The 72089-nt window shown below is 41.4% G+C and overlaps 2 protein-coding genes and 1 pseudogene across 2 annotated transcripts; 1 reads left to right on the top strand and 2 right to left on the bottom strand.

Moving 5' to 3' along the window:
• Window positions 1-8027: 8027 nt before the first annotated feature.
• Window positions 8028-10259, top strand: LOC147461542 (uncharacterized). Its single transcript, XM_086505808.1, has 3 exons — window positions 8028-8209; window positions 8570-9054; window positions 9391-10259. The coding sequence occupies exons 1-3, from the start codon at window positions 8028-8030 to the stop codon at window positions 10257-10259; spliced, it is 1536 nt and encodes a 511-aa protein (XP_086361934.1).
• A 17837-nt stretch (window positions 10260-28096) lies between these two features.
• Window positions 28097-29408, bottom strand: LOC147461543 (uncharacterized; annotated as a pseudogene).
• A 23807-nt stretch (window positions 29409-53215) lies between these two features.
• LOC147461544 (uncharacterized) lies at window positions 53216-56475 on the bottom strand. The gene is made up of 2 exons (XM_086501301.1): window positions 54825-56475; window positions 53216-54784 (listed from the first exon to the last, which is right to left on the bottom strand). The coding sequence occupies exons 1-2, from the start codon at window positions 55726-55728 to the stop codon at window positions 53982-53984; spliced, it is 1707 nt and encodes a 568-aa protein (XP_086357427.1). The 5' UTR covers window positions 55729-56475; the 3' UTR covers window positions 53216-53981.
• Window positions 56476-72089: the final 15614 nt, after the last annotated feature.

The following is a 72089-nucleotide window of genomic DNA, read 5'->3' on the forward strand; positions in this document are numbered from 1 at the left end:
TATCTCAAAAAGACCTTATAAAATGTCACTTCCAGAGGCCATCAAACTCAAGGAACAACTTAGGCAACTCATTGAGCAAGGATTCATTCGACCCAATACTTCTCCTTGGGGTGCACCAGTTCTTTTTCAGAAGAAGAAGGATGGAACCTTAAGGCTATGCATAGATTACCGTGGACTGAACCAGGTAACTGTCAAGAACAAGTATCCAATTCCAAGGATTGACGAACTCTTGGACAGACTCCACAGCGCCAAAATGTTTACAAAGATTGATCTAAGGTCCAGATATTACCAAATCAGGATCAAAGAATCAGATATTCCAAAGACGGCTTTTAACACGAGGTATGGACACTACGAATTCACAGTAATGTCTTTTGGTCTAACAAATGCTCCTGCAAGCTTCAATCGACTTATGCAGGATATTTTCAGACCTTACCTGGATGATTTTGTCTTGGTTTTCTTTGATGACATTCTGATCCATTCTAAGAACGAGGCAGATCACGAAGAACATGTTCGCAAAGTACTTGATCTTCTTCGGGAACACCAACTTTACGTTAAAGAGAGCAAGTGCACCTTTTGCTCACCAAAGGTCAATTATCTTGGATTTGTTATATCGGCTAAAGGGATTTCAGTGGACCCAGACAAAGTCAAGGATATCATTGATTGGCCTCAACCATCCACCGTCAGTGAAGTAAGAGGATTTCTTGGAATAATGGGATTGTACAGGATTTTTGTCAAGGATTATGCACGTATTGCTGCACCTTTGACAGAACTCCTGAAGAAAGGAATGAGGATCAAATGGAAGACCGAGTATGAGTCTAGCTTTGCTAAGCTAAAAGAATTCTTGGTCTTAGCTCCTATTTTAAAGCTCCCAAATTTTAGTAAGGAATTTGAAGTAGCAATTGATGCTAGCAAATTTGCTCTAGGCAGAGTTCTTACTCAAGAAGGAAGACCAGTGGCGTATACTTCGCGAAAGCTGAGGGATCATGAGAAGAATTATCCTACTCATGATTTGGAACTTTTGGCGGTTATACATGCGCTGAAGTTATGGAGACATTATCTTCTTGGGCGCAAGTTTCAGCTAGTGACAGACCACGAGAGCTTAAAATGGATTTTTACTCAACCTATTCTCAACATGCGACAACGGCGATGGATAGAGCTATTACAGAAATATGACCTTGACATAAAGTATAGACCAGGGAAGGCAAATGCAGTTGCAGATGGTCTTAGCCGAAAATCCTTTCTCGGAGCTATCTCTATTCCAAATAACCCTATCTGGGATAGAATCAAAGAAGCATCCTTGGTAGACCCAGAGTACCAACATATAGTATCATTAGTCCAGCAGAATAAGATGCCTGAAGCTAAAGATTACTCTCTTATGGGAGGATGTCTTTACTACAGACATAGACTCTGTGTACCCAGAGACCCAGCTCTAAAGAAGGCTATTCTGTATGAAGCACACGATAGCCCTACATCTGGACATCCAGGCTATGTTAAAACTCTTCATGTTGTCAAGAGGAGTTATTTTTGGTCTGGAAATGAAAGGAGACATACTTTACTATGTGAGGCAATATCTTTCTTGTCAGCGGATAAAGGCCAAAAGAATCAAGTACCCAGGGAAACTTCAACCTCTTCACATACCCCAAATGAAATGGGATTGCATCAGTATGAATTTTGTTACAGGATTACCTTCTACAGGAGGTTATGATTCTGTTTTTGTGGCTGTTGATATGCTCACAGAAGTGGCTCATCTAATACCCGTAAAGACAACCTTTACTGCTTCAAATATTAGCCGGGTATTCATAAAGGAGATTTTTAGGTTACATGGTCTACCCAAGCGTATCGTCAGTGATAGAGATGCCAAGTTTACATCAAAATTTTGGACTTCTCTTTTCCAAACTATTGGGTCACAATTAGCCTTCAGTACAGCGTATCATCCGCAGACAGATCGGCAAACTGAAACGGTTAATCAAGTCATTGAGGACATTCTCAGAGCCGATTGTTCGCAAGAACCAAAGAAGTGGTTACAATATCTACCTTTGGTGGAGTATGCTTATAATTCTTCCAAACACAGAAGCATTGGAATGTCACCCTTCAAAGCTCTTTATGGACAGGACTGTTTAGCACCACCGAACTTCTCAGATCCAACCATTAGGGTAGAAGCCTCTAGGAAGATGTTAGAAGATATGGAAGCTCAGACTAGAGCTATTCGCCAAGACATTCATGCCGCTCAGGATAGACAGAAGCACTATGCAGATAAGAACCGTTCGGAAAGAACTTTCAAAGAAGGGGATAAGGTTTTTCTGCGAGTCCGACCAAAGAAAATCAACTTATCCCTAGGCAGATATAAGAAGCTAATCCCAAGGTATTGTGGACCATTCGAGATCGTTAAAGTTGTGAGTGACCAGGTACACAAGCTAAAGTTACCTGCAAACTTGAAGGTTCATGATGTATTCCACGTCAGCTTACTCAAACCCTATATCCCTAATCCTGATCAATTCTTGGAGTCAGATCAGATAGTCATGCCAGCACAAGGAGTTCTCGAGCTTCAACCTGACTACGTACTTGACACAAGGGAAAGGAAGTTACGCAACAGAACTATCACGGAGCATCTAGTAAAGAGGAAGGATTACACTGAAGAAGAGGCAACTTGGGAGAACGAATCAATGCTCATAAAAGATTACCCAAACACATTCTTGAGATGAGCACATCTCAAATTTTTCACGTTGGGGAGGTTGTAAGGTCTCTGACCCCAACCAAAAAGAGCACCCTTGTACCATGAAATAAACATAATGGAAAAAGTTACTATTTTTAGCAGTTTTTTAAATTCTGTCAGTGCCATGATGTTTAGAATGTTTTAAAGCTTCGAAATGTGAATTAAAATAATTTTTTAAAAAAATCCAAAAATAGTAAGTTTTTGGTCACCCGGACCGTCTAGTTTTGACCGTCTCGAAAAACTACACCCGTACCCTGAATTTGAAAAAAATGCATTTTCGAACCCCGGGGAGGCTGCTAAATATGGCAGGTACTTGGACCAGTACGCCTTAGTTAGAGCTTAGTATAGCAATTTATGGCATTAAATTCCGACTCGTATGGGCCGTTTTAGCTTAAAACCAATTTTTTCTAAAGTTGTGTGGGGAGGCACCGGGGCTCGAGGTTGTGTGGGAGCAGGTTCCAGGCCACTCTGAGCTAGCTTTAGCAGCTAGGGGGCGCCCTCTTGCCTTGTGGGTGTTGTAGGAGAGTTTCCATGCTTGAGAGTGGGTGTGAGAGCCAGTTAAACTAGCTAACTGGACACTTGGTGGGAAGGCAACTAGACTTGCCAATGCATTAACTGAGTGCTCACTCAGATGCTTATAGCAACCCAGGTCGAGTTTTAGCCTTGAGGAGCCTATTTAAAGGTGTGCTCACTCACACACACACACACACACACCTACACACACACCTTGGGGAGGTGCTGCCGGCACACACAGTTTTTTGAAGGAGAAGCAAAGGAGGGAAGTGCTGCGGAATGATCGTCTTGAGAACTCATTTGGATCAGAAAATCGAGAGGATTTTCAGCCCCTAATCACGGTAATCATGGTTTAATTTATGCTCTTCTGTAATTCTCTTCATTATTCTCCTAATTCCTCGTCTACTATGCTTAATCCTAGCTATAATTCCCAATAGCTGCTCTCTAATTTTACATAGCTATACTCATTACATAACCATCATCCAATTAGCTAATTTATGCAGCCATTCATCACTCTTAATCAATGATTAATACATGATTAGGAGAGATTTCTCTCTCTAGGCAGCATAGTAATTAATTGTCAGCCGCGGTAATAATGTAGATTTGATGAAATTCATCCTTTTACCACTCAATAGTGTTGTTATTAAGTTAGATTCAATTTTCTCACACATTAAGATGTGATTAAGGCAAAATTAATCCATCATTAGGCCACTAAGAAGAGAATTTCCTAACACCTATGCATGTGGTAACTCTGCATCTTTCTAATTGCACTAGGAAAGTGATTGAGCTTGCTTAATTCATCTCTCTTGTAAATTAATTAGTAAAATTCTGAAATTCCTAATCATCTAAGCCAAGTGATTAACTTTAGAGCCGGTTCCCATAGGACAAGTAAAGTATTACCCATAAAATTACTAGGTCTCGAAGGAAAAATCTAACCCTCTTGCATAAGGAGGATTGTTCAATGATTCTAATCTTCCATTTGGATTGTTATGATGCTCTCGGACCTTAGCTCTTTTCTTCAAGTTTATCATTTAAAGTAGTGAGTATAAAATGGCCTCGGTTAAGAGAACTCGCTTCGGTGGTGCCCACGACCATGAGGCGGGAATGAGCAACGTGAATGGGAAAGGAAAAGCTCCCATGGACGAACAAGCACCGGCCATCTCACGAACCATTGACAAAGAAATGGAAGAGGTAGGGCATAATTTTATTCAGTTGTTTAATTTAACATTGCACACGCTTAGCTAGGAAAGAACATATCCCCAAACATGTTGGAGAAATCCGACGGAAACCTCAGCATTTGAATTCATTTGTACATTAAAGTCTAAAGTAGGAAAGAAATGATTGATGGATATACTGTTTGCAATAGGAAAGAATGTCTGCTAGGGAAAATTTAGCTCGACATGTTCATTCTATTTCTAATGTTGAATCAGTCTTGATCTCCCTACTGATCATAGGGGGCGGCTTGCGACGGTTTCGCAGTAGCTAGAGTTACTAGCTTAGGGCCTTTACCCACGACTTGATTTCTATGCGGTGGGAACCCACGTCTTGCTTTCTATGCGGTGGGAATGTCCATGTCGTGCTTTCTATGCGGTGGACATACCTAGTTGTATGGGCAGCTAGGCGACAACGGGAGGAGTAAACTGTCGCTGGAGGGGGGATGTTTTACCTCCAGAACATTCGAATTTTAATGAATAAGTTTGAGTAGAATTTTTATCTAGAGTATTGTCTTGGTGCCGCTTTGCAATACTAATTGAAGAGTTGTCTTAACGAACATTGTGAATCGGAATCTAATCAAGGAACTTTTATGTTGAACAACTTTTGTGGTAGTAATTAGGACACACAAGGAAGTGTGAGTGTGGGGGTGGAAAGTGGGGGCTTGGCTCAGGTTGCCAATGCCTATGAGAAGGGTGGTCCCGATTGGTCGGGAACTCTCTATCCCCATAGTGTTTAACTCGATACTAGTAATACTCATTGCCCCTAGAGCGGCGAAATCTCAAGTGTACGTGCCTCTGATACATGGGAAAAAAGGCACTCGGGATTTCTCTCCTCTTGGAAGGTGGGTCTTAGGATCGCTAGATAGGTTAAGTACGCTTCCCCTGCGAGGTGGAGCTAGATCTCATTGCTAGTAGGCTCGAACTTGACTCACTTTGTGATGAGAGATTGTCCGCTAGCTAAACCGTGAACCACTTTGTTTGCTTCCGCTATAGATCTAGTGGCCACGAGGTTCACCATCAAATTCGCCGTTTGATACAGCGGGGTGGGGACCTCACAAAAGAAGATGATGATTCTGATGATCAGTCAGACTCCACTGATGCCCATGAAACAGATGAAGATGCTGATTCAGATGAAGATACTGAGTCAAGTGATGTTGAAGAAAAGTCAAAGAGGAAGAAGAAAAGCATAAAGAAGAAATCCAAAAAGGATAAAGCAACTCAGTAAGGGGAATTGGTGAGTAAATTAAAGAGCATTGGTTATTCAGTGTTGGCACCCAAAGCTAAGTTGTATTGTGAAACATATGACAAAGAAGGACATGCCACCTCTAGGTGTTGGTTTAACCCCACGAATAGGGAGCATCCAAATGCAGGAAGAGGTAGAGGTGAAGCTGCAGCAAATCAGGTAGCTCCATTTAGAGAAAGACAACCATTTAATAGACCACCAAGACCTCCAAGACCGCCTTGGAGAGAGCAAAACAATAATCAGAGAAGAGGAGACAGAGTGATTCCTTCTGTCCATTGTGGATCATCAGACCATTGGGTTGGTCTCAATTGTGAATTATGGGTTAGACACAGAGGAGAAAGAGGGATGCCCATTGTGAGGCCTGGTTAGGCAGACCAATAGGGAGTGAAGCGGGAACCACAACATAATCAACAAGCTTAGGCTAATGTTATTTTGGTGGAAATTCAGGAGCAGCAGGAACCAGAGCCAGTCATAGTACATCACACTAAGCAGAAGGAACATGAAGAAGGATGGTATTGTGATTGTTACCAATGTGGTCAGGTGGAAGAAGCTGAAGCATTGGCAGTTACAAGAGCAAAAGCTAAGGGACCAATTAATCGGAGAGAGCAAAAATATGTGAGGGATAAGGTTCATAAAAAAGTGCAGAAGGAGCAGGTTCAGTATGCAGAGGAGAAGAATGAAGAGTTGGAGGTATCCAAGAAGCAGCATAAGCTTGACAAGCCAAGTTTGATGCCAACAAAAGAAGACAAAGATTGGTTTGAGGTACTTGTGAACTCTCCCTTGCAATTGTCATTGGATCAATTATTATGTATAGTTCCATCCTTTCAGGAGAAATTGTTGAAGAAACTTTAGGGTCAGCAAGACCAAGTGTTGGCAAACCAGTATCTTGAAGTAATGTTGCAGCACATTGATCCAGTAGATGTGGATTTTGTAGTACCTATTGTGGCAGTAATGTTTCAAGGCGTGCTATTTAAAGAGGTTCTTTTGGATGGAGGATCAGGGGTGAATATACTTCCTGAGGAGGTTTATAGAAGACTGAAGTTAGGAGGAACATTAGCTCGAGCACCATTTCAAGTGAAGATGGAAGACTAGAGGAGAGTCCAGCCTTTAGGAATTCTCAAGCAGCAAGCAATTGAAATTGCAGGTATGGTTTTCTTAATTGTGAACTTTGTGGTACTTAGAATGAAGGATTCAGATTCTTCCTACAAGATGATGTTGGGAAGACCCTGGTTTAGACAAGCTAGAGTTAAGCAGGATTGGGGAGAAAATGTCATCATGATGAGAAAGGGGAAGCAGTCAGTAACCATATCAATGAAGGGAAGAAAACAAATCCCCCCAAGACTAAACCATTATGTACTTAGACCATAAACTTGGCAGATGCAATGGAAGATGATGAAGAGGAGGCATTTTTGAGAGCTAATCCCACTATTGTGCCTCTCTTTGAGGTTGATGTAGAAGGGATAGATGATGGATCGGAATTTAGAGGTGCCTCAGAAAGAGTAGATTGATCAAGAGGAGAAGGAAGCAAGAGTAATGGTAGAAAAGATATATGATAAAAGGTTTGGTACCTCCACCAAGGTAAAAGAGGTTGAAGTGAAAGAGTTTAATTTGGGAACTGAAGAGGATCCCAGGCTCCAGCATGGTCAGAATCAGCATCCATGCTGAAGGAGAATTTTTGAAAGGCTTGATTCAGCTGTTGGAGGAGTATAAAGATGTATTTGCTTGGGATTATTCACAGGTAAAGGGCATTGATCCTGAATTACATCAACATCACATTAATCTCAGAGAGGATGCTAAACCAATCATACAACAGAGATACAGAATGAACCCCAATTTTGCAAAGCAGGTAAAGCAGGAAATAGATAAGTTATTGGCACTACGATTCATCAAGCCAGTTAATGAGGTGTCATGGTTGTCACCAATTATTGTTGTGCCAAAGAAGAATGGGGAGTTGAGGGTGTGTGTGGATTACAGGAAGTTAAATGCTGCAACTATTACTGATCCATTCCCTATGCCATTTTGTGATGCTGTGTTAGATGCAGTAGCTGGACATGAGATGTATAGCTTTCTTGATGGTTTTTCAGGTTTGAATTAGATCGAGATAGCTCTAGAAGACCAACACAAGACAGCCTTCATCACTGAGTGGGGAGCATTTGTGTATACAGTGATGAGTTTTGGTTTGAAGAATGGTCCACCTTCCTTCAACTTTGTGGCTCATAAGACATTTGAACCTTATCTTCAAGATTTTATGAGGGTTTTTGTAGATGAATTTTCAGTATTTGGAAAGAAGGATCAGCATTTGGTTCACTTGAAGTTATGTTTGGAAAGATGCAGACTGTTTCACATGGCCTTGAATCCATATAAAAGTGTACTTGCAGTCAGGAGTGGTATTTTATTGGGACATGTAGTATCTGCTGATGGGATGGCCATTGATGCCAAAAAGATTGAAGTAATTCAGGCAGCCAAATCACCTCAGAATGTGAAGGAGATTAGCAGGTTTGTGGGTCAGGTGAACTGGCACTCAAGGTATATTAGATATTTGGCTAATATATGTGCACCTTTGACTCATCTTACAAAGAAAGATGTTGCCTTTAAATGGGATGAACCATAGGAGAAAGCCTTTCAGATGTTAAAGAAAATGCTATGAGTAGCACCAATATTGCAACCTCCTGATTGGACATTGCCTTTTCATGTTTTTGTTTATGCATCAGATATTGCAATTGGAGGTGTGTTGATGCAGGAAAAGGTTAGAGGATGGTATAGATCATTGTATTATGCAAGTAGGATGTTGACCCCAGCAAAAAAGAATTATATTGTGACAGAGAGAGAGGCTTTCGGCATGGTATATTCATTGAATAAGTTCAGGCATTACTTACTCAATAACAGGGTTATGTTTCATGTTGATCACCAAGCTTTGTTGTACTTGGTTAAGAAGCCCATGCTTATAGGGAGATTAGCAAGGTGGATGTTTCTTTTGCAAGAATTTGAGTTTGTGATTATTCATACTCCTGGGAAAGAGCATGATATGGCAGATTATTTGAGCAGACTGGAAATAGGGGAATCTTCAACAGGTGTGGATGATCAGTTACCTAATGCAGATTTATTTTCATTTCAGCAAGAAGTTCCAAATTCTTGGGATGATCAGATGTTGGTGTACCTAACTGATGGGGTTATGCCAGGAGGGTTTTCACCTGATCAAAGGAAGAAATTTGCATTGAAAAGCAGAACATTTTTGGTGATTGCAGGAGCATTATACAAGAAGGGTATTGATCAAGTGATAAGAAGGTGTGTTCTAGAATTTGAACAGTCAGCAGTTCTACAGGAAGCTCATTATGGACAAAATGGTGGAAATTTTTCAGGAGACATTACAGGTAAGAAAATTTTGCAAGCAGGTTTGTGGTGACGTACTTTGTTAAAAGATGCACATGAGTATGCCAAAAGATGTGTGGTGTGTCAGAAGCTTGGTCAGCCAAACAATAGGGATAGGATGTCAAATCATCCTATTCTACCCCTAGAACCTTTTCAAAAATGGGGTATGGACTTTGTAGGACCACTGAAGCCCACTAGCTCTAGGGGGAATAGGTACATTTTGGTTGCTACAGATTATTGTACTAAGTGGTAGGAAGCTGTGGCACTGAAGAATAACAAAGCAACGAGTGTTGCAAAGTTTTTGTATCATAACATTATGACAAGATTTGGGTGTCTAGTTGAGTTGGTGAGTGATAGGGGGACACATTTTTTGAATGAGGTCATACAGAAGCTGACTAAAACTCACATGATATTACACAAGAAGTCTACCCCATATCATCCCCAGGCCAATGGACAGGCAGAAAGTAGCAACAAAATTCTGGTTAAAATTCTGAAAAAGATTGTGCAGGATGATCATAAGGATTGGGACCTGAAGTTGGATTCAGCTCTGTGGTCATTCATGGTTGCTTTCAAAGTCACCACAGGGATGACACCTTTCAGGTTGGTCTATGGGTTGGAGGTTGTAGTACCTATGGAATTTGTGGTACCTAGCTTGAGAGTATCTGCTCAAAAAATGTCTCCTGCATTGTCAGTAAAGCACAGATGTAAGTATTTGATGCAGCTGGAAGAGGATAGACTGGTGAGTTCTTACATCACTGAGATCATCCAGAGGAGAAGACAAGCCTGGGTAGCTATGAATGTCAAGTTCAAACTATTCAAAGTGGGAGATTGGGTGATGTTGTATAATTCTAGGCTTGGTCCATTCCCAGGGAAATTGACTTTGAGGTACAAGGGTCCTTACCAGATTGTTGAAGATTTAGGCCAAGGCACATTTATAGTTGCTGATGTATTTGGAACCATAGTGGACAAACCAGTTAATGGATTCAGGTTGAAGAAATTTCAAGGTAAATCACCTCACCTTGACTGGTTAACACCAAAAGTGGTAGTTGCTACTTCGTGTGAGGCAATTGAATTACCAGTTTTTCAGAGTCAGCAAGCAGTGCTATCAAGTGAGCATGGTATTAGAAGCAATGTTGATAAGGGTTTCAGCAGAGAACAGGTGATGAAGGAAGGCAGGAGGAGTACTTGGCAAGGTTCTGATGGGTAGAAATTCACTTTAGATAAACATGATCCAGTATGCAGTCATCTAGTTTGGTGCATCGGATGTTGGTTGATCGGAATTTGGTGCATCGGAATTAACTGGATCAAAAATTTTAAACCTGAAAGTAAAGGGTTTAATGTTCAACAATTTTTGGGTTTGTGGGAAAATTATTTGCCACTAGCTGAAATCATTGGGGCATGGGAGCTTTCAAGGAGGTCACTCAACGGATACATGCAGCGCGATTCTTATGAAATGTTCGTCTCTTCGCCGTGCAAGTATGAATCTACTAATTACTTCTTGCAATCGCCTTCTTCATCTACTCCTTCATCGAGCACGATGGCCCCTAAAGCAAAGCCTGTAGTAGCCATGAGATCGGAGGCTGAAACTGAGTCGGCAGAGCCTGTCGCAACTAGGCTGAGGAGAAAGGGACTCAACCTGTGGGTGGATGTAAGTGATGAGGAAGAAGAGGAGTTCTCAGAGGAGGAACCGCCACCTTTGTCGGCAAACAAGATGCTTCAGAGTTTGATGGACCCGTACATAGATCTCAAGATTGAGATGGAAGCTAATACAGAGAAGAATGAGAAATGGCTCAGATAGTTGGGGCTTTATGAGTATGCAATGTTTCCATATAAAGAATGGAAAGGAAATTTTTTTGCCAAGTCACAAGTAGAGTTTCTGAGGAAGACCAGAGGAGCAATATCTGACAAGGTCATGTTGTGCCCACAGGTGATTGCTGCAGTTTTCAAGCTACCATTCACAACAGTAACTGTTCCACCAAAGTGTTCAGATGATTGTTTGAAGAAGGAGTTTGGGTCCAGAGAAGGGACAAGGTTGTATTACATGCTTAAAAATGTGGAGTATGGCCGCAGGGAACAGTTAAAGTGGTATCTTGAGAGAGTTTTTTTTCTGGCTAAATTTGACTATATGTCAAAAGAAAATTATGCTCCATTAGCGTTTGCAAAGCAGGGAGGCTGTTTTAGCTGGGCCCATTGGGTCCATGACAAAATTCATGCAGAGGTGTTTACTCCAGATAAGAGGAAGCGTCAGTGTAGCAGTAGATTGGCTCCATTCCTAGCTGCATTATTCAAGTATGCTGGGATGGTGAAAGTAGGAGAAACTGTGGTGCCAAATATCTCTGCTTACTGCTGCTGAGTCGAAAGTTCAGAAGAACAAAAGTAAAGAACAGGTTGATGAACTAGAGAAGCTGTTTGATGGAGAACTAGAAAAGAGAAAGCAATTTCAAGATCTGATGGAGGCTGGTTACACACAGGAGGAGGCTAGAGAAGCTATGGCTAGCCCAAATTTCTTTCAAGACTTTGGTGAGTTATGTGTCTTCTCACAAAAAGCCTCTGCAGATGTTCAAACACCAGTAAGATTGGGCAAAACATTTACTTTGTCCAAGAAGAGAAAGGTAAGTGCTGGTGAGCAGGGTGTTGCTAAAGCTTTAGATTTTGCATTTGCTACTCCAAGTACATCTTTTAAAGCTGAAGGGAGATGTGAAGATGCTGACAGTGCTGGAAGGATGCTTAAGTTGGTGCAAGAATTTGTGTTGGGTTAGCAAGTACAAATGGAGGAGCAACTTAAACAGGTTGCAGATTCAGCAGTAGGTAAAGTGCAAGTAAAGCAAAAGGACATGGAGTTGGAAGCTATGACTTTGTAGCTGAGTCAGATTCAGGAAGTACATCAGAAAGAGTTGGAGGATATGATGAAAAATCATCATGCAGAAGTTTCAATAATAAAAATGTCTTTGGGACTGTTCAGAGCCTGGACAATGAAGCTAGATTCCAGATTGAATGAGGAAATGGAGCATTTGTCAAAGACTAATGCTGATTTGTAGGTTCAGGTTCAAATGATACATCAGAGGTTGATTCCTTTGCAAGATTTGGAGAAGCAAGTAAAAGGTGAGTATGTGGATGTCAATGCAGTGCTTATGTCAGAGGGAGAAATTTCTGTGTTGAAAGATCAGCTCTTGCAAGCAGTTCAGGAAGTTTGGAAGTCTATGAAGAAACGACTTGTTGTAGCAATAAAACATCCATATGAGGTGATGAAGCAGGGGTTTGTAAGTGAGCATGAGGGTGAATTACTGCAGGAGTTAGAGGATGTGAAAAAGGACAGAGACATGTGGTTCAAGATAGCTCAGGATTTAAAGTTAAAAGAATTGCAGGGGGATATGGCTAATGTTCAATTGGAGGAACCTATTGAGGAAGGTCAAGATTTGAAGGATGATGCAGAGATGAATCAGCAGGTTGATCAATAGGTTGAAGTGCTTAAAGCAGTGGAAATTGTACCTATTGGGATAGTGGCACTTGAGTCAGTAGTTGAAGAGCAGGGTATGGCTGAGCCAGGTGTGGAGGCTCATAATGAAGTTGAACCAGTGTAGAGAGTGATGTTGATGGTGCAGAATATGCAGATCAAGGGATTGTGGATCCAAGTCGGATTTCATGGAAATCCACCACCGGGCTGTGCCAGGTGTTGACCATGCACCAGATCAGTACTTGTACTTATGTTTAATCAATCAACTCTTAGTCAGTCGGATCTTAGTAAGTCAGAGTCTTGATAAGTCGGATTTTGGTCAATCGGATGTAACAGTTATAACTGTCAGAAGTTCCTATTTAAAGGTCATGCTGGTTCACGCGAGTATGTAAATTTTGGCTGAAATGGAAGTTATCTTTGGACCAAGATGAATCAAACTGTGTAGTCTCTTGCTCTATGATTCATGTTTGTTCTTCAGTCTGTTGTGTCGGAATTTGGTGAATGGTGAAATGCTGATGAGTTGGATATGTTTGCCTTTGTCTAACTCTGTATGTAGTGTGTGTGACATGTTGTCAACACCTAAGTTCTGTGTGTGTTGAAGAACCCCAACACTTGTGGATACTACCATTGTACGCCTTTGTGGAGCCATACTTGGTTTTATTTGGCAGTCCCAACCATTTCTAAGACTTGGTCTGGAAGATAGTCATTTCTGAGACTTGACTATACGAGATTTGCATAAGCTTTCGTGAGAGGGTCAATAGCGTGAGGTTTTATTGAGTTGGGGGATTCTCAAATGTGAGATCCTTTCACTGATATAGGTGGCTAGAGCACCCTTTTTGTGACCTCGCCATAGGCTATGTACTAGTGATTCCTACTTGATGCTCGGGTTCTATTGTTGGAAGCTTATGCATACATATACAATCTATATTTTGGGTTCTTACTGCTCTACTTATGGGGAAACTCTGCCAAAAAGTTTCCAAGTTGTGATGGTTGGTTTTTTGGTCTTTTGAGCCATTTATGTTGTTATGCTGCTAAAATTCTGGCAAAATCTGAAGATAAGTCAGGTGTGCCTTCTTGGGAGTTGCATGGTTGGCAAAACGGACCTCAATTCACTCCTTTTCATTTAACACAAAGAATCCAGATAAATGTTCATGTGTCTAGGAAGATTTTTTTCCAGTAGCGCATAGTCTTTATGTTCATGCCAAGAAGATTAAGAGAGATACTGAAATCCCCTTTGACTATTGTAATTCCGATGATTAACTATGAAAACTCATTTGATGGCATGTGTTTGTCCTTATCCAAAGATGAGATCCATTGAAGTTTCTGGAGATTGAGTCAGTAAAAAGTTTTGGGTTCTTGAATGTATGCTAGAAGGGGTTCTCAAAGCATTGAAACTTGGGTAGCCATGCCTTTCTCTTATCCGAAATTTTATGGAAGAAGTGATGAAGATGTGAAAGAATTTTTGGAAAAGATGGAGGTTGCTTGCATTAGCAATCAGATTCACGATCCTGCATAGATGTTACATCTTCTCCAAACTTGTTTGAAGAGTGATGCACGAGTTTGGTCCAAAGCATTTGAAGAGGAGTTGCATTCAACGGATCCACCTGTGAGATTAAGTTGGGACAATCTAAGCAAGGATTGGAAGTGGAGTTTGCGAAGACAGAAGATCCTGACAAAGTGTGGTAATAAGTACAGGGTTTGGTGCAAAGGGAAGGTGAGCCAGTAGATGCGTACATATGTAAGTTTTCAATGGCATGGGAGAGGATGTGCAAGGCCTTAGCACCACATGTACCACCCCCACCTGACATGATAAGGAAAGATGGGTTCTTGGTTGGTCTTTGGGAGAATATGCATTGGAGAGTGGAGCTAAAGAAGCCTAGGACATATGAAGATGCACTGGAGGTAGCGAGGAACAAAGAGTAGAAGCTGAGAAGAATGAGTCAGCTAGGAGTAGTGTCTTTGCCCAGGAGTTCTGAGTTTCAGCCTATGGATTCTTTGCAAGGTCACATGCTAGGGGTTCATCATGAACAGTGGTTTCTGTTACTCCTCAGGTTATGCCAACAGTGGTCACTACAGTAGTGCAAGATGATGGGCTAAGGCAAGACATGAGGCAAGTGGTAGATTTAATGAATAATCTCAACCTAAACATGCTAGGTAATGTGGGAAATAATCGAGGTCAGAGGAGGTTTGCGAATCATCCAGGAGGTGAAGAAAGACCCAAGAATGGTGTTGGACAAAGCAATGGTAGAGTCTGGAGGCAGACACCCACGTGTTATAATTGTGGAGAGTTGGGCCACATCAGCCCGCAATGTGATAAGCCACCAAGGATGGGGGGAGACATGTATCCATTGCCAAGGCAGGTGCTAACTAGGTCATATGATTATGGCATTGAAATTAAGGAAGAAGAAGAAACCAGTGGATTAACCCAAGAGGAAAAGAGAAAGACAAAAGTGATAAGTGTGGTCACCTTGGAGAAGGTAGAAAATCTGGAGGATACATTAGTGATGCCTATTGGGAAGAGGACCACACAAGATAAAGAAGGGAGAAATGCCCCAGTTCCTAGCAAGAAGAAGGGAAAGAGCCATGAAGATGAGGATGTCAAGGTCAAGAGGAAAAGAAGGGCTCATCTCGTAAGTTTCATGTTTCAGATTTTCCACTAGGGGATGGGCAATTAAGCTATGACTTGAAGGAGGATCTCACAAGCAGGAAAGCAGATGTTACTTTTGGGCAGTTTATAGAGATGGTGCCTAAGCGAAAACCATAGTGGAAGTGGATGGTTAACCCAATGGAGAAAGAACCAGAGAGAGGTTCAGTGAAAGTGTTGGCGATGGATGAGCTACCAAACATTTTTCCAATAGTAGATGTGTGGCATAAAAGAAAAAATATGGGACAAGGTTATGTTGACGGTGGAGCCCAAATATGTTTCATAACACACTCATGTGTTGAGATGATGGGTCTTACAGTGACTGGGGTGTCAGGCTCTTGGATTAGATTGGCAAACCATCAGAAAGTAAAATATTTGGGTATTGTAAAGAGCTTAGAAAAGTGGAGGTGTATGATGCAAAGGCGGTGTTTGATTTTCATGTGATGCCATCGGGGTTGAGAGCATATCCTATTATACTGGGTAGACCATGGCTACGTGCAGTGGGAGCTGTTCAAGATTGGAGACGTGGTACAATTAGCCTCTATGAAAAGACAGGTGCCAAGAAGCTATATAATATGGACACAAGAAAAGTATTGGAGGAGCTTTATGAAGATGAGGATGAGTCTATTAATGATTACTATTCTATAGCAACTGACGAGGACAGTGATAGTACTACCAGCAGTGATGAGGATCTTGATGTTGCTTTTCTTCTAATGGACAAAGAAATCCATGAGTCTTGTTTAGTTGCATTTGCAAATGAGATTGAAGATGAAAGTGAAGGGCCTTATGAAGTGATTGAAGGGAGTGTGCAAACCAAGATTGAATTTTCAAAGAAGTAGGAATTGATAACACAAATGATCAGTGGAGACCTCTCAACTATGGAGAAGGAGATATACATTACAAAAGTTTTGAACTCATTTTTGGGCCTTTTAAGAGTGCCACATCATCAAAGTTGTACAAAAGAAAGCAACCCGGTAGACCCCTCTAAATATTTCTCAGAACCCCATGATATGACCTATCATTGGAAAGCTTTTAAAAAATGGATTCTAAAGAGATAAGGTCCGAAAAGTTTGGATGACTTCTATGAAAGTTATGCCATTTTTTTTTCAATCAACCAATTTTTGTTACCATTACGGTAATCTAAAATCACCTTTTTCTAGATCTATATGAAGGCAATGTTCGATACATGCATGCTATATATCAAGAAATAGCATTTGAAGAGTAGATTCTAAATATCCAACCTCCGACAAGTTTGGATCTTATTTACAAAAATTTTACCGATCCCCACTTTTTGAAAGCTATGCCACATCAACAATTCTTACAAGGCCCAAAAATGAGCTCAAAATTTTCCTAATGTTTGCACATGCTGGCATGCCGCTCCTATGGCATGGTATATCATTCTGGTGAGTACTTCTCCTCTTGCAATGTAATTTGGCTTGTCCTGTCGTAGCTTTGTGACTTCCTCAAATAGATATGATGCATGATCTATATAGAAATCATGTGTCATTCCCCAGGTCATTGTTGTTGAGATGACCCCGTGTGGTGCAGTGTATCTAGGCGGTCTCTTGTTGTATCTCAACAAACATTGACTGTATACCTGTGTCAGTTCCCTCACTTCTGGGTTTGCTATGAGTTCAAAAGACGGTAGTTTGGATCTCTGTAGGTAGACTGTGAGATTCTTCCTTCTTTCTCTCATGTTGGCTCCCTGATCAGACAATTTTAACACGTCTTTGATGATTTCCTTGGTGATCTGAATCTCCATCATCTCATTATCCATGCCTGCAACCCTGCAAGTTCCGTCTTCTTGGATAGTCTCAATTAGTTGTTGTACCCTCTTGAAATCTATCCCCACTGGTGGTAGTGAAACAGAGTTCCATAAGCCAACTTTCTCCAGCCATGATCTTTGCGGTGATCTTTCAGGTAGTTTTCTGCCTCCTTGGGGATCATTACTGTATCCACTAAATTTCCTTTGTCATCCACATAGGAACCTTGGTAGATTTGGAAAGTTGCTGCCTGTTGCACTTCTGCAGGTATCCATGTGGCTACTGGCTTTAATGAATTGTGTAGAAGTGTATAGGGTATTGCACCCTCCGTTGCCAGGTTCTTGCCTTTTCTTTTTCCCGGAGAAGCATCCATGGATCATGTATCCACAAGTAATGGTTAATGTATAAACATAGTACCTCTTTTCTAAATTGATTATCACTTAAGCATGCATCTAGTTGAGCCCTCTTAGTCCCAAGAGGAGTTAGTGAAAAATGTTAGCAGATAGACAAGTCCTTTTAGTGTTCGACTCTAACAGCTTCAAATTAATGTTTTTGATGCAGGAGAAAGTGTCCAAATGCTTTGAAACTTTGTGTGGTATATGTGCATAGGGTATCCAAACTTTCCATATGGTTAAGTTTCATAATCAGGCCAAGTTAACACTCTGCCGAGTCTATTGCGATAGACTCGCTATCTTCTCATAGGGGAATTATTCTTCACATGTGACTTCACACTCAGATGCCCCATGGCCTATATATGAATTGATCCCATTTCCATGTCAAATGGATGTCAAGTGACCCTCTATTGGATCAACTTTCATTTCTTTAGAATCCCTCCAAGGAGTTGTTGGTCTATCTCCTTCTTTTTTGTTGTTTTGGGCTCAAACTTTGTGGGTAGCCTTCTTGCACCATGTTGAAGCCAACTGTTGATTCCAGTTTTTGATCAAATGGCCCTGTGTCATTCTGCTTAGTCTATCGTGATAGACTCGGAGTTATGCTCCAATTACCCTCTTTTCTAATCTGTGGTCCATTGTTTGCCTTCTTCTAGTTGATATAAGGTCCCTTGGCCTCTCACATGTGCATCTAGACTTTATATGTCCTTGATATTGTCCTGCTCTAACTCTGAGCCGTCTGTCAAGTCTATCTCCCCATACCTTAAGAGTCCATCTTGTTTCAAATTTGGTGTAGTGCCTTCATATACTGTCATGAGCCTGCCCCTGGGAGGATTTTTGAAAAGGGCCTCCCCAAGATAGATTAATGAGTCTATCGCGATAGACTCATAAATTTGTCAAGGTGGAGCAATATTTGCAACTTTACTTGATACCTGGGGTTAATAGGCCTCGTTAGTCCCATTGGTTAAGTCAAAATCAATTTTCCCCTTTTTCCATGTGTATTGGTGAGTCTATCGCGATAGACTCACTAAGTTGGTCATTTTTTCCTCGTTTTGTAGTTTGTTAGTTCCCCTAATGTTAATAGGCTCTCCTAGACACACACATTAAGTCTTAATCAATTTTGAAAAGTGTACTCCCTGTTGGTAGCACTTAGCTATCTCTGGAGTCGGAGTAGACCACTTAGGTGATGGCCGCCGTACTTTCTGGTCATTGTATGACTCAGGCTGAACTTTCTTTCCTTTTGACCTTCCGTCGGAGTAGTCGGTTGTTCTTTTGGTGCTTACGTCACCAAGAACGATCATTTGGATGCTTTTCTGGCTTGTTGTTGGCGTTTGTTCTCGTGGAAGTGCTTCTTCTTGAGTGGAAACATTCCAACTCGTAGTTGACATCCTTAGGATGTACACTGTCAAATTTGGTGTCATTTGGTCACCTGGTTGGCCCGTTAGAGCTTCGTGACGCTTTTCGCAGTCTTTGTCAAATAGAGGCTCTAAGTCTAGCTTGGATTAACTTTTTCATGGTCTAACCCTTCGGTTGGTTTGTCGAGGTTATTGGCCTGCTACCTATGATTTTTGGCTCATTTCCGATCACTTTGGGTCAACTGCCCTTCTACAGGCATTACGGTTTTCTGGGATGCTTCTTCTGCGCTATCCGGAGTCATACGTTTGTTCCCTAAGCTATAGGCATTGTGCCTTTCAATTTTGGTTCCATTTGGTGGCCTCTAGGTCTTCCTAACAACCGGTCTACAGTATGTGTGCACAGGTTGTGATGGTGGTGCTGGCGAGGTTTTGCGACTAACTGAAGTAAACAACACTTGGAGTCAGTGGTGATGAGCATACCTCTCATATCCGATGTCGATCTAGTGACCTTGCGCGATGGATGAACTCTTGGAAGTCTCCAATGTTGTAGGGAGCTCTCTCTCTCTCTCTCTCACAATGGAAAATGACTCAAATGAGAGATTTTTTGCCTAGCCTCCCTATATGTGAACGAGGCTCTTACATGAAATTTTTCCATCTTTTACCTGTGGCTATAACTTTTCACGAGATGTGGTTTAGGCTCGCAAATTTCCTGATTTGGACCTCGTTTGCTCCAATTCTACAATTTTTGCAGATTTCTCCTTTTGGAGGTCCCGTTATGACGGTGGCCATTTTTTCCAGTCAAATTCGCACTCCATATTTTTTCTGTGTCTTCTTTACCTTGCTCTAATCAAGAGTCTCTTTTGTTGTGTTTTTATCTGGCTTATGGATTTTTTTCTATATTTTTTGCTAGAAAATGGCTAAAATAAAGCAAATAAATCCCAAAATAACTCGAAAATAGCAATACTAACCTATAAAAATATCAATGAATAGAAAAACACATTGTAGCTCACTTTTATCTCGTCTATGTACATTCTCGCTCTCAATCGTCAACCTTGGCCTATTTTTTTGCTGTTTTTCGACGGTTTTTGGCCAGTTTTGACTTGCTTTATAGTATATACACATCCCTAGGGGCCCATATATGATCATTTGGTCCCCCAATTCTAATTAATTATGAAGGCATATTCTTTTCCCAAAAATTACACAATAAAACGCAAAAATGGTTGAAAAATCAATCACAAACATTGCCCTCTAATATATGACGTGAGTCCACATTTGGAATGCGTCCCCCCTCCTGGTCAGAGTCCTCCCGAGCGACAGGGTATCGTCAAGGGTATTTGCTGTGCATGGGCGTTAACTTGTGCTAATGCAGGCCTTGTAGAGTAGCCCTATATGCATGCACAATCAATGCATTTAGAAAACATTTATGCGGTGTAAGAGGAAGGTATAAACGATACGCTTATTGGCATTCGTCGTTAAGGTTTCCTGTGGTAACCTGAGTTGGCTGGCAGATTTTCTTGGCCATAAGAAGTTGTAATTTTGCCGCTCTCTGTTTGATGGTCTTCCAAGGTGTATGAACTTTTGGTCGTGCCTCCGCTGAAGTCAATATGGTTGTATTCTTTGTTGCATGTTCTGGTTGAACTTTCTTTCATTTCCATATCTTTTTGATGACTTTGGTTGTACAGATCCTCGTGTTTGTTATTGTGGACGCTACGTGTTTTCGTGTGATGGTTGTATGGTCTAGCTTGTCGTTGACAGTTGTAGACAACTGTTCGTTGGTCTTCTTTGGCATCCATACCTGTGTTGTTGGCTCATTCTGAATTGGTAATTTTGGATGCCATACCAATATAGTCCGTTGCGGATTCTGCTTGTCAATAATTGTTCTTTGAAGCTTTGCTGGCTTTGGGTGTTTTGTATTTTATTCTATCAACTCCTTTACAGGAATTAAGCTGTCTTGCTTGAGCCAAACTTGATATTTCCGCCCTTGATGAAATTGTGGCTCGGCTAGATCTGTACGTCGCACCCAAACTTGCCTGGTTCCCTGCATGGTTGTTGGTTTTTGATAATACATTTCTTGCCATCCAAACTTTGATTGTTGTTGATTAATGCGTTGCGGATGTATTGACTCCTGTCTCCACATTGACATATATTTATCATATGATAAGAAGGATTCTGAAAAGTTTTCATTTCTGAACAGTGCTTCATTAGTATCCAAATCAATGAATACCCTGTTAGCTTTCATACACGACACTGCTAAGATACACGGCGTTGCTGATCTAATTGGTGGCAGCACATGGAACTTATGAGTGTACGTGTGCCCCTGCACTGTGATTGATAACATAATAGACCACAACGTGGTCACCTCATCACCCGATGCTACTTTCAACCTATGTGTATCTGGGAATTTCGTCATTGGTCCAAGTTTTTGAAAGAGCTCAAAGCTGATGACACTCAATTTCGCCCTAGTGTCAAGCAATGCAGAGATTTCTACTTTTTCTATGCCTGCATATGCTTTTATGTAAGGACTACACCACGTATTTTCTAAAGTGTCAATGGTGCTCTCGTCCTGAGCCATAAAGTCTGTGATTGTCTTTGCTAATTCTTCGCTTTGTATATCCGCTTCGATTGTTTGGAATGTTGGAAGAGGACATTCTTCAGTCATCATTGGTGTGACCATGTTTATTGTCCTTAGAAACTGCTTTCGCTTAGCAATGCGTTCCTTGGCTTCTTGTTGTGCTTGGTATTGAACTCGTTGTTGTTCCTGTCTATAGGCTTTGCCATAATGCACTTGAAACAACATCCCAGGAGTTAGAGGTAGATGATACTTTTTCAAACGACATCCACTAATCCAATTCGGCATTTCTTTTCCATCTAGTGTCGACAGTTTTACTGCTCCGCTAGACAAGATTTCTTGGATCAAATAAGGACCCATTCCTCTTTTCTTTAGCTTCTTGGTATGTTGTTTAAGGGTGTATACCAAGACATAGTCCCCCGTTTTAAAGTCCTTGTTTTTGACATGTTTGTCAAAAAACTCTTTCGATTGTCTTTTTTTACAAAAAATGGCTGCTACCGCATTGAGTCGTAACTCATCTAGTTTTTCTAGGTCATCTAACCTTTCTGGAAGCTCATGGCCCGTCCAATCCAACCGTTTAGCTACCCTTAGCGTTGGAATAAAAAAATTCAATAGTCAGTATTGCATTTAACCCATACACCATATTAAACGGTGTAGCATTGAGTGTTGTTTTATATGCAACTCGATAAGCCCACAATGTTGAATATAGCATTTGATCCCAGTCCGTCCTTGTTTCACTAACCAGTTTTGTAAGAACTGTGCACAATATTTTGTTGGTCGCTTCCTCTTGGCCATTGGCTTGTGGATGGTAGGGTGCAGATTTGCGATGAATTACCATAAACTCAATCAAGAGATGTTCGGTAACTTCATTTACAAAGTGTGTCCCTCTATCACTCACCAGCTCGATTGGAAGACCATATCGTGTAAACACATATTCATATAAGAATTGTGTTGTGGTTCTAGCATCTGCCTTCGTTGTGGCTTTTGCTTCCACCCATTTGGTCATATATTCAGTGGCCACTATGATGTATTGTGCTTGTGAATGATAAGCTGGTGGAGTAATAGGGCCAACAAAGTCCAATCCCCATTTAGAGAATGCTCGAGCACTCATCATTGGTCTTAAAGGCATGTCGTCTCTTTTAACTGGCACCTTAGTGCGTTGACATTCATCACACCTTTTCACGAATTTTGTTGCATCTTGAATCATGGTCATCCACCATATGCCTACAACCATAATGATTTTTACAGTTCTCTCCACTGAAAAATGACCTCCTACTATGCCTGCATGGGCTTGCTCCAATAATGGAAAGTAGTCATTTTCATGAGGAACTATCCTCAACTGGTCATCAGTTCCTCTTTTATACAATTGGTCATTAATGATGGTATACCTATTCGCTTTGATTTGTAAAGCCTTTTGTCTGGCTTTAGACCAATCTCGTGGTAACTCCTTATTAGTCAAATATTCCACAATAGCATGACTCCATGCGGGTGCTATCACCACTTGGTATAATGTGGCATAATCCACATTGGTATTGGTTGTGCAAAAGTTGCATTTCTGGATGTAATTAGCTACATCACCTACCATTCCAGGCCAATACACTCCAAGTCTTCTTAATCGTTCATAGGTTATTTGATTTCCTTGATGGAATCCCCCTGTCTGTGTATGTGCCTCCTCTAGATACGCATCGTACTCCTCTGGGCCTATACACAACCTTAGAATCCCATTGTTACCATGATGATACATTCTTCCCACAAGCATAGTGTAATTTTGTTCTTGTCTAACGTCTTCCACCATGTGTCTTTCGTCAAGATTCATTCCATATGTCAACAATGGAATAATCTGCTCTAACCATTTCGGTACCATCTCTATACTAAACAGGTATGCTTTTGGGAGATCATCATCTACACCAGTAGCCTTTTCGCCATTTAGTAATCAAGAAAGGTGGTCTGCTCTTTGATGAGTTTTTCCTTTCTTTACTACTGCCATAAAATCAAACTCCAGCAACACAATGAACCATCTTACAATTCGTCCTATGTTACAAGGTTTGTTTACTAAGTACAAAAGTGCCTGATGATCCACAAAAAATGTGAATTTTTTCGCAAGCAAATAATGACAAAATTTCTTTACCGTGTATATCATACCCAATCCTTCTCTTTCAGTGGTGGTATAATTCTTCTCTGCACTATTGAGTTGTCTACTAGCATAACTGATGGGAAAACTTGTATTACCCTCCCCTGGTTGTGCTAATATATAGCCTATTGCAAATGCCTAAGCATCTACATGTACATGGAAAATCTTTAACCAATCTGGTGCTTCTAGAATTGGTAAAGATACTAGTGCCTCTTTGAATTTCTGGAATGACTCCTCACATTCGTCGATCCATATGAAGATCGTGATCAGACTATACAAGGGTTTTGCTATTACATCATACATGTAGATAATAGGTCGGCAGTATCAACAATGTCCCATAAATGATTGTACCTCTCATACAATGTTTGGTCTTGGCAATTCTATGATCACCTTTACCTTGTCTTCATCAGTGGTAATTCCATTAGCCGATACTATGTGGCCTAGGATCTTACCTTGCCATACCATGAATACACATTTTTCTGGGTTGAGGCAAATCCTATACGTTCTGCATTTTTCGAATACCTTTCTAAGATGATCTATATGGTCTTCTCTCAATAGAGAATAGACACACAAGTCATCCATGTAAATATCCAAGAATATTCGCAAGTATTCTTTAAAAGCATGTGTCATTAATCTCTGAAATGTGGCTGGAGCATTGGTCAAGCCAAATGGCATTACCCTAAACACATATATGCCCCATTCTGTTTCAAACGTTGTTTTGTACTGATCTTCTAGTTTGACCCCAATTGGTTATAACCAGAGAATTCGTCCATAAAGCTATAGGCCTGCTTGCCTGCTACTCGTTCCAAGACGTGTTTCGTGATAGGGAGAGGATAATTGTCCCTTATTGTTGCTGCATTTACCTTATTGAGATTCACACACACTAGTAATTTCCCGTTTTTCTTAGGTACCACCACGATCAGCGACACCCAGTCAGTGTGCTCTATCTCATAAATAAATTCAGCATCCATAAGTTTGTCTATCTCGTCCTTGATCCTTTTGGCAAATGTCTCATTGTACATGTACGGACGTTGTTTGCTTGGCTTTGCATCCGACTTCAGAGGGATCGAATGTTCACAGATGTTAGGATCCACCCCCTTCAGATCTTTGTATGACCAGGCAAATACATCACGAAATTCTTTAAGCGTTTTGATCAGTAAGTCCTCTTCTTCATGGCTTAGATCATAGCAATGTAAGCAGGTCGAGGACTTTCTCCCGGTTCTGCTAGGTCTATTTTCTTGGCGTTTTCTGGCCCATCATAGGACTCGTTGGATTTAGGCCCTCTCATCGGTTGCTGGACCACCAATTTTCTGTCCTGAATGGTGTACTTACAATAGTGAGGAGGTACATCTATCTTTTACTCCCATCACTAGCGTTCGACCCATCGCTACTTTCCATTTCAGTTGTCCATACATTTTTCAACTTTTGTTTTAAATCATTGTTTTTTTTTTTTTGCTCAACTTCTGTTATAATTGGATCTCCAAAGACATCCAATATCTCCCTTGTCACTATATTTTTTGCCTTGCTGGTTTTCCTAAGTTTCAATAGTCTTGCCTTAAAACCTTGGTCTTCAGTAACCTTAAGAAATCTTCCTGACACTTTATCCTTGCACAATCAACAGCATGAATGTTCATAAGGAAATGTGTCTTACTCCTGAACTCAGGCATAGGTCTAAGCCTAGTTGGTAGACTTTTAGGGTGTCGCCTACTCTTGTATCTTTTTTGGTGTCTCACACTTTGGTTCGGGAAGTTGTAAAATACGTCATTGTCTTGATCCTGATGGTCGTCTTTCTCCGTATTTTCCGACTTCTCGTCATCCGCATTATCTTCATTTTCACATTGATCAAAAGAATCATAAAATTCTTCTCTATCCTGCTCTATGTTTTTAGTGGGGATGTCCACATAGCCCACTACCTAATATCAAGTTTTGTTTCCGTTTGATTGACTCTCGCTTTCTCGTTGTCTACTTCGTTCTCGTCTTCCTCTACAATTTTGCTCAACATGTAGTATGGTACGATATCATAGCCATTCTCGTCACAAACTTTTGTGGGAGTGACTTCATTGACGCATACATCCAAAGTAGTTAAAATTTGAAACCATTCTAGGGGTTCGAGCTTCTCTTCAAAGAAGGGCTCTCGTATATAGGCCTCGTCTTCCAATAACCTCTCTAGTGTCCTTTCATTGTGGTCGAATTCACTACATTGAGATGCTCCGCACATCCATATCTCCTTTTTCTTACAGAACCACGTTGGGACTTCTGATCCACTAATGGTGGCTGAGTCAAATTCTTCCACAGGTGTTCTCGTGACATCATGGTAGCTGTGGTTCCTCATATTTACATGTGTAGTGGTTTTAGCATGTCTTAGATACAAATAATCATACCCCCAGTCCTGCACCATCTTGAGTTGCCTCATGAACGGCCTACCAAGGATAATTTCATAATTGTTTTTCTTGCCGAAATCTACTATGGCAAATGTATGTTCGTACTCTATGCCACACGAAGATACCACAATTGCCTCAAGCAATCCTATAGGCCTTTCTACGTGGCCATCCGCTAGTTGCAGTTTCATTCTAGTTGTTCTTATTGCCGGCTTTCCCCATTTTTCCCATAGCAATTTGGTAGCAATGGCAATGCCAGCTCCACTATCAAGTATGGCCTTAGTCTCTATGCCGTTATACTCGACTGGTAGAGTAGTGTTGTCTTCTTCACCCTCACAATACTCTCCAACCTTGTTGAGAGGTACTGGTCTAGTGTTGACTCTCTTCTGTTCCGTGTCATTAAGCTCAGTCTCGAAGAACTTAAGAGGCATCCTTATACCAAATTTCTCCAGACGTTTTCCCACTTCCGTCCACATGCTTGGCCTAATTTTTAACAATTCTGCCAATGTGATTGTACACTTGACCGGAGTAGACAACAAGTCTGTCAAAATTTTAGTGTCCAATTGATTTGTCCCTCCTATTCTTTGAGAAGGCACCCTTCGAATTTTCGACTTTGCCTCATAGTCTCCCATGTATGGTGGCAAATTTCTGAGTGATGCTGGTCTACTATATTCTAATGCAAATGAACCATCATCCCCTTGAAATTATTTAGCGACTAAATCCCATGGTGGCTTATTCAAGTTCAACTCCGAGAAATGTGCTGACTCGACTGTTTTTGTATCATATTTTTCTTGAGCTTTTCTCACCGTTTCCCATAGCTCTTCATGCCACTTTTCTTCCACAATGGGTGCATATGGTGGAAAACCCTTCAGTGATTCATCAGTACTATTAGGCACGACTCTTGCATCCTCTACATTAGGCAAGGATTTAACGTTGTCTATCTTGTCAGGTACCCTTTGTTCAGTTTTGATAGGTGTTTCATTGTTTGGTGGTTTGATTATTCTATCCCTCACTTCCATAGGTGGAGGCTCTAGTAAGGCTTGTGCAGTTTCAATCAACTGCTTGCACATCTCTAGTCTCTGTTTTTCTATCTCTCGATATGGATATGTCATCCACCTTTGCTCTAGAGTCTGTCTGTTCTTCAATCTTGCTTCATAGGCTTGCAAGATTGCATCTAAGGGTTCATTGACCTTATCTACCAATACAAACCCTCTTAAGCTTGCGCTCCTTGGTCCCTCTGTTGATTTTAGAGAGTCAGAGTCTCTTTGCTGTTTAAGTTTCTCTCGAGCCATTGTTAGCTCAGCTTCTACAGCTTTCTTTTTTCGTTCACGTCTAGCTTTCATTTTCGCTCTTCATTCTTTCCAAGGATTATCATGACTGACGCTAGACTTGTCAGTCTTGATTTTCATCGTTACTCTTGGGATGATTGTCATTTTTCCTTGTTTGGGCTCTCGTAAAGACCTTAACAGGAATCGTAGTTTCGTTTTCTAACCCTCCACTGGAAGGCAGTGCTCCCAGCATATTCAAAGTAGTCTTTGCTCCTTTTCTTAGGTTCTTAGGGCAATCAGAAATCAAGTGGGTAATTCCACACTTGGTGCAATATGCGTTGACCCTAATGATTTCATCATGAGGACAGTCTCTCAGCCAATGGTCTCCACCACACTTGTAGAATGGTCCCTTAGGTTGTTGAGGTGCTCCTTGAGCTCCTCTTTGTTGGTGTGCATGCCTCTGTCTGCTCATGCCTCCGCTGGCTATGAACAACAATGTTCGTTCGTCCAAGCTATATCTTCCTTCTCCTGCTGCCTGTGCAGTGGTCCTGTATTTCCTATCATGCTCCATGGTTCCGGTGTGGAGGGTTCTTTCGGTGGATAATAGACAGGATTTTCCGCATATCCATTGGGATCTTCATAATATGCATGCATAGGCACCAAAGCCTTTTCTTCTGATTCAGTTACGGTTGGTGTGTATCTTATGCCCACTAGTCATAATACTGGTAGGGGTGGTTGTTGCCCCAACACTGATTGTGGTCTTTCTATAGCTACAAGTCCTGGTAGGTTGCCTGCTTGATATCTAGGCATCGGTGGAATTTAAGGAGATGCTACCTGAGCTTGGAGAGTATAAGGTCTCTCTCTCACATATCCCTTGTTATAATAACATTCCTCCATCCCGTGGTTTGTCCATTTTTTCTCAATAGCACACCACTTGGGCTGTTTACCTTGGGGTTTGGCATACAAATTAATCTTTTTTAGCACTTCCTCTACAAGCTACTCATGGCTTACAGCTACTTCTCCTTTTGGTGCTGTCTTAATGGACTTGCTTCCACTTTGTTGTGAGGATGAATCTTCGTCGAGATCCTTGAATTCACCCTCTTTGTAGACCGCGCAATTGTCTACAGGTAAAGAGCCTCCTTAGTTAACTCATTTAACGTTGTGCTCCTCTTCATATGTAAGTCCTTCTGGAGATCTGCATTCCTCAGTCCTTGAATAAATATAAGCATAAGTCTGGATTGAGTTGGCAGTTCTTCCATAGGACAGAACTTAATATATCTTTTTAGTCTTAGGGCTTCCTTTCTCACAGATTCCCCTTCTTTCTGTTTGAATTTGTGGATTTGTGAGACAGTATTATGAGCTATTCCCCTTTGTGAGAATTCCTCAATAAACTCGTCAAACACCTCCTCCATAGACTCAAAGTCTCTTCGCTCCACAGGGTCAAACCAAGTAGCTGCATCATCCTCTAAGGTTAGTCCAAACCCTGCAAATTGGGTAGGGAAGTCTAACACCTCTTCAGCTCTAATTACACCCACAAAGGCTGCTACATGATCTCTCGGATCCCTGTTTCCCGTGTATTTCTTGTTTATCCATTTTTGCACTTGAGAAGGTATAATTCTACGTTGGTCTACAAATCTCATCATTGGATCTCCACGTCCTAGTTGATCTACCTCCTCTGGTCTTTTGTAGTGTCCAGGTTCCTCTCCCTGTGGTGCTCCTAAGCCATAATTTCTAACAGTTCTTTCCAGAGATGGTTCATCTCTCCGAACACGTTCTATGGGTGGTCTTCCAGGCTCTGTTGACCCTTGAGTCTTTGGCTTACTCTCTCCTTGATACCGTGAATAGAGTGGTGGTTCTTGTAAATCCCTTATCCCTCATGCGGCTTGATAACCATCTCGATTTCGGTCTTGTTCTAATGTTGCACTCTGTCAAAGCCATGCCTGCAATGATGGCTGGGTAGCTGGTTGGTCCTGGTAGTTGAACGTCGGTTGCCGGGTAGAATGTGAGGCCACGTCATACTCTTCTGAAAATGGATTTGTCGATTTGCTAGGGATGTAGGTGGCTCTTGGTATTTCTTCGGGGCCATATGTTGATGCTCCTGGAACCGTTGCCTTTTTCACCTCCTCTGGGAGAACACGTGTGTATTCCCGCCCGTACCTATCAACAAAAAAAATATCCTTCTCCATAGCAATTTCATAAGAGAATAAGTAAAGAACCTTGTCTTTGCTTAATTAGTTTGGGTAGGGTTCTTTGCATCGGAAGTAAGAAACTATTCCCTCGCTCTCATGCTTGTAAATCCCCACATTCTCATTATAGGTTGAGAACCTGGTTGTTTTCTTATCATACATAAAAAGCGCTCCAGGTCGATCAATGTTTGGAGGCGGTTCTTGGGTTTCTAAAACCATTTTCCCTTTCGCCACGTTATCTCCATATCTGTTGTAATCCTCACGGTTACTAACTATCAGATAGTGGTTCCCCTTTTCGTCTCGAAATCTATCTCCATCATCATAGACTCGAATTATCTCCGGTCTCTAAGCCGATCTTTCTTCAATACAAATACACTTGCGTCCTCGATAGTTAGAATAAACTAAGACTCCCCTCGCGTTTGTTCCTTCTAAGAATATTACAGTGAACCTGGAATCGTTCAAAGGATTTCGGGAGGTGCTTCCCCCTGGCATTGGTCCTTCATAGGAGACACCTTCTGGCTGTTGACTACCCATCATGAAGAAGGACTTGTCTGACGAAGTGTCAGTATCACTACCCTCCTCAATAATCGATACTAGTGGATCTAGCCGATACTAGTGGATCTAGCCTTGCCTGAGTTACACTCTCTTCAATGGACGTGGTACTTACTTGACTTTTGACACTTTTAGCTCCTGACTAAAAAAAGGCCCTGACCTTAAATACATAAGACTCAAAACTGTATTGCGAACTTAAAGCTTACATGGACTTCTCTTGCCTGCTCAACTATGTGATGATCTCCTTCTGGAATCTACACATGTATGGTTAGTCTGTTCACTAGGGCTTCCTTGAACCAGGAAAAAATCTTTCAATTATGTACATCAATCATTTTTTTATGACAATTGGTCAGTCTTAGCCAATTTGTGTTTTTTTCCCCAATGGGTGTTTCAGGGTCTTTTGGTGGTCCAATTTCAAATGTGAAATGAGGGTTGGGGTCTATGTGACAAGAATGTCCTAAATGTATAGTCACCATTTGCTGTCTGAATCAGCTCTTTTTGAGTCTATCGCGATAGACGGACAGATTCCTCAGTATAAGTCAATTTAAAATTGTGACTTCACCTTTGGGTTCCCCTTATTCTCTAGAGTCTATCCCTCAAGTTTTATGAAATTTGGACACTTAGTTTGGGTTTTGGGCCAATTTTAGGGAATTTGTCAGAGCGTGATTCTCTATCTGGGCCTTAGATTCACTTTCAGTGATCTAAACACCTTGAAATTTGGTGTGTATGCTATTTAGGCTCTGCTAAAGCTATCCCTAGGAGGGATTTGAAAAATAAGGTCCCTAGCCCCTACTTCCCCAGTCTATCGCGATAGACTGACAAATTTCTCCAGTGTTGGCCTTTTTCACAAGTTCTCTCCACAGCTGGTTTCCCCACTCCCTGTATAGTGCATTGACAAGTTTGTGCACTGTTTGGACATTTGGTCAAAGCCTTCTTGCCACATTGTCTCTGAATTCAGACTCTAAACACCAGTCTTGAGGTTTGGTGGTCAAGATGGTGTCCAAATTCACTCAATTTTTGTGAGCACCCTTGTATTGATGTGTTAAACCTATGGTATAAAGGGTTTTTCTAGATTGTTATTCTATCTCCAAATCACTAGTCTATCACGATAGACTCACCAGAGAGAAACTGGGATGTGATTTTTTTTAATGTTTTTGGACAGTTATGTTCCCTGTGCCCATATAAGTCTATCCCCTGAGTTTTACTGAATTTGGACTCATTTTGACCTTGGACTCAAACACTTGACAAATTTCACTTTTTTATGGCAAATTCACAACTCAAATGCACTTAAAGTGATGCAAATTTTATGACACTTCAACTTAAGCTTGTGAATATCAGTTGTACATCATGACACAATCAGTTTGTCCCAAGCTAGTGGTTATATCTCTTTTTGGCCTCTCTAGGTTCACTTAGTGTTTTCTTATGGCAATCCCTTGTTTCTTTTTGTTGGTTTTGGTCGCAATTTTAGCGTTTTCTCAAGCGCTGGATCATAAATCCAAATGTCTACTCTATTCACACCCTTAAAGAGTATATGGTGTGGGTTTTTCTTTCAAGGCAAGCAAACAGCCTCATTGTTTCTTCTTTTTGTTTATTTTGCGTTTTTACAACGTTTTTCTACACTATTTCTACACAACCATAACAAGCACTCAAAACCATAAAACCATAACTCCACATTATCCTACCTAACTAAATCTAACTAGTCACAGACCCTCGGCAAGACACAGGCTTCCTGGCTATCCACTAGACCTCAGGATACTCTCTCCTGGATCTTGTTCTAAAAGTTTAAGCTCTATCTAGTCAAAACTAAAGTAAGCTAACCATCACACGAGTGACGTAGATCTCCCTACTTAAGGTTTTGTGTCCCCGGCAACGGCGCCAATGTTTTAGGACAACCTACTCCCCTGTTCATGCTCACAAGCACGACACAGACAACATACTTGTCATCCAGTGACACGACTAACCCGTAGGTGCACAGAGGCAATCTTGTTAGCTTGTCAGGCTGAGACCAACCTACACATATGCACTTCTATGATACATCAATCACTAATCCTTGTTAACTCCAACCCAATATATCCCTAAACGCTCATAACACCGTTTACACATCAAATGAACTCGGAATCGCTTCAACTTGCTAGGCACCATCCTCTCACTAGGATACACTTACCTATAAGTCCAATCTCACCATATTTTAACCCTAGTTATCTCAAATACAGTCGCGATAGACTCACAAATCATAAACTAAAAGTGTGTGAAACCTAAGTCTATGAGTATCTATGCGTAGCTAATCTCTCCCTCGTTCCATAAAGTACTTGATTGTTGAAAACAGACACTGTTTGTGCTACTTACAAGCAAAAAAGCTCGTGGAAGGATCGCTCGCGAACAGCTCGAGATGTGAATGTGTGGCGTGGGCGCGTAGCTCTCGGAGAGGCTACAGCGATGGTGTGGTCGCTTCGTCAATCCAGTGAGGGAGATGCGCATAGCGAAGAGGATAAGATCACTCTCTCTCTCTCTCTCTCTCTCTCTCTCTCTCTCTCTCTCTCTCTCTCTCTCTCTCTCTCTCTCTCTCTCTCTCTCTCTCTCTCTCTCTCTCTCTCTCTCTCTCTCTCTCTCTGAGACTCGTACGATGCAGAATTAATTAAAAAATAATGTTATTCAAAAATGGTTCTCAGGTGACCTTTATACTTTAGTCAGCTTAGCTCAAAATGTACATGGGGTTTTAATTGAGTTCTAGTCATCATAATTACAAAGTGGAAACGCATTGCGTCTTAACCAACTAATAAATCTATACATAATTCAAACAATTGGATAAAGACGGTAGACATCATTGGCATTACAAAGGGGATTTGATAATCATTACAAAGGGAACTTATACCACTGTTGGGATCCAACAATCCTACTGCCTCAATTACCAACAATAAGCTGCAAATTTTCTTTAATTATCTTCAGGCTCTGTGTGCCCTTGATGAATTCTCTTACCGAGTTCGATGGATTCAGCTTACTTGCCTCACCTTGGGCGGTCATTGGCCCTTTGTATCTTTTGTGCGGGTGGCCCATTTGGCATACATATCGACTAAAGCATCGCCAAGCACAACAACTCCCCTCTTGGCATACATAAAGGCACCTTATTTGATACGCATACCAGCCGAATCATTGCCAACTACAAGTGAGCATCAAAAACAAATTGCCAAGCACAACATCTTCCCATAACAGTCATTGATTTACAATATCTTCGTGAACTTTGCTGCGTATACCAGCATCTCAAATAATGCCACATGCTTCTAAGATGCACGTATAGGTGATTGCACTTACCAGAAGGCATTCCCTTTTTCACTCGGTTGTTAATTGCTTGTATCAGCTTCTCAGATAATGCCAAAATTATCCGGCTCAGTAGTGCGCCGGCAACTGTCATCGGCCTCAAGCCGTATTATCTGATCAAGCCGGACTCTGTCTGACGATCCGTAAATCCCTTTAGACCTCTCAAAATGCATAAACTTCATACAAACCCTATTGAGGCTGCAAAATTTCCAGATGGCACACCGACCGAGCAGACCGGACTGGTACGGAACCGGCCCCCCAGTGAATCTTTAACGGTCAATATCTTGGCAACCGGAACTCCGATCGCTGATCTGAAAAGACCGACATGCTCCACAAAGTGAGCACTTCAGGTCATGCATTCATTTCAATTTTGTCACCTCAGCCATAGTTGCCCAATCCGGTACGGATCTGCAATCGACTTAAACTTCAAACTGCCATAACTTTTTCATCGTATCTCTAATAGACGAGCCGTAAAGACAGGCCGATATAACACTTCAAGCACTGCAGTTCTAGATCATAATCTCCCATCTGTACTCACTTCATGCATACTCATTTTTGGCATCATTAAGGCATGCATCTGTTGGCCCTTTTAAGCCACATCTGGCATACATTAATCATTAAGCTTGGCCTCTTAACATGCCCTGATCACTACTCACTAAATGTGTAGACTTCAAAGAAGCTTAGCTTACATTTCTCAGCTCTTTTTCTTTTCATGAAAGTAGAGCTGTACGACAATGCTCTCTTCCAAGCTTCCAAACGATGCATAACACATTCCTCAGTGGGTCCACTATATGATGTTAATATATCATGTGAGCTCTACAAGAGGGGTTTAAGCAATTTTACAAAGATGCATTAACAAGAGGGTTTCTATAAATCCATTTTGCCAAAAAAAAAGCAATTAATGCTTCAAAAAAGAGAAGTCAATCTATTCATGTCAACATTTTAACAGAGGGGTTTTTAGGTACCTTGCAAACACACACTATATAGGGGCGGGACCCTTGAGGCACATTCATGATGCAGTTTAGGTTTAGGTTTTTGGTTTAAGTTATGATTTGTATTTTTTTGCAAAGTTTGAAAGTAAATTTATGTGTCCACAGGTTTTATGAGTGGCAACCACGATGTGTGACTATCTGATCGAGACGTATATCTCTCGACCAATGTAATCAATTGAAAATGGAATGTTCATTGAACAAGATGACTTACGCATGAGCATGTCTTTTGTGAATATGGAGAGTTCAATCCATCAATTATAGATTGAGTTATTTCCAATCACATTTCATTGATATGTGTGAAGGACGGTAGTAAGACTAGTCTTTCTTAATTATTGGACTTGCTTTGTATTGAAAACCGTCAATGTTTAACTCATTAGAACTCCAATTACGGAAAATTAGATATCAATTCTACAAGCCATAAGGCATGTTTGCAAAAGATCTGCTCAACCAAAAAACATGGTTGCTATTCCTAAAGCGCCTTCAAGTTTGAAGGGTGAAAGTGTTGTCGTGCTGTTACACGTACATAGTTGGAACGAATGCTACAAGATATATCTTGAAACTTTTTAGATACATAAGTATATTTTCTATAAAGTACATATTCATATTTAAGTATAATAATAAGCTTTCCATCTCATCCTATTATTTATATCAAGGGTAACATATTTATACTTTACCATTAGAAAGCACTATGGGAAAAAGAATCAATAGGCCCGCCTCTTTAACTTGGGGGCAAAAAGCATTGGTTATTTCTTTTTACTATCTCATTATCATCTCACACCCTAACTAGATCATATATCTAGGGTAACTTTTAATATGTGTGTGTGTGTGTGTGTGTGTGTGTGTACATTCTCTGGAGAAAAGATCGAGCCGCTCCAAGGGTTCTATGAATAACGATGATGATAAGTTGTGGCCAAATGTTATGAAACTTTGTAGGAAAAGAAAGCTTACAAAGGAGATCCTACATGAGGCAGGGGATTTCATACGCATAGAAACAGGATGGAATGATCCAATGGACTCATTGTCAGTGCATGCCTACATTACAAAATGCCAATAAAATGAATCTATTGTAGAAGAGAAGTGCAGACACAAGAATATTGATGAAGGATCATCAAAAAGAGCTTCTAAAAGTGGGGGAAGAAGTGATTCCATGCCTTCTTAAACACCCCCGACACAAGGAGCATCTCCACCTGAAATACTTATGGAGGAGTCTACAACAAGAAAGAAGAGAGATCCAACAAAAGGTAAGCCAAAAGGCCCAACTTATAAACTACAATCTGATATTGAGGTAGCTAAAGATTTAAAGAAAGTCTTGGAGGATAGGATTTTGAATAGCAAGATTGAGTTTACTATGGAAGAAGTCGTTGGCATTGCAAAGCATGAATTCCATGAGGAGATCATTGACATCATCAAGAGAAAGAGGCAAACTCTTGTTGAGGTTGCTCGTCCACAGGCTGAAGGTGAAACCATGAAGACGCAAGGGAAGACGCAAGGGATGTAGTGGTGAGATACGTAGGATGATGAATGTGTAGTAGGATGATATTAGTCCACTGGAAGAGTGAAGCAAGTGCATTTTTCAAATGACGATGAAGACGTTGAGGCCATTTCTAGGAGCCACTATTCACGATGTAAAGGGGACTACATTGGTACAAAACAAAGAAGGCTCTCGCCTGATCCAAGAATAAGGAAAGTATCTTTTGCAAACTCACAGTTAACAATACATGGATCGGTATGTTTTACAGAGTTTCAGGACTTGAAGAGATATGAGAGAAAATATGTACGTAATGTGAAAAAAGAATTGGTAAAAAATGTACGTAATGTGCAAAAAGAATTGGCAAAAAAAGTATTGCTTGAGCACAATGAAAATGTTTTGGGTTTTTGTGAACAAGTTTCTTTTGTAGATACTATGGGTGAGCTTGATGCTATAATGGAGTCTAGTTTGCATCTTGAAAATGAATTTGTGGAAGTATGCTCTATGGAAATGTATCAAGTAATAGAAGCCTTTAAAAAAACCAATGTTTTAAGCAAACAGTTGGCCCAGAAGTCCATGTTGAGACTAAATACAAGAGTGTAGCAAAGAAGGTAAAACCAGTAGCTTCAACCTTACCACTCAACAACTGGGAAAAGAGGGTTCTTTGCAACCAAGTTTGAGGAGTACTAAAAAGATTGGGTACACCTTCACAAAGGAGTATTTTCAAGAGTTGCAGATTGGTTGCAAGGAGTTTCTAACATAGGACAAGACAAAGTGCTTTAAAGAAATGCTTTAAAAACTTAGTAAGGCTTTTGCATTTGAGCCACATGAGATAGGATGTGTTGATCCTTCTATTGTAGCTCTTATGGTAAGTTTTACAATACCTCATGTGCCTTGGAATCTGCGGCCAATTCCGGTTTCAAAGGTTCATTTGCCCAAGTTAGCCTTGAAGATGAAATCATGGAAGTTCTACAAGGGAACTGAAACTGCAGAAAATCATATGTGGCACATACCAGAGGATGTGCAGGTTTAGAGGGGGTGGATGTCATGGTGTGGCACGTACATAGTGAAAACGAATGCTACAAGATCTATCTTGTAACTTTTTAGATACATCAGTATATTTTCAATAATGAACATATGCATATCTAAGTATAATAATCAGCTTTTCGTCTCATCCTATGACTTATCTCAAGGGTAACATATTCTTACTTGACCGTTAGAAAGTCCTATATGGAAAAAAGTGTCAATAGCTCCGCCTCTTTAACTTGGGGACAAAAAACATTCGTTCTTTCTTTCCGCTATCTCATTATCATCTCACATCCTAGCTAAATCATATATCTAGGGTAACTTCCAATATATATATATATATATATATATATATATATATATATATATATATATATATTCTATGTTTTTTTTATTGCTTTTTAAATAGCTACTAGGAAGAAATCAAATGCTAGTGGGACACTAGCTTGCATGATTTTCAAAGATGCACTCATTTTAATGCATTATTAATAGGATGATTATAAACCTCTTTCAAGGAGCAATGTCATGCTTTCATATTGCATGAGGCGTCCATTGGAATCAAGTGAAAGTCTAAGCTAAGGGGATCACAAGAAGACTTTTGCTACCACAAAGATATCATATTTTGGTTCTTTTTTTACACTAGGTTCCAATCCAAATTGCAAAATTTATATAAAATAAGGGTCGTAGCTTATGAGCTGAAATTTCTTCCCCTATTTTTACTTTTTAATTTGGAGCCACGATTGAGGAGATATGATCAAAATGATATGAGGAGATATGATCAAAATGGTGGATCCTAGTATGTTCACATCATGCAGGGACTACCCATTTCAAACTTTGTCAATTTATGTTCACAGTGGCTCTTCTCTTTGTTGTGTAACCCTTAGGGGTTCCCTTCACCTGTAAAAGGGGACCTCTTCTTCCTTGAAAACCATTCATGAGAGAGTGAGAGGATTGAGACCTGATTGTACTTAGCCATAAACATAAGCCTAAGCCTACACCTGCTCCTAGAGGAAGACTAGACAATCTTGTAAGCTATCCTTAGAACATCAACTCTAATCAAAGAAGGACTTAAACTTGGTGCATCAATCAAGTCTTGAATTCTTTTTTCTTCTCTCTCCATCAAAATGGTGAATAACTCCCGAAGGGTTTGTCAAGTAAGATGTGTTTTACTTTGATATTTTGTTCGTTTCTTGTTGTTTTCTTTTTCATCTCTAATTTTATCTCCCTCTCTAACCAAAGCTCTCTCTCTCACTCTCTAACCAAAGCTCTCTCTCTCTCTCTCTCTCTCTCTCTCTCTCTCTACAAAATCTAGGTTCTCCTTGCTACATGTGAGGTCCCCACCCCGTCGTTTCAAACGACGGATCTGATGGTAAACCTGGTGGCCACTAGATCTACAGCGGAAGCAAACAAAGTGGTTTTGGGTTCAACTAGCGGACGATCTCTCATCACCAAGTGAATCGAGTTCGAGCCTACTAGCATCGAGATCTAGTTCCACCTCGTAGGGGAAGAGTGTCTAATCAATTATCGGTCCTAAAACCCACCTTCCAAGAGGAGAGAAGTCTCGAGTGCATTTTTCCCCATAGTTTTCAGAGGCACGTACACTTCAGACTTCGCCGCTCTTGGGGCAATGAGTAATACTAGCGTCAATTTATAGTACTATGGGGACGGAGAGTTCCCGACCAATCGGGACCACCCTTCTCATAGTCATTGGCAACCTGAGCCAAGCCCCCACTTTCCACCCCCACACTCACACTTCCTTGTGTGTCCTAATTACTACCATAGTGGTTGTTCAACATAAAAGTTCCTTGATTAGATTCCAATTCACAGGGTTAGTTAAGATAGCCCTTCAACCAGTATTGCAAAGCGGCACCAAGACAGAGTTCTAGTAAAAATTCTACTCAAACTTATTCATTAAAATTCCAATGTTCTGGAGGTACAACATCCCCCCTCCAGCGAGAGTTTACTCCTCCCGTTGTCGCCTAGCTGTCCATACAACTAGGTATGTCCACCGCATAGAAAGCACGACATGGACATTAGAGAGCAAGACGTGGGTTCCCACCGCTTAACCAGCAGACGTGGGTATCCACCGCTTAACCAACAGTCGTGGATTCAAGAGCCCTTAACTAGGAACTCTGCCCCCTGTGATCAAGAGGGGGTTCGGACTAGTATTAACATTGGAAATAGAAATGAACATGCCGAGCTAAATTTTCCCTAGCATACATTCTTTCCTATTTCAAACAGTATATCCATCAACCATTCTTTCCTACTTAGAATTTAATATACAATTGAATTCAAATGCCGAGGTTTCCGTCGGATTTCTCCAACATGTTTAGGGATATGTTCTTGCCTAGCTTATTGTATGCATTGTTAAACAAACTGAAATAAAATGTGACATACCTCCTCCATTTCCTCGTCATTGGCAAGTAAGATGGCCGGTACTTGGTCGTCCATGGGAGCTTTCCCCTTCCCATTAACGTTGCTTGTTCCTGCCTCGTGGTCGTGGGCACCACCGAAGCGAGTTCTCTTTATCGGGGCCATTTTATACTCACTACTTAATTGACAAACTCGGAGAAAAAGAACTACTGTCCGAGAATACCATAACAATCAAGATGACAGATTAAAATCACAGAACAATCCTTCTTATACGAGAGGGTTAGATTTTCTTCGAGACATAGCAATTTTTATGGATAATACTTTACTTGTCCTATGGGAACTGGCTCTAAAATTTAAATACTTGGCCTAGGTAATTAAGAATTTTCAGATTTTTACTAATTAAATTACAAGAGAGGTGAATTAAACATGCTTAATCACCTTCCTGAAGTAAGTAGAGAAAAGCAGAATCATCATATGCATAGGTGAGAGGATATTCCCTTCCTAGTGGATTAATGACGGATTAATTTTTCTTAATTATATCCTAATCTATGAATAAATTGAATCCAACTTAGTTACTCCAATATTGTGTGGTAATAGAATGAAATTGACCAAATCCACATCATTACTGGCTTGACAATTAATTACTATGCTGACTAGCGAGAGATTTCTTCTTAATAATCATGCATTAATCTATAATTAGGAGAGATAAAAGGCTTGCATAATTAACTATTGGATGATGATTATGTAATAGAATAATGATATGGAAAATTAGAGAGCAGCTATTAAGAAATATAGCTATGATTAAGCATAATAGATGAGGAATTAAGAGATTCTAAACATCATGGCACTGACAAAATTTGAAAAACTGCTAAAAATAGTAAATTTTTACCATTTATGATTGTTTCATGGTACAATGGTGTTCTTTTAGCTCGGGGTCGGAGACCTTACATCCTCCCCAACGTGAAAAATTTGAGATGTCCTCATCTCAAGAATACATCTGGATAAACTCTATGCTAACTACTTAGGTACATATATCCTTTGTCTAAAGTAAAGACATCCTCTGATAATAGAATAGTCTTTAGCTTTACGCATTTTATTCTGCTGAACTTTGATGAGATTCTGGTGCTTGAATTATTGCTCACTAGGATTAGCAGTTGCAGCATACAGAGCTGCTCTCTCATCAGCTTCGTCACCCACAGTTGGTTGTCTCACTACGGCATTAGCGAAAGCTCCGCTTCCTTGTCCTATGTTTCCTCTTCCTCGGCCTCCTCTTTCGTTTGGTTAACCTTGCCCGTTGACGTTCAAAGGTACATTATTAGCACCGGATATTTGGGAAATCCTTTTTGGACATCGACGTTTGTAATGTCCATACTCCTGGCATTCAAAACATTTTATATTGGGAAACTCGGTAGCTGCCGTAGTAGCTATTACAGGATGATGGTCGTATACAGGGTTGATTGGTATGTTACTCCAGTTGTCTGTCTTGGCCCTCTTTGAAAAACAGTATTGACTATCTTGGGTAGTCCTCTGAATCTCTTTAGCCAACGGTTTGGCCCTTAGCAAGGCATCTTGCAGAGTTGCTGGCCTGAGAGCTTCTAGTCGTTTGTTCAAGGGGTCGATGAGTCCTTGGCAGAACCGTGCTACTTGTTGTTCCAATGTCATCCTAGGAGCATATCTCCAAAGTGTGACAAACTTCGAGTAGTATTCTTCGACAGAAGAAGTCAGCTGTCGAAGTGAGAAAAACCCATTCATCTTCAAGGCTTTGTGAGCGGGTGGTAAGTATCGCTCTATCACAATAGCCTTGATGTCTTCCCATGACTAGGAAGATCCCTTGATATCCAAGTCCCTGCAATGTTGTTTCCACCAGATCTTGGCATTGCCAGACAAGGCGAACATCGCAAGCATGGTTTGATTCTCGGGTTTTGATCGTCTCGAAAAACTGCACCTGTACCCCGAATTTGAAAAAATACATTTTCGAAACCCGAGGGCTGCTAAATATGGCAGGTACTCGGATAGATACACCGTTAGAGCTTAGTATAGCAATTTACGGCATTAAATTCCGACTCGTATGGCCCGTTTTAGCCTAAAAGTAAAATTTCCTAAGGTTGTGCGGGGAGGCACCGAGGCTCGAGGCTGTGTGGGAACAGGTTCCAGGCCACTCAGAGCCTGCTTTAGCAGCTAGGGGGCGCCCTCTCTTCTTTTGGGAGTTGTGGGAGAGTTTCCAAGCTTGAGAGTGAGTGTGAGAGTCAGTTAGATTAGCTAACTGGACACTTGGTAGGCATGTAACTAGACTTTCCATGCATGAAGTGAGTGATGTTACCATATACATGTGGTAGTGATGTGTGTGAACACACTAGGACCGCCGGGGCATTTTTTCCCTCTTTAGGAGGTTTTTTCCCCCGTGCATTATATATACGCCCATCACTCTAGGGCTAACTATCTTTCCATTGCACACTAAGTAACACACTCTCTATTGTGTGCATTGAGCTTCCTTCGTCTTCTCCAAGCTATGTGTGTTTCTCTGCAACCCTAATTCCAACAATTGGTATCAGAGCAGGTCACGTCCTCCCGGGCTAAGTCGCCAGCTGCTCCAGCACACGCCTGCTCACTTTCTCCGTTTTCAGTGAGCTTTGGCGAGCGTTCGCAGGTCGACAAATATTTTGGGCAAGCTCGAAGAGCTTGGTCTGCTCAGAATTTTGATTTGGGCTCATTTCGGCCTCCGTTTCCACTACGGGCAGTACTGCACAGGCTATTTCATCATTTTGTGCAGATTTTCTGTCAGTGCCGTTTTCTGCATAACAGGTGCCTTATAGTCTTCTACGGTTTGTGCTATATAGCACAAGTTGTTCCCGCTCCATTTCTCCTATTTTCGGGCAGTTTTCACATCAGGTGCAGCATTTACCATGGCTGACAACAACAACACAGATGTGTTCAAGATGTTTGCTGTTGAGGACAGGTTGGATGGGGACAACTACCCTATGTGGGCTTATATGATGCAACATGTTCTTGTGTCAAAAGGTGTCTGGAACATTGTGCAGGGCATTGATGTACGTCCTGGTTCTGAAGATGTAGGCGATGTTGAGGATGTTGCAGGTCTTGCTGCAAGGATTGCAGCTGTTAGAGTTGTTTTGCCTACGGCAGAACAAGCTCGTTGGGATGTTAAGGATGCGCAGGCTCATGCATTGATTGCGTTGTCTGTGAAGCGCACCATTATTCCTCACATTCGTTCAGCAAAATCTGCAAAACAGGCTTGGGATATTCTAGCAGGTCTTTATGCAAGCCGCAATGAGGCTAAAATTGCTTTGCTACGTAAAGAGCTAGAGTCAAAGATTATGCATGAGGAAGATGATATGGACACTTTCCTTGCTAGTGTCAAGGATATCAATCAGCAACTCATTTCTGCAGGTGAAGTCATTTCGGACAGTTCCCTTGTGCAAACTGTTCTTGATGCCTTACCAGATTCCTACCAGACTTTTGCTAGTACTTGGAGAGTGATGACCCAAGGAAATCCTGAAGTTGTCAAGTTTGATGCATTATGCACATTGCTGTTGCAAGAGTCACTTTCTAGAAAAAACAGGACTAGGCAGCGTGCAGTTGAACAGGCTTTTATTGCTTCTCAAAGAAAGGGTGGTAACAGTAATGCATCCACTTCTTATGGTTCTGCTGTGAGTGGCAAAAATTCTGTTCCTAATGCTTCTGGTGGCAGCACTTCGTCTGGCAATTCTGGTGATAAGGGCAAAAAGAAGATGCATTGCCATTATTGTAAATCCAATGATCACTTGATCAAGTCGTGTCCTAAGTTGAAGGCCAAAGAGGCTAAGAAGAAAGAGGGTGGTTCCACTGCAAATGCTGGTTCCACTACAAATGCAGCCATTGTTGAGTCTTCTGTGAAAGGAGATTGTGATGCTGATGTTGATGCAGAATGGGCTTTTAGCGCAGAGTGCACTTACAATCCTGCTGTCCATGATGCATGCTTGTCAGTTGCTGCAGATTCACATGTGTGGTATTTCGACAGTGGTGCTACAAAGCACATTACCTCACATCATGAATTGTTTACCTCTCACGAGTCTGTCCCTCATGGGAATTCAGTCACTTGTGCCAACAACGCCTCTTATCCAGTTCAGGGAGTCGGAAAGATTGTGCTCACTGCTGCTAATGGCAGTTCCTTCACACTTGTTGATGCACTTTATGTACCTGGGATCAAGAAGAATCTCTTGTCTGTATCCGCACTTGCTAGACTTGGACTTGTAGTCAAATTTGTGGATGACAGATGTACAGTTCATGATCTCAGTTTTGGTGATGAAATTGTTGCATCTGGGCTTTTGTGCCATGGGCTGTATAAGCTCACTTTGTATGACAAGTGTGGACAAAATTTTGCAAATGCTGTTGCAGATTCAAGGGCTATTTCAGATGCAAAACTTTGGCATGCACGTTTTGGTCATCTGAATTTTGCCAGTTTGCTGCGTTTGCAGAAATCTGATATGGTTGCTTCTTTGCCGCCTCTTGAAGCACCTGTCAAACATGTTTGTGAAGGCTGTATTCTGGGTAAAATGCAGCGTTCTAAGTTTCCAAAGGATGGTTCAGTTAGGGCCACATGCAGGTTACAGCTTGTGCATAGTGATGTTTGTGGGCCCATGCAAACTCCGTCCTTGGGCAATTACCTGTACTTCGTGACTTTCATTGATGATTACTCCAGGCATGCATGGGTATTTCCGCTTAAAGCGAAGTCCAAAGTTTTTATGTGCTTCAAACAATTTTTGGCTATGGCTGAAAATGTCTCAAAATGTACTATGGGCACCCTCCGTTCCGATCGAGGGGGGGAGTATATGTCTCATGAATTTAATGCATTTCTGGCTAGTCGTGGGATAAAACACCAATGTACAGTGCCTTATACACCTCAGCAAAATGGTGTTGCTGAGAGGAAAAACAGGTCACTAACGGAAATGGCACGATGTATGGTCAAAAGTCAAGCTTTGCCGCATTCTTTTTGGCTTGAGGCCATCATGTGTGCCACTTATGTACTTAACAGGTGTCCTACGAAAGCTTTGCAGTCTATTACTCCATATGAAGCATGGCATGATAGAAAGCCTTCTATTGAGCACATGCGTGTTTTTGGCTGTTTGGCATATGCTTTGGTGCCACAAGTGCAGCGCAGAAAATTGGATGATAAGGCTGTCAAATGTATTTTTGTTGGTTACAGTGCTGAAAGCAAAGGTTACAGGTTGTATCATCCACAAACAAAACGTATTCTGGTTTCACGGGATGTAGTGTTTGTGGAAGATTCTGTTCAGCCCTTGCTGTCATGTACTAGAGACAGTAATGTAAGCTCACAGGACATTTATGACACTTTGTTGCCTCTTTTCAGTGGTGGAAATACGAATGTAAGTTCCAATGAGGCAAATGTACAGCCTATGGGGGTTTTTGAAAATGTTTTAGAACAGCCTATTACTGATGCAGATGTACATGATGTACTTGATGAGGAAAGGGCTAAAAATGAGCAGGCTAGAGGTATGCCAAAATGGCTGGTGCACACTTTGCGTGACAGTAAATTGGATGCACCTTTATCTAGTCGTACTCGTTCAGGCTCTCGCCATGCATCTTATGCATCAGATTGTTATGCTTTGGTTGTGTCTAGTTTACATGATGTTGAGGAGCCTCTGTCTTTTGATGAAGCACAGAATTCAGAAAATTGGATTGTTGCCATGAAATCAGAATATGATGCACTTATAGAGAATGACACATGGACTTTATGTGATTTGCCTCCTGGCAAAAAGGCCATTGGTACGAAGTGGGTTTACAAGTTGAAACGCAAGCCGGATGGTGAGATCGATCGCCATAAGGCTCGACTTGTTGCAAAGGGTTATGCACAACAAAAAGGCATAGATTATGAAGAGACTTTTGCTCCCACTTGTCGTATGACTACTGTGCGTTTTCTATGTGCATTGGCAGCTCATTTTGGTTGGGATGTACATCAATCAGACATTGTTACTGCTTTCTTGAATGGTGACATATTTGAGGAAGTTTATGTAACGCAGCCTCGCGGTTTTGTCATAAAAGGACAAGAGGACAAAGTGTGCAAATGTAAAAAGGCTTTGTATGGGTTGAAGCAATCTCCTCGTGCTTGGTATGAGAAAGCTGACACTCATTTGGTTAAACGAGGCTTTCGTAACAGTCCAACAGAAAGCACATTGTATGTAAAGCGTGAGGATGATGTATTTCTCATTGTGGTTCTTTATGTTGATGATTTGCTGATCACTGGACCAAATGAGAGACATATTGCTGAATTTAAGGCTGATTTGAATGCTACTTTCAAGATGAAAGATTTGGGGCTGTTGCATCATTACTTGGGTATACAGTTTAAGCAGTGTGATGGTGGTATTGCCTTGTGTCAGAAAAGTTACATAGAGACATTGCTATGTAAGTTTGGACTTGAGGATTGCAAACCTATTGCCACTCCCATGGAAACAGGTTTGAAGTTGAGTCTACATGATGTTGGCGATCCTGCTGATGTCACTCTTTACCAAACTGCTGTTGGCTGCCTCATTTATGTATGCAACACGAGGCCAGATATTCAGTTTGCAGTCTCGCAGGTCAGCAGATTTATGCATAGCCCAGAGTCTAAGCATTGGCAGGCTGTCAAGAGGATTTTCCGCTACCTTAGTGGCACTTTACATCTTGGCTTGTTTTATCCCAAGGGGGGATCATTGCCGCCAGACTTACATGCTTTTTCGGACTCAGATTGGGCTGGCTGTTTTGACACGCGAGTGTCCACAAGTGGTTTTTGTTTCATGCTTGGCAGTTCATGTATATCATGGTTGAGCAAGAAGCAACCTACTGTGGCCACTTCGAGTTGTGAGGTTGAGTACAGGGCAGTTTTCACAGCTACGGTTGAGTGTGTATGGCTCAGACGCCTTATGGCTGACTTGGGTGTTGGACAGGACACTGCCAACACTATCTACACTGACAGTCAGAGCGCATTGGCAGTTGCGAGGAACCCAGTTTTTCATGCTCACACAAAGCACATTGAGGTGCATTACCACTATGTCAGGGAGAGGCTCTCAGCAGGAGAGATCAGCTTGGCTTATGTGCCAACACAAGACAACCTTGCAGATCTTTTCACAAAGGCATTGTCTCATGAGAAGCTTGAAGCTTTCCGCAAAGCTTTGGGCTTACTCCCCTTTGTGGACTGATCCTGTCCTCAGGGCATGGCACTTCCCTTTACTCATGTGCCAGCTCTCGTTCACCGCATCACTCCAAGGGGGATTTGTTACCATATACATGTGGTAGTGATGTGTGTGAACACACTAGGACCGCCGGGGCATTTTTTCCCTCTTTAGGAGGTTTTTTCCCCCGTGCATTATATATACGCCCATCACTCTAGGGCTAACTATCTTTCGATTGCACACTAAGTAACACACTCTCTATTGTGTGCCTTGAGCTTCCTTCGTCTTCTCCAAGCTATGTGTGTTTCTCTGCAACCCTAATTCCAACAAGTGCTCATTCAAATGCTTATAGCAGCTAGGTTCAATTTTCAACATGGAGAGGCCTATTTAAGAGTGTGATCACACACACACACACACACACATGCTCACACACCCACTCAGTACACACACACACACACCTTGGGGAGGTGTTGTCGGCACACATAGTTTTTGGAGAAGAAGCAAAGGAGGGAAGCGCTGCCCGATTCTCATCTTGAGAACTCCATTGGATCAAAAATTTGAGTAGATTTCAGCCCATAATCACGGTAATGTCGATTTAATTTATGCTTTTCTACAAATCTCTTCATCATCCTCTTAATTCCTCATCTATTATGCTTAATCATAGCTATATTTCTTAATAGCTGCTCTCTAATTTTCCATATCATTATTCTATTACATAATCATCATCCAATAGTTAATTATACAAGCCTTTTATCTCTCCTAATGATAGATTAATGCATGATTAGTAAGAAGAAATCTCTCGCTAGTCAGCATAGTAATTAATTGTCAAGCCGGTAATGATGTGGATTTGGTCAATTTCATTCTATTACCACACAATATAGGAGTAACTAAGTTGGATTCAATTTATTCATAGATTAGGATGTAATTAAAAAAAATTAATCCGTCATTAATCCACTAGGAAGGGAATATCCTCTCACCTATGCATATGATGATTCTGCTTTTCTCTACTTACTTCAGGAAGGTGATTAAGCATGTCTAATTCATCTCTCTTGTAATTTAATTAGTAAAAATCTGAAAATTCTTAATTACCTAGGCCAAGTATTTAAATTTTAGAGCCAGGTCCCATAAGACAAGTAAAGTATTATCCATAAAAATTGCTATGTCTCGAAGAAAATCTAACCCTCTCGTATAAGAAGGATTGTTCAGTGATTCTAATTTGTCATCTTGATTGTTATGGAATTCTCGGACATTAGTTCTTTTTCTCCGAGTTTGTCAATTAAGTAGTGAGTATAAAATGGCCCCGGTAAAGAGAACTCACTTCGGTGGTGCCCGCGACCGCGAGGCAGGAACAAGCAACGTGAATGGGAAGGGGAAAGCTCCCATGGACGACCAAGTACCGGCCATCTCACGGGCCAATGACGAGGAAATGGAGGAGGTAGGTCACATTTTATTTAAGTTTGTTTAACAATGCATACAATAAGCTAGGCAAGAACATATCCCTAAACATGTTGGAGAAATCCGACGGAAACCTCGGCATTTGAATTCAATTGTATATTAAATTCTAAGTAGGAAAGAATGGTTGATGGATATACTGTTTGAAATAGGAAAGAATGTCTGCTACGGAAAATTTAGCTCGGCATGTTCATTTCTATTTCCAATGTTAATACTAGTCCGAAACCCCTCTTTATCACAGGGGGCAGAGTTCCTAGTTAAGGGCTCTTGAATCCACGACTGTTGGTTAAGCGGTGGATACCCACGTCTGCTGGTTAAGCGGTGGGAACCCACGTCTTGCTCTCTAATGTGCATGTCGTGCTTTCTATGCGGTGGACATACCTAGTTGTATGGACAGCTAGGCGACAACGGGAAGAGTAAACTATCACTGGAGGGGGGATGTTGTACCTCCAGAACATTGGAATTTTAATGAATAAGTTTGAGTAGAATTTTTACTAGAACTCTGTCTTGGTGCCGCTTTGCAATACTGGTTGAAGGGTTGTCTTAACGAACCTGTGAATCGGAATCTAATCAAGGAACTTTTATGTTGAACAACCACTGTGGTAGTAATTAGGACACACAAGGAAGTGTGAATGTGGGGGTGGAAAGTGGGGGCTTGGCTCAGGTTGCCAATGCCTATGAGAAGGGTGGTCCACGGGTCGAGTACTTACTATTTTTGGAAATTTTTTAGAAAAATTATTTTAATTCACATTTTGAATCTTTATAACATTCTAAACATCATGACACTGACAGAATTTGGAAAACTACTAAAAATAGTAACTTTTTCCATTATAATTGTTTCATGGTACAATGGTGTTCTTTTAGCTCGGGGTCGGAGACCTTACACTACAGGTACATCTCTCCTCGCAGTATCCTTATTGCATACGAGCAAGAATAGAGCTTGGGAGAAAAATTTCTCTTTTCTTTATTTCTCTCACATTTACATTTTGCACATACTAAAAATATCATAGATGAAGATTCCAGACCATGTGAATTTCTATTGCTTCCACTCTGTGAGATTTATTACAATTAACGTATGGATTAGCCAAAAAATACACTTCCAACAACGTATAGTACTTCTCTTTGGCCCAAAAAGGTTCAATGAAATACTTATTTCACCAGATCCCATTATACTACCCCTTATAGACTATAACTTTTCTTTTGACATAAGTGTAGTTATCTTGCTATGAACCAAGAGGATCTGTAAACACAATTAATCCCAATCACTAGACAAATATATATATATATATATATATATATATATATATATATATATATATATATATTATAGTAAGCACAAAATTATAATTCAGAGCTTAATTGATCGACAAAGATTGAATGTCGTTAACTCATCTATTAACCCTTTCATATTACCCATGATAAAATACGACCATAGCTTTGATGTTTTCATTTTTGTGCTGTTATGATATACTCTTTTTTGTTCTTTCTTTGTATGTGTGAGTACAAGAGAGAAAGAGAGGGCCTTCTTTGATTGCACTTCCTTCCAAACCTAAGACTTCATGGCATCTATGGTATAAATCCTCCTTACAGTTTTTGGAGTTCTCTATAAACTCTCACAGCCAAAAGCCCGGTGCTTTCTTGGCAAGACCGCAAACTTCTCAACAGCGTGGATCACCACCCCAACCAAGAGATGTTTAAGCTAGAGATTGACGATATGATTGAGATAATCATGGACTGTTAGACTTTTTTATGATGATGACACGAAACATGAGGCCGACACACCACTATAGGAGGGAGGTAGAGTGTCTATATTCAAGATTCTCTTGGTCCTTCTCAATATGTAAGAAAAGTTTGGATGGAGTAACACTAGTGTCTTAGAAAATTTTGAGTGACTACTTACACTGTACAATTATGCAATGATCGTTTTTTAAAGTTACATTATTGATTTTTTTATGTAAGTTGCTTGAAAAGCACATATTACTAGCTAATACTATGATACTAGCCTCAAGAGATGATGCAAGAAAGTTCCTACATAATTTAGGGATGGATTATAATTATGTTCATGCTTGTCCTAATGATTGCATTTGGTTTAGAGAGGAATATGTAAAAACATGAAGACATGTCTTAAGTGTGAAGTAGATAGATATCAAAAAGATCTTCAAAGAAAAAGAGTATGATACAAAGTTCTCATACATTTTTCTCTTCTACCTTGCATCGATCACTTCTTCTAATACAAATCAATGGCCGCTCTATCATCATGGCACAAGGAGAATGAATCTTTAGATGTTGTGATGAAGATTCTTCTGGATAGTGTGACTTGGAGCACATTGTTGATACGTGGCCAAATTTTGCGAAGAATCCAAGCAATCTGCAATTTGGCTTGGTTATAGATGGTGTAAATCCAATTGTATGGCTAGTTGTCATTTTCAACAAGAATATTCCACCATGGCTAGCAACTAAAAAGGGACACGTATTCTTAAGCTTGATTGTGCTAGGTAGGATATAGATTAAGACTTAGGGTTAGTTTATGTCTTAGGGTATACAAGTTTAAGATTAGTAAAGTTGTCAAAGAAGTCAACAAGCTCATGATCTAAAACACTCCTCACTATAAAACCTAATCCCGAATACTAAAGCCTAACCTGCACGTGACCAATAGTACACTACAGTTATAGGATTTTGTATAATGTGGACAAAAATGTCATAAAGATGAATTCTAGTCTACTCAACTAATTGTCACTCTTTTCAAGTGGCCAATCAAAGAAATAAAATATGATGTGTGGAATGGCAATGTTACAAGGGGACTTTAAGATGTGCCTTGGATGATCTAAGAGTGCCAAAGGGAGATGCAACATTTAGAAGTGCCAAGGAAATTCCCATGGGAATTAAATGTTTTGGTACACGACAAAACACGCTTAGAAATGTATCTTGAATGTCTCAAATAAAGTGCGAGAACTATATTCAATGTGACTTGAGAACCCCTAGGAGAGGTGGACCTTCAACATGCAAGAAGAAATAAAGAACTAAAGGAAAGGTTTAAAATGGGTTCAACACCTTAAAAGAGATCTAGTGAGAGTATTTTCTTAATAACTCGAAAAATGATGTGATCTCTAAAAACAAGCTACTTGCCTTATCAAAAACAAGGAGATCTCCAACTATTATGTTGAATGTTTTCCCGTCAAGGAGTTAAGGAGCTCAAAAATGTAGACTTTTCCTATAGAGAAGGCCTATGTGAAAGCTACAAAGCTAGGCTCTCAAAAGGCTTAATCTTTTCTCTCTCTCTCTCTCTCTCTCTCTCTCTCTCTCTCATAGCCTCCGTAGCTATTAAGCTTCATCATGCTATACTTATCTACATGATCAATACAAGTATTATGTCTCATTCTTGTACATACTTCTTCTTCCTCTTGATCTCCCTCTCTCCCTGTAGTTCTCTTGGCTCATTGACCCTTTGAAGGAAGGTCTTCAATGTGATGTGATGTGCCACTAGAGCACATGTTATGCTGAATTTAATGGATCATAGAGCATACTCTCTCTTTGATTTGGAAGTCCATGGTGTGTATGAAAAAGTTGTATTGATTAAACAACTCATAAGGATCAATCAAGTTATTCCTTTGTTATAACCTAGTTTGTGGATAGCACCTTTGGGGTTACCTTGGGCAAGTTTATTTATCTTCGAGGGTATAAAGAATCTTCTAGGTTTAGGGTTTACGACAAGTGACCTAATTAACGATCGATCTAATATTAGTTTCTGGTTAGTTTATGGTTTACGGTGTACAAGTTTAAGATTGGTTTGGTTTTTAGCTTTAACGCGTCCACTCACAATTGTGAGTATTGAAAAAAACGATTAGCTTAGTTTTCATATAAATTTTTGTACTATTGGATATTCACGGGAAACGAGTAACCTTAACATTTGTTGTTAGTTGTTTAGCTATTAATGTATTTGGTGTATTTGTTGCGATGGACATCTACAGCATAGCTATCTAGCACTAACATACTCTATGTCAATACTAAGGGAAGCGACCATGATGGCCATGGAGACATATTCAACTTATTAGACCCGATGGAGCTATTGTAAGCAGAGGTGCACTTCTAAGCTATCACCAAATCATCTCACACAATTTACAACTAATGCACACTCAATCCTCACGTCTATTAACTAATTGATAATTTTATGAGTCAAATGAGCTCGGAATGCTACGAAACTCTAGGAGATTATAGGTAATGGCAAATAGAACCTATCTCGAGCCTGCCATCCTTTTTCTGAGAGGTACACATATCACGATTCACCGATTTGCAAATCAAAAAAACATGAAAAGAAGTTTTTAGTAGCATTGCTAATGGCCTAAGAACAGTCTCCTATAAATAAATCGTCATTATTACTTGAAAATACTATCAAAACAAAAGATTTACGCTCACACAACATAGTTGTGAACCTAAATCAAATTGACAATGTGTACACTCAAATGGAAGAGCAAGAGAGGAGAAATACGCAATAGTTGAAAGTTAGTTTTGATGACCTCTAAGACAAAGTAATGATGATTACAATTTTGCACAGAGTGGCAACTCAACTCGTATAGCACTTTCTTTCAAAAATATTACTTTTCTCACTTACATTTTTTCCTTTTCACATATTAAAAATTAGAAGTTGAGCTTTCAGCTTGATATTAACAATATGGCTTTTATAAGGGAATTTTAACTAGAAGGGGTATCCACTTCCGCATTGACAAACACTCCTCCCCTCTTAGATGGATGTTGCACCCAACATCGTTTAATCGTTTAATCGAGGTTGCGATGCTTAAAAATCTTCCATCACCTACTACAATTTTGCGGGAGGATGGAGAGCACTCGAATCCCAATGGGAAAACAAAGAGAACCAATGGAGATTCCAACGAGGGCAAGCCTTTCTCAAAAGAATCTGAAAAAGACCATGACCAGTCGGAGATTTGTCAAATCTGTGTACAAGCGACAGTTTCAGGTTGACACATGTGCAAGACATCTTGTCAAATACCGGAAGGACTTGAACAATGTGAAGTATTTGAGAATAATGGTAGAAAGCCCTCCACAAGTTAGCAATGAAGATCAACGCAAAGACGGGTGCAGAGAAGTAGAAGCTATCCTTACAAGAAGAGTTTGACGAAGCTCTAGAACCGAAAGTCAGCAAGTTGATGAAAGCTAAAAGCACTCTGAGAAGGACAGCAAGTCCAAAAATTAGACCTGAGCTAGATGCTCTCTAGAACTAACCCCTTTGATGTTAGCTTATAGTTAGCCCTCAGCTTTCTATCTGTACTAGTACGGCCTCTCTCTCTCTTTCTCTCTCCCTCTTTATCGCGTGTACAGAGGCTTCTCTCCGTTTTGAAGTTTAGCCTTCATATCACAGATTTTGACACGTGTAAAGGGCTCCCCCTTTCACCACCATATTATGTTAGTTTAGATGCATCCTCCTTGAGCATGTTGATGTAACCTTTTGTCTTTTCTAATATAATGTCTGTCTTATTCTGATATATATATATATATATATAAATAAATGAGAAATGGATTCACAAATTAGAAATTAGAAGTTGAGCTTTGCTGTTTGATATTAACAATGTGGCTTTTATAAGGGAATTTTAACTAGAAGGGGTATCCACTTCCCCATCTACAAACACTCCTCCCCTCTTCATTAAATGGATGTTCATACGATTTCCGAATTCAATTCCAAGCCTTCCCATCATAGTGCATACGAAGACATGATCCTATGAAGATCCTAGCAACATTTCCAACAGCAGGACTATTTCCCCTTGAAGCTCCAATTGAAATCTAAATTCAAAAATAAAAAGTGGCATTCAGATAACACCACTAGACCAGTACTACTGTGCTGTAATTGTATATCTATCTCTGCCCTACATGTCTCTACCATCGACCGATTTCTCGAGCTGGGGCTGTGAGTCAGATTTAGGAGCTTCCTCGTATTGCATTAAGAAAGCTCGCAAGGGTTTGCGGCTTTAGAAGCTTCTGGAGGAGCATTACAAGCTGCTGGAGAATCAAACACATGTTCTAAGATGGAGACATCACCAATAACAGCGAAAAGATGACGAAGCTCCTGTCGATTTGGCAGCCTCATAAAGTAATCCAAGCATCTCCTCACCAAACTTGCTGCATTGAGTTAAACCAATGTTACCCAGAGTTTTCAAGTCTCTCATTCACATCAGCTATGGTCTCTGCAAAGTGAGGTAGGGATAATATTCGCTTCGTTATTGTTATGGGTCAAGCCCAATTTAGCTAGTATGTGTGGATTCTTCGACGGGATTCATGATAGCCTTTTCTGCCACTGTCTTCTATGGCTTGTCTCAGCATTTCTTCGGTCTCTAATCTGTTCGGAAGTGGATTGTACTGCATAACCGTGAAGAAATCTTTCCAAGCTGTACCTCCTCCGTCTTTGCCCACAAGGTAAATTCTGTTTGCCACTTCCACCAGCTTAGTCCCCAACGAGTCGTGAGGAAATCCATACGTCTTTGATAGTTTGCTTCGAATTCGCATTAAGGGCTCTCATGAAGCTAGCCTGCATCATCATGATGCGTAAACGTGCTCTGCTTGCATTGAATGTAGCCTGCAGGCGCTGGTGTGTGGGAATTTTATAGCAATTTTGGACATCACATTTTATTGTGGCCTTGTAAGTACCACCCACATCCGCAAGCTCCGGTGCCACCCTCAATACCCATGGCACACTTCTAGCCAAAAGCTCCTCCACCAATGCTGTGCAGAGCGGGGCCCACTCGTACCCTTCTTCTAGCACTAGTGGTAGCAGAGCTACAAACTCTCTTAAGTACAAAATGTTGTTCTTGTGGCGTGCTTGCTTGCTTGAAAGGAACAATGCCAACTTCTTCTGTAGATGTGCCGTGGCTCTTATAAGGAAGCCCCTTTCACGCAGCTTAACCAGGATATGAAAGAAAAGGCAATAGCCTTTGAAGGCTCTCTCACAGGCTTCTAGTATTGATTCTCCCTTTGTGCCTGTTTTGCACCATGTCGAATGCCAGAACCCCATATCGTTGGGATTTGCAAGTTCTGTGCCCGCTGCTCTGTGGTCTATGTGCGCATCGCACACCCTCATTAGGTCCAAAATCATCATGTTCATTAGCTTGGGAATGACATACAAGAAACCCGACGGTGATAGGTCGGGCGTGAGCCTCACATCCACGAGAAACTTTCTGAGTAATGGCATTGTGCGTTTGAAATGGTCATCATCAAGGGCAAGAGGGAGGAAGTATGAGAAGGAGTAGCGGCCACATATACTGGATCGGGAGGAAGTATGAGAAGGAGTAGCGGCCACATATACTGGATCGCACTTGTTGCTCCTCAAAAGCTTCTTGGGAGAGAAGGGCCAAATTGTAGGCATGGAGGACCGGCAGCTTTTTGCTGGTGGGAGCTTTCTTGTCTTGGCTTAAACCCACACCCAGCACAGCTTCTTCAAAGTTCTTAAGAGTGAAAAAACAGAGCATATCATGCTTTGTCAACATGTTGTGTCTGCCCAGAACATTGCCCAGAGGATGCCTTGGCCATAGAGCCTCCCCCAGCCTCATCAAATCAGGATATGGGAGACGATCGAATATGCGTAGCCAAATGTGATCATGTAGCATGTTGAGACACTCATTCTCGCTACTTTTATTGTTGGCCTCAAAAAGATTCAGTTGATCGGCCACTTTTCTCTCAATGCATTGTATATTGCTTGCGCTCTCACTGCATGATCTCTTCTTCGTCCCTTCTTCATGCAAGGGGATGCTCGTTTCCGTTGCATGTGAGCTCATGAAGCCACACTTTTCACAAAGAAAACCCGAGCCATGTGATTGTCCATAAGTCAGAAAATCATCATAGCGTGTTGAGAAGCAATCTTGAAGCTGCAAGAAGAGGTCCTTCAAAAGGTAACCTGGCTTGTAGTAGCCCAGTCGATGGTCATCATCAGAGGGGACAAGGATGCTGCAAAAGACCAGCGAGCGGAAGATGTGAGGATGATGACTGATGGTGATGTTGGGGTATTGAATAGTGATGTACGGGGGATAATGGGGGTACAACGGAGGGATGAAGACCGAGAGATGGAGGGAAATATCCGCGAATCTGCCCCAGCTGGGAGTAAGAAGAAGGCACATGTTGGACAGGTCATCAGGGTCTAGGATGACCTGTATGCCTGGCAAGGGCTCCTTCTCTATCTCTTTGAGGTCCTTCTGCATCAGAGATAGAGGTCCTTCTGCAATCGCTGCATCGCACAAGGCGAGAGGAGTGGCACATGTCCTTGTCTCTGTGCCGGCTTTGTTGATTGTACCCCAACCTGGATGGGCTCTACACTGGCGTCATCTAAGATTGCTGAAATCGATGTGACAGAGGGCAGCGGTTGTTCAGATATTGCCATGTGCAAGGTGCACAGGTCATACATGGCTTGACGATCAAATATGCGCAAAGCCTTGTTGGAGATGTACATTGGGCACCATTCGTCCTCAATATGACATGCGCACAGATTGTCAAGGCACTCTTGCGCGTCCAGAGACATGCACAGGTATTCCTCGTTTAGATGGCGTTCAAGTTCCTTCCTTACAGAGTAGCGATCCCTCGCCTGCATCGACATTCTGGCTGCGCCGCTGCAACCTCTCCTCTTAAAGGAGGAGTAGCTTTTGCTTGGTAAGCCTAATAGGCCCTGTCACACTGGAGCAGACTTCCAGCGCCCTTTTGGAAAAGTGACCGGCGACTTGGCTACAAAATGGATGTCTAGCGTTGCCTCGGCTGTCCGACAGAGCCTCTTGTGTCCAAGGTCTGGGTTTAAATCCCTTTGACAACTCGTGTGACATGTGACCCTTCCTGTTGGCCAACCTAGGGTGTAGTTCACGTAAGGTGCTGGTTGGAAACATGTGCGCAACCGGTTGCCAATTAATTTTGTTTCCATGGTGGGTTGCTAGCCTAGTTCCGAGCTCGTGGTTGCGATTTGGTTGCCGTCCTGCTCCACCTCTTGGGGATGAAGCGAGAGTGCACCTGCGAAAACGACAAACGATTGTGGAGTCAACACACGCCTGTTTTGGTTATAAGGCTGAGTATTCAGAAATAAAAGTTCATTTTTGCCTTGTATTTTCCCGACCATGTGAACTAAACAGCATGCAGTTTCCAGCGGGAACCAGTTTGCAACTGGTTGCGAACCTGCTGCTCATGTGAACTGGCTCTAGGATGCTCCACCTCACAAAGTCAAAATGGTAGCTGTCCCAATTTTCATGCTGCACGTCAAAGTTACCCTTAGGGGTTGTTCCCCAAGCTTATATGATGGGTTGGCCACCCTTAGATGCTCCACCTCACGGAGTCAAATGGTAGCTTCCCCAATTTTCATGCTACACATCAAAGTTTCGTATCCGAGCTATTTTTGGGAGGAGGCTAAAAGTGGCTTGCATGTGCGTGCGACGCGTTGCTTCTCTCCCACGTTCTGCAGACAGCGACGCCCCCGCTGTGTAGCAAAAAGAAGGCAAGCATAGTTTTCTGTGCGTGCAACGCGTGGACAAACACAACAACCGACCGCAACCGCCCCACCTACGCTCTCCATGGCAGGCGACTAAGGCAAACCCAATCAGCAACTCGATGACATCAAGGCTCTAAAGACTTCCATTGGTTGTGCGCATAGGAAGGCTCGCTTAACCCTTGCATGAAGGAGGGTTTGAACCCACCCCATGAAGGTAGGAGGCCAACACTTTACCATCAAGCTATCAGCCCTTCTTGTGTATAACTAGGAAAGATAGTCTACTTGTGTTGAAAAGAAAACTAGAAGGAAAGGGAAAGCTTCAAACTTCAAGGAAGTAGCTTTACGGAAGGCAAGTTTTCCTCCGAAAATTCTTTTTTTTCTCAAGGAGGTAGCTTCAAAGTGAAGAAAAGCCTTCACAAAAACGACGAGTTTTTGTGAAGAAAAGTCTTCACAAAAACGACGAGTTTTTGTGAAGAATCATCAGAGGTGTTCTTACAAAGAACGACAAGTGAAGCGCTCAAATTCCCGCAAGGCGAGGTTCTCATGCAACGGAAATCGCGGAGCATACAAAACACAAAGACTTCAATTTCTCAAGGTACAAGTTGTCGTTTCTTTTTCTCTCTTTGCATTAGTGTGTGTTTACCATGGCCAGTGAGGATATCCCACCTACACACACGTTTGATTTTGAGCACGTAGGTCAAAATCAAGGCACCACGGGTGTTGCTGATACTAATATGCATGATGATGATGATCTAGGAGATCATGGGCTTGTAGATATGGCTTCTTTCAAGACTTTGGAACATCACCAAAGCACACTTGAAAGCAACCTCTTTGCACTCAATACAAATGTTACCAATCTTACAGAGTTACTTGTGAAATTTATGAATTCACAGACAACTCCATGAGCCACAAGTGGCACGGTTCAAGGGAACCAAGCTCGCACAACTCAAGGAGTCCAAGAGACAAGTGTTGCAGAAGATGCAGAAGGTAGCAATGCATTACTTAAGAATATCACCATTCCTGAGTTTCACGAGGAAGAGTGTGATCGCAACAAGGATGCGGTCAATACGTTCTTACACAAATGGAGTGATATTCATAAATTGAGACACACCCCAGATATAAAGACGGCTGTGGAAACAAGTCTATCTCTTAAAGGCAAAGCCTATAAGTGGTGGATGACATTTGCAATAGATGCTCATCCTCCGTCTTGGGCTACGTTTCAAGCTTCTTTCTCCAAAGAGTTTTTGGACTCCAATGAAGAAGATAAGAATTGGTTAGCATGGGATGCATGCCGCATGTCTGGCCTCTCTCACACACAATATCTTTCAAAGTATCAAGAAATCATATTAAAACTAGAAGGTCTAGCTGAATTCCAAAAGATACGGGGTTTTAATAGGGGTCTTGACAAAGACTATCGTCTTCATGTCAAGACCCAACATCCAAAAACTTTGGAAGAAGCGATTAGTCATGCACAAAGATATGATGATGACCAAGAGAGGAAAGGAAATGTTCCCTACTCTAAGAATACTTTTGCTAAGAGCAATGTGGCTAAGAGCCAATGGCGAGGTAGATCTCCCACACATTCCAAGAGGAATAAGAGACAATCTACCTCTCCACGCCCACAAGAGGCTAGAAGCCTAAGCAATCACGAAATACTCCGTGTGGGTCTCTCAACACTGTCGATTTTGAGCGTGCAAAAAAACACAATTTGTGTTTTAGATGTCTTTCGGACCAACATAACAAGAAAGATTGTCCTCTTTTGCAAGGCAAAGAAAAGGCCATGCACACGGTGCAATGCCTCACATTAGATTCATCTCCTAAATATTGTGCTGTAGAGGTTCTTCATATGGAAGAAAAGCACAAGTGTTGTGTGCCTGCTTCAATGTGGCAGTCCACCTTTGGCCCCCATGATTTGATTCGCATGCATGGAACTATTAACGGACAACGTGTTCGTATTTTAGTGGATGATGGTGCAACTCTAACTTCTTGAACTATAAGCTAGTCAAGAAATTGAAGCTTACACAGACTCCCTGCTCTCACAAGTATGTGGTGGAGCAGATGTCTGGGAATGATAAAGAAGTATGGGACACGGTAGTTCAAGGGGTTGAGCTTATTGTTCAAGATCATACGATGACCCTTGACTTCCAAGTTATGAACATGGACCGTGCTGAGGTCGTTTTAGGACGGGAGTGGCTGCATGGTTTAGGAAACACATTGCACACTAGTTATGAACACAACTCCTTATCCTTTATGGCCAATGGTAAACATGTGCTTTTGCTTGGTGAGAAAAATATACCATCTGCACCTCTTATATGTACAACCGAGCTTTCTATTTTGCAGAAGCAAATTTAATAGATGAAGTCTTTTTGTGTTACTGCTTGTCTCCAAGTCTTGTGAATTCTCAAGAGCAAAGTGCGGTGAATTCTAGTAATGGTATGCAAAGTGCAATGAATTCTAATGATAAACAAAGTGTTAACAAATCTAACGAGCAAAGTGCTCTCAATTTTAATTCTATAGAGCAATGTGCAACTATTGTAAAACAAACATTACAGGACTACAAGATTCTCCATCCCACCATAACTCTAGTTTACTTTCTCCTTTTGCACGGCAAAAGCTGACTCACTTACTCACAGAGTATAGTGATGTGTTCTCAAGTGATTTACCACCGGGTCTACCCCCTACACGTGATGTGCAGCATGACATAGATGTCTTGCCAGGCACTAAACCGGTGAGTAAACCACCTTATCGTATGAGTGCTAAAGAAGCCAAGGAGGTTGAGAGTCAGTTGGCTGACTACCTCGCTCGTGGTTTCATTAGACCTAGAACTTTGACTTGGGCATCACCAACTCTGTTGGTAAAAAAGAAAGATGGTACTATGCGCATGTGCGTAGATTATCGCGAATTAATGCGATAACCATCAAGAACAAGTATCCTCTGCCTCGAGTAGATGAGTTGTTTGATCAACTCCACGGGGCAAGATACTATACAAAGATAGATATTCGTTCAGGATACCACCAGGTACCTATCCTACTACAAGATATCTCCAAAACTACCTTTAGAACACGGTTCGGGCATTTTGAATTTTTGGTTATTCCTTTTGGTCTAACCAATGCTCCCATTAGGAAATTTCAGAGGTCATTTGGAGGGCCATATGAAGAGAGAGAAAAATAGAGCGCGTCCAATGAGCATGAAGGCTACGTTACGTAGGAAAGTACGTGGAAAGACTCAAAAAATAAGAAAATAGCATAAAACTTTCACGAAACTAGGATTGTAGCATAGTAATTTCCTTCCTTTTACCGAGATTTTAGGTGCTTGCATGTGGTCCCACTTCTGATATTCTCTTATGGTCATTAACGTACTGGAGGGTGACCATTAAGCCCGCACAAGATATTGGAATTCTAAAACACTTTCCCTCCATTAGAATGCTTTCAAAGTGAATCTCCCTCCACTAAAGCTTTTCTCTGAGAGTTATGGCGTCCACGTCTTCTCGCCCAAGAGCCTCCAGGTGTTTACTGTCTCTCACACCAACAACCAACAACTGCACTTTGCCTAGAAGGCCAAGTAGTAGCATATCCTCAATTACAATACCAGCTTCAATAAGTGCAGAGAACCAATGGGTTGGACAAAGGATAAACAAAGGTTCATGGGTCCTCATGCACCCAAGAAGACCCAAGAGGTCTAGTGGTATCAACGTTTACCGCTCAACATGGAAGGCCAGGGTGTTGGATTTCAAAGTTGAAATCGGCAAAAGATCTGTAAAGGAAGTTCTTGTTCAGCATGTGTTTACCCATCCAGAGGTGATAGCAAACGGTGGAAATGTATCAGATATACATCAACCACGTTGCAATTGTAAGTACTCTTGACATGTGAACTTACTAATACTCTCATTATAACTTTTCTTATATATTTTGCAATGTTTCTCCCGCTTGTTATGAGTAATGTCTCCATTCTTCACAGCTCAATTACATTAGATTTGTCATTTGTACTTATTGATACTCTTAGTTTAACTCTTCTTATATATATTGCAGATGTTTATCCCTCTTCTTATGAGCAATGGGAACCTGTGGAGTGCATAATAGGCCTCTTCCATGTTGTTCATGCCCACATTGGTTGTCTACAGTACTCAGAGAGGAGCAGCAAAAGACTGGCTGATGAGGGAATCTTTTTTTATGACCACTTTTACCAACTCAGCTCAGGGAATAAGATTGGCATGTTGGTGAAAGTGCCTCTACCAACCGATTGGAACACTGTGGACTGGCCAGTTCCCGAGGAAACAATGGTGGAGGCAATGCGAAGTAATCTCTACAAGGATATACAAAGGTCTCTACGTAGCTCTATTCCTACCAAACTGGTTAGAATTGCAAACTTTTGTCCTGTTGCACTCTTCATAGAGCTGTTTCATAGCTACAACATCCGAGTTACAAAAACTATGTTCATGTGCAAGTCATTTCAGCAGTCATCCTGTGACAAACTTCTTGACAAAGGATGGTATGCAAAGGAAGAGATTGGTTTACGGTGCGAGGTCGCGCTTGATACTCTAGTTGTCAAGTACATGATTGCAATCCAATCACTGTTACTCTCATTTTGGTATATGCAATCACAAATGCTAAACGGTAAGTACATTCCTATGGACCAGGTTTCTACAGGTTTGGAAGATAATCCTACTGTGGATGTGGAAGTGATTGATAAAGAGCATGGCCTACTATTGGTGGTTACAATAAGGGAGCTATGCAGTCTTCAGCATTTGCGAAATGACATCATTGAAGAGTCAATGGATAAGGACCTATCAGATTTTTCCTTTTTCTTAGCTGGCCGTAAGGTGATGCGGCGAAGGAAAAAAGATATTTTGTGCAAAGATTTGGATGGTCGGGTTGAAGTAGTGTCAATGTAACAGATATTCTTGTGAACCCAAGTGTATACAAATGACTTTCAAGACATGAAGTTTATTGATCTCATTTTTCAATTGTGCCCTGTGAAAAAGTGTGCTTGAAATACATTTCTTTACCACGTCAAATCTCTCTCTCTCTCTCTCTCTCTCTCTCTCTCTCTCTATATATATATATATATATATATATATATATATATATATATATATATATATATATATGTTATACAAGACAAAGACATGATAGAAGAATCATCTTAATTCATTAGAAAGTACAAACTCGTCCGTGAACAATGGACTGAGATACAATTTTTGTAAGTATGGAATCAAAATGTCTTCAAGGTAAAAATCGAAGGAATGCCCCTCGAAAGAAGGTGGTGAGATAGTTGTTCACGGCGGATTTAGTTCTCCCTTTTCATGAGTATCATCAATTAGTAGTGTATTAGTTGCATCAAAGGGTACACCGATTTGGCTAAATGGTTTGTACAAAAGAGGTAAGCCTGGTTTTTTAGGGTGGTAGTGGCCCTCAACGGTAACGCATTTTCTTTGATCATACAAAAAGGCAAAATCTGACGTGTGAGCTTGGCATACACTGCAAACTATTGCAACTAGTGGCGACAAGTTTTGCCTTTGCATTGAAGACCATATGGCAACTTTGAAGCGCGGAAGAAGAAACTGAATAAATTCCTTGGTTCCTGGATGAACCACGACTCGACAAGTTCCCATCCAAAACGTTTGCAAATCCTCAAAGGGTCCTCTGTCATCGAGAGGCACCCGCATCAGCAGCAATCCATTGACGTCCAAGATAATCAACCTCTGTAAAAGTTGACAAGTACATATAAGTAGTTAGAAGCTGAACATATTTTGCCATACTTGAATAGACATTACCGGAACAACCGTATCTACAGGTAGCAAGGGTCCATACTGGGTCTCTGTAGTGTTCATGTCGTTGTTGCTCTCCTCCGCTTTATCTTCATAGTCATCATTCACATCTTCATCAGGGGTCTCCCCCATGGCTCTTTCTGCCTCATTCAAGGTTTCTTCCAAGGTCTTTTCGTCTCCCTCGGTTGATCGGCTTGCCTCATACATCCTTGCCTGATCCATATCATTTTGCTCATCCCTAGGCCTGCTTTCCTCATCCATATCCTTTTGCTCATCTATAGGCCTGCTTTCCTCATCTTGGGTTTCAGCCATAGGCTCTTTTGGCTCCTCCACTGGCTGACTTGGCTCTTTCATTGTCTCCTCCGGTTGCACCTTAGCACCTTCCATATGCTCATTTGACCTTTCCTCATCCTCGGCTCTTTCATCTTCTGCTGATATGACCCCCTCGGCCCGTTGCAATTCCACTGTATCAGATGTAGGGGTTTGTCGTGGTGGCACATCATGTTTTGTAAGATCAATAGTGCGCTCATCCAAGCCGCTATCTTCAAGCTCTCTAGGGCTAGACATAGTAAGCAGGTGTTGTATCAAACTTACCCGGTATCTTTGCAAATAATCATATGTGTAGTTTTTTAAAGCACTCTGCAAAATTGAAAGACCACATGGTGAGAATTATTTTATAGACTAAACCAAAACTAACTGAATGCATTGCCAAATGGGTACCTTAGTCATGAAAGGTTTTAATGCAAAGTAGCTTTGCAGGACATATTCTGCATGGAGAAGACATCTCCAGCCGCAAGAATTCCCATCGGTTTGATTTGGGACAGGTACTTCTTTGATTGGGGCCTTGTATAGTTCATACCTTCCACATAGCTTGCCATAGGCAAGCAACAACCTCTTTATACAACTGCACAAAGCAATGTCAAGATGTTAGCATGAGGCTTCAAATTTACATGGATATCTATAAGAAACACTTTCTGATACAAAACACTTACAGCCTAATTTCAGGGTGGGTTCCTTTTATTGAATTGAACACCCACACTGCTGGTTGGTCAACATCAAGGCATATGAGACTCCAGTGATGGTTGTTCTCATATGGAAAGATGATCACAGTAACTTCCAGCATAGCACAGTGGAGAAACCAACTCTCAAAGGTCCCAGATGGACTGTTCTTTTGTCTAATAATTACTAACATTTGTGGATCAAGGAGAAACACCTCTGTGTGAGTGTGCAGTGGGAGTTGACTTTTGATCAGGCTGCAGAGACTCTACCTGAGTTAGCAAACCTATTATCTGAGTTTTCAAAGCTAGCAAGATAGTAACACTTACTTAAGACAAGCATAGATAATTGTGTCTGAAATCTGAGCATCTGGATTCTGCAATAAATCAATGTCCACTTTTTCCAGAGCTAGCTTTCTGGCTCCATCTACAAATGGTATCTCTGCAAGCAAACCATTCTTCATTGAAAGTAGAGTTTCTTGATTGCTTGCCTCTATAGACAGGGTCACATTGCACTCTGTTTGCCTCTGGGACTCCACTGCTACTTTTGCTTTCTCCTTAAGCTCTGCTTCCCTCATGTCCTCTGTTTGGCGAGCAATAGTCTCTGCCCTTGCCCTTGTATTCACATCATGTGTGACATCTACAACTGTGAGTTGTGGCACTAGCTCCGGGGGGTATAACAAAATTTCCCTCATTTTCTTATCCTTGCAGACATTGGGGACCAGCAGTTTGTCATACCTCCACCTTATTCTTTTCAGTGTCTCAGTATATTTGTCCATTATAGTAACCCTGTGGGCATGGGCTGCAACAATGGTCATGTCACTGAAGTACTCCAGTAGAAAGTCCTCTGCTGCTTCCTGTAGAGCCATTAATGCCACCACCTTCCACCTTTTGGTGCCCCAGGTAGCTTCATCACATATGGACCTCACCATCCTCTGGAAGGGCAGCTTTGGTATGCATAAATCTACAAATTTCTGTGCCTTTCTGATTTCTCTGAAAAGTCCCATGCAGGTTTGCAGCTTCTTTATCCTTGGCCCTTTCAGAATTTTATTTGGTTTTCCAGGTCTTTTCTTTGGGGTTGCAGATCTGCTACTTGCTTTCGATGCTAATCCTGGTCCCTTGCTTACCTTCCTTGCAGTGGCTTTTGTTCTAGCCATCTCACTATACACCAAAAGAAGAGTCTCAATCCCCTTCTCTCTTTCTATGACTCTCTCTCTCTCTCTCTCTCTCTCTCTCTCTCTCTCTCTCTCTCTCCTTTCTATAGCTTAGCATATCTAAATAGAGAGAGAGAGAGAGACAGAGAGAGTGCGCATTACTAAAGGCGCGCGCGGAGCACATTTTTACCTCAACAAACACCTCCGCGCGCCGTTAGTATAGGGTAAAATAATACACACATACTCTCTCTCTCTCTCTCTCTCTCTCTCTCTCTCTCTCTCTCTCTCTCTCTAGTCAATGCACAGTACTAACGGCGCGCATAGAGACATGCACTACGGGTATGCCTCTCTACGTGCGCCTTTGGTATAGAGAGAGAGAGAGAGAGAGAGAGAGAGAGAGAGAGTATGTGTGTGTGTGTGTGTGTGTGTGTGTTTGTATTTTAAAGATGTGTGTCTGTGTGTAAGTGAGTGTGTTTGTGAGTGTGTGTGTGTGTGTGTGGGTGTGTGTGTGGGTGGGTTTGTGAGTGTGTGTGTGTGTGGGTGTGTATGTGTGTGTGTGTGTGTGGGTGTGTGTGTGGGTGGGTTTGTGAGTGTGTGTGTGTGTGGGTGTGTATGTGTGTGTCTGTGTGTGTGTGTGTGTTTGTATTTTAAAGATGTGTGTGTGTGTGTTTGTGAGTGTGTTTGTGTGTGTGTGTGTGTGTGTGTGTGGGTGTGTGTGTGTTTGTGTGTGTGTGTGTGTGGGTGACAGAAACAGAGATAGAGAGATAGAGGCAAAGGCAGAGGGAGAGGCAGACCTTCGTTATGTCGATGGGTGGGCTTGCTGTCGGAGACGCAGACGACGGCTCTTGCACTCTCTCTCTCTCTCTCTCTCTCTCTCTCTCTCTCTTTCACTCACTCTCTTTCACGAGGTGTGGTTTTTCTCTCTCTTGACCTCTTTATATGACGTACAAAAGTATACGGTCTCAATAATGACCACACATGTGACAGCATGCAAATATACTATAATTTATAGTGACACGTGGGGCGCCGCCGTGTGTATCCGTTATAAAGGTGATTTTGAGAGAGAAAGAGAGAGAACAATAGAGAGAGAGAGAGAGAGAGAGAGAGAGAGAGAGAGAGAGAGAGAGAGAGAGAGAGAGAGAGAGAGAGAGAGAGAGAGAGAGAGAGAGAGAGAGTCTTAGAGAGACAGAGAGAGAGAAAGAGTGATCAGATTGTCACAGATATAGAGAGAGGGAGAGACACAGATTGAGAGAGAGATAGAGAGAGAGAGTCCTTACTCACAAAGAGAGAGAGAGAGAGAGAGAGAGAGAGAGAGAGAGAGAGAGAGAGAGGGAGGGAGAGAGACAGAGTCAGTTTGACACACAGAAAAGCAATGGAGGAGACACCTCCCTTGGAGTTCCTGCAAACCCCACCAACAAAAGGTGATCTCTCACTCTTTCTCTCTGTATTTCCAACAGTTGGTACAAATTGTGTGTGTGTGTGTCTAAACAAAGAAAAACCCAGACTGTTGTTTAACACACACACCTCAATACCCATACTTCCATAGACAGAGACACAGACACACATACACATAGACACACAGAGAGATATATATACATTGTCTCTTTCCCTACCCTCTCTGTACACGTTACTAACAGCGCGCATAACCAACCAAATATTGGCTCCAGCTCTCTCCGTGCGCCGTTAGTATTGTTATGACTCTCTCAGTTGTACTTAAGGCGCGCGGAGAGAGTTGCAAAACGCACTTTTCCTTCCTCGCGCGCCTTTAGTCAAATAGAAAAATACAAAGAGAGAGAGAGAGAGAGAGAGAGAGAGAGAGAGAGAGAGAGAGAGAGAGAGAGAGAGAGAGAGAGAGAGAGAGAGAGAGAGAGAGAGAGAGATCATGATGGTTTGGTTTTGGCAGAGTTGTCATGTTTCCTGATGGTTTTGACTTGTCATGTTTCCTGATGAATAGGATTAAGGTCTAGTAGGCAGAAGAGGCTGAAACCTAATCCAGAGCTTGTGCCAAGATTTCAACCCTTGCAGGATCAGTTGCTTAATGTATCTGCCAAAAGAACTGTTGACTTTTGTCAGGACATATCTGAAGAAAATTCAATTGGTGAAGATCAATCAGAGAGGTCACCAGGGCAGGAGGATCCCTCACCCTACAAGGCTGTGGTGCCCTCTACAGTACTTCTGAAGAGAAATACAAGAAAGAGGAATATAGACTTCTCAGATGATACAGATGTGCTAGAAGGAAGTCCCTGTGCAACTAAATGTAAAGACAAAGAGGATGTGTCTTCTCTGGAAGACCCAGCTGTAACTGATGAGAGGCTGTTTGATTTTGCAGCATCTTGTGGTGCTGGGGACAAGTATGATCTAGTTCATTCTATGTTTAATCCAAAGTTTGACATTGAAGACCTGTTAGCTCAGCACAGTAATTTCTTGCAGTCCTACAGAGATAAGTTTGAAGTGATGGTGCAGGTAGGAAGGGTTGTTCTGCCTACTATGACTCTTGTGCATTTAAATGACTGTGGTGGAAAGGGACAGGGAGTGAAGAAGTATAGGGAATTACCACCCTCTTGCCGACATTCAGCCTGCCCTTTGCATCAAAAAGAATGCAAACTCATTCAGGAAGCCTTTGGCTTTATGATTTACCTGAACAGCCTGTCTGGATTCCTCATGCAGAATCCTGATGAGGTGTTAGAGGAGCAGGATGCAGCACCAGATGAGGAATGCGAGGAGACAACTCATATGCAAGAAGTCGAGGAGGTTGAAGACACAGTCGACCTTGAGGTTGAGGCAATTGAAGTACAAAGAAGTAAGATGCTCTCTGTGAAAACCACAGAAATCAAACTCCCATTGGATGTCAGTAACTTCACTGAGAAGCATGCTCAGATGATGTTGCCTGCTGTGCCTGACTTCAGGATTGGAGACAGGACCTATATCTTCTTACATGATGTGCAAAGTGTGTTTTATTTAAGGGAGGATTTCTCCCTAGCTATTATTTCCAGAGTCCAAGAGGAGAGGAGTGGATTTGTTTCAGAGGATAGTAGTGATGATGAGGCAATGGAAACATCCAGCAATCCAATGGAATGCCTTCGAAGATGCTTTGAGAAAGCTGAAAAATACAAGGAGACACTACCTGATGAAGCCACCTTCCAAGCAATAAGACAAAGCCTAAGACCATCGAAAAGTAACAAAGAAGTGGAGGATTGGTTTAACCATTCAGGTCAGGGGTCAACTACATCTGTAGACTTGTGGCAAGAAAACCTCTTTCTGCAGGATGAGAGCTTCATGGTAACTCTCTCTCTCTCTCTCTCTCTCTCTCTCTCTCTCTCTCTCTCTCTCTCTCTCTCTCTCTCTCTCTCTCTCTCTCTCTCTCTCTCTCTCTCTTTGTGTCATTTCTGACATTGTATGTGCAGTCTTGGATTGCTGACAAGGATGACTTCCTTCGGCGCCGGACAAGAGAGTATCGAGGAAGGGATGCGGCCCTAGCACAGTACCTTTCAAAGCTTTGCAAGTCGCCGATAGTAGTTTTTCACAATTCCATGTCACAAGAGGGTTCAATAGCAACTTACACATTCAAGACACTATCACGCTTCTTGCGTGGACCGGTGCTGCCCAAAAGTGCAGATAAAGTCATTTTTGTGGACAAAGTGTTTGCTAGAGATTGTTTTGGTTACTGCCCAGGCTATACAGGTGGTCGGGCAGCGTATTACTACACCTACACAGCAATGGCACTAGCTCTTGGTAGACAAAACCCAGATGAACTTTTAGAGTATGGCAAACATCTCATGATTCGTTACAAGGGTGACGTGCCAAAAAACAAAATTGAACCTGCAAAATCTTGATACACTTCAAGTAGCAATTGTATAAGATCATGTATTACATAAATTTTGTACAATGTCATCCACTCAGAGTATCTTTCTCCACTTGTGATTCACATACACCATTGTCTCTCTCCACCTTCGTTGACTTTCACGAGCTCCGGAGTTGTTGTATGCCATTGATCTTTTAGCTTTTTGTTGTTGTAAATGTCTGATGGCTTGTGCTGTTGCTAAATTTGCCAAGACTTCTTTTGCCTGCATTCGATGAATGATTCTACGATAGAACCATTCAAATAGTTCTCTCAAACTGTTAGCCTTGATCCGAGAGCCACCATGTCGTGTGTGCCTGAAATAAGCATTTCTCGCCATGTAATGAGACTTTTCCATCCCTTGGGTATTCCATATTGCCGGGTTCCCATACTTCTGTATAAAATATGGCAAATGATTGAAGATGATGTGCTGGATATGAAAACAGATTAGTTAGAATGTTTTACAGTCACATATTTGCACATAAGAGAGAAATAAATACATTATAATACCATGTAGTGAGTAATCTGGGTGTCTGTCCATGCTGTCTTGAATGATTTTTTCAGAAGGTTGAGATTTTCCTTGAACTTGTTCATATCACCTTGTGACCAGTCATCTTTGTCGCACATCAAAAATAGGATGTCTATTGATCGCCAAACCTCAGCCTTCGCGTTACGAGTAGTTGGTTCGTGGTCTTTGACTGCAATATGTAGCTTTTTCCAGCTCTGATACTCTACCTTGCTAACATAAGATGTGTTATATATTTTTCCATGTTTTGTTAGCTTTGGATCTCTTATACCTTGGGGCTTAGATAAAAACCTCCATGCCTTCACCCCACCGATGGATGGTTTGCATGGGACATCCTTCTCAGCAGTTGATCTCTTTTCATCCCGCTGGATTTTCACATTGCCACCATGAAGCCCCATATCCGACAGTACCATTTCTAAGCACTGCAGGGCTACTTGTCGTTCTGCGGAGTTCTTAATCTTCCAAGCAAACCCGATGTATAAGTAGACCAATTTCTCCACAATTCTACAAAGGGCATGCATTGTACAAATGTGGACATTCGCAAGTGGTATTTTCAAAACGGATCGAAAAGCAGGATCCTCAATGTGACGTGTTGGAGCTTTTCTCCACCACTTTGGGTCCATGACCTTTGCAGGCTCCATGCAGAACAAACACGGTGACTTTGCCATTGCACCCATTCCACAATTATACATGCACTTTAATGTTTTAAGGTCACCTGCAAGATGCCACTGAACTTGAAAGTCTCCCCTTCCATCTAGACGTAGTACCTCTCCCTGGTTAGTCTGTCGATCAATCACCTCCGGAATATTAGTTCGATGGAACACCCAATATAGAATCTCATGATCTTCTTTCTTTACCTGCAACACAAAATAAGTGAGACTTAAGTAGATCTGAACATTTGAGCTTACTTGAGAATATCGCTTACCTCAAACGCACCAAGCCACCATATGTTAGATTCTGATTGAACACTAAAATATAAAGGATCATCACTAGGACACTTTGAGAGGGCTCTATTCATTAAAGTAATAGTAACACGCTCTAGCTTTTTCTCTTTAACAAGCTCACACTCATCCAGTTTTAACACAAAATGTAATAGCCCACGTGACTCTTCAAATGTGATGTTGTAAAACTCCACCATTCTCTTCTGTAGTATCCGCAGGTCCATAAAAATATTGTTGAACTCATCATATGCCATGTTCGCTCCATGGCCATTGTAAGTTGCTTTAATATGAAAGGGCTGTCCAAGATAGTCTCCCTGTGCCTCGTTAAGCTGAAGCCTCTCTTTCCAAACACTTGAGGCTGATGGTAGAAGTTTGGATTTTATACCCTTCCTAACAAAGATGGATGAGACAGACTTTTGGATAGCCGAATATCCTCTTTTGCTTACACCAAGTGAATCAAGTGTGCCTTGTATCTCTTTTGCAGGCACTGAGTTCTCTGAAATAAAGCGGTCCACTACATTTCTTTGTAGAACCTTAAACTTCTTGTCATGTACTATATCTGCTGCCAGGCTTCTACTTATAAGTGGCTTCAATCTCTTTCCTATATTGGCTTTGGGGTCAATGTTTTCCTTGTCCGGATAGATTGAATCTCTACATGAAGACAATGCATAAGTAAATAACAGAAAATATGCTTCACTAACACTATTTAGGCACATGAAAACAATGCATAACAAGAAAAAACAAAAAGATTACTTAACTAAGACAATGTAGCCAACCAAGAAGCATCACCTTAATGCTCGGATTCTTTTCTTGAGACCTCCTGATGCAACCTGCAATGTTTCAAGATTGCGCAATTTCTTCTTTCGGATACGACCACCCAAGATGGTGTCCTTCATTTGACAACTTCTCACCTTTCCTTTCAGTTCTTGTACCTCTGTTTTATGTTACAAAATGGTAACCTGATCTGTAGAATGTAAATGTGAAAGGCGAACAATCTCACATTGTTGAGCTTGGAGAATGCTCTTGTAAGTTTCAGCTTCTCTTGTAAGTGATTTACAATAACCCAGAAGGCCCTTTTCTCCATCACCAGCAAAGGTCAATAAGCTTGTAGGATTGACAAACGGTGGAGACGCATTAGTTATTGGATTCTTAGGGTAGAGAGAGCCTCTCATCCAGATATCTATGTGTTTAGCTCTGAGCGTGTCTATGGAAGCGGGAGGTATATGTGTGTTTGTTTTACTGCGCTTAATCAATGGTTGGTACTCATTGTCCAAATCAATGTGAAGGTGATATTTGGCTCGTTTCTGGGTAACATTTGTGCCATTTGAGGAGTGCGCCATTAGACAAATGTGCAGGTTTAATGGAAAGTGAATAGCGGCTGCGGATTCGTCCCTCCATGTTAGCCTCATTCCCTCCATATTGACATTGTTCTTTCAATGCAACTGAAAAGAGGATTATCCCTCAATCACTACGAACGAATGTTCAGAAGAGTAAGGAATCTACTTAAAGTACACTTTTTGAAGTTTTACTATGAAAGACCCAGCTCTTTTATTTGCCATTTTTTCTAGAGAGAGAGTGCAAAAAATACATTTTCTTAGAAGGCCCTCCAAATGACCTCCGAAATTTCCTAATGAACTACATTTATGACACTCATGGATAGTGCACTTCTTACGTCCCTATCTTGGAAAATTTGTTGTGGTTTTCCTTGATGATATTCTCATTTACAGTAAGACTGAATATGAACACATAGAACACTTACGATTAGTGTTTGAACAGCTACGAGCTCACGCGTTGTATGCTAATCGAAGCAAGTGCGATTTCTTTAAAACAGAGATACATTACCTCGGTCATGTGATCTCTTATTCTGGCATCAAG

Source organism: Adiantum capillus-veneris, chromosome 3, assembly GCF_014529385.1.
Source record: "Adiantum capillus-veneris isolate H3 chromosome 3, ASM1452938v2, whole genome shotgun sequence".
NCBI classification, from domain to species: Eukaryota; Viridiplantae; Streptophyta; class Polypodiopsida; order Polypodiales; family Pteridaceae; genus Adiantum; species Adiantum capillus-veneris.

Excerpts from the sequence above, each read along its gene's own strand:
- LOC147461542 (XM_086505808.1), top strand. The coding sequence starts at position 8,028 with ATGGCCTTGAATCCATATAAAAGTGTACTTGCAGTCAGGAGTGGTATT. Across the intron at positions 8,210-8,569 it reads CAGGTGAACTGGCACTCAAG|GGTTATGTTTCATGTTGATC; the intron begins GTATATTAGATA and ends ACTCAATAACAG. Across the intron at positions 9,055-9,390 it reads TTTTTCAGGAGACATTACAG|TTGAGTTGGTGAGTGATAGG; the intron begins GTAAGAAAATTT and ends TTGGGTGTCTAG.
- LOC147461544 (XM_086501301.1), bottom strand. The coding sequence starts at position 55,728 with ATGCAGAAGGACCTCAAAGAGATAGAGAAGGAGCCCTTGCCAGGCATA. Across the intron at positions 54,785-54,824 it reads ATCCAGTATATGTGGCCGCT|GCTACTCCTTCTCATACTTC; the intron begins ACTCCTTCTCAT and ends GTATATGTGGCC.